Source organism: Ranitomeya variabilis, chromosome 2, assembly GCF_051348905.1.
Source record: "Ranitomeya variabilis isolate aRanVar5 chromosome 2, aRanVar5.hap1, whole genome shotgun sequence".
Lineage (NCBI taxonomy): Eukaryota > Metazoa > Chordata > Amphibia > Anura > Dendrobatidae > Ranitomeya > Ranitomeya variabilis.
Window position 1 is genome coordinate 609639958 of NC_135233.1, and position 72089 is coordinate 609712046.

Below are 72089 nucleotides of genomic sequence, written 5' to 3' on the forward strand. Positions count from 1 at the left end.
TCCGAGGAGTGTGTGGCCGCAGCCGAGGCCCGACAGATAGCACGCCGCTTGGAGGCTGATGCCCGCGTGCTCGCTCGGCTGGGCCAGCCCACGGAGGTCCGCCTGTCTCCGGTGTCCCCTGCTCCTCCCAACCCGGCCGCGGCTGAAGGTACGCTGCAGATACAGGGCATGAGAATCCTGCCGGAGGCCGAACACCTGCGGCGCTTGATGACGGCGTGGCGGAGCCGGCCCCAGCCTGCAGCCCAGATCGACCTGACCAGCGTGGAAGAAACTCCGCCGTCACACTGGGGTGTAGTGGTGTCCTTTAACTCCCGACACGGAAGGGGAGTTATACAGGAGATTGGGGAGCCGCTACAGGTCCGTGTAGACCGGGAGGAAGTGGAGCCCTGCAGAGGAAGGTTCGCTCGCGACCTGGAGCCAGGTGATGCTGTGACCTACACCAGATGGAGGAGGGAGGTCAGCTGGATAGCTCGGGGCGTCCAGCGGTGCGTCGCACTCCAGGCCGCTGCCGGAACATCAGAAGACGAACCTCCTGCTGAAAAGGCAACGGAACCTGTCCCTGCGGAGCAGCGGGGAACCCGGACCCACCACGTACCTTGGGGGCGTGCCGGTCCATCAGTGAGAAGGGCATCACGGCGAGGGATCCTGTCATTGCTGGGGCAGGAACCGCTCCTTGGATCGGCAGCGCGGCCCGTTGGTCTGGTGAGGCCCGGAAGGAAACCACCTTCTGCACCACAAGAGTAAGATCTTAAAACTCTGAATATGTAAATAGTTCTTCAAACTGTTTGTATTCTGCTACGTTGCTGCTAAACCCGTCCAGGGTTACTCTTAAAGGGATCCCTTTGTTGACCCGGGATCCCTATTGTTTTTGTCTGTTTTCTACGTTTTTGCACCAGTTATCCAGAACTGCTGAATCATGAACAATGCATGATACAAACTTCTTGTATATAGTTTGCACCTTCTTAAAGGTGCTCTTTACTGGTATTACATAAAGACGGACTCTTTGCGAAGATACGGTTCTTGGAACCTGCACTGGAGTCCTTGCTGCATACGGACTTGCAGCTTGAGAAGTTGCACTACCTCATAGAGACTTGGTCCCCTCTTAAAGGGGATGTTCACATCCTGCACTAATGAACAGTGTTGCCTTAAGATGGTTGAATGGCAATAATGTCCTGAAAAGAAAGTATTGATGATGTTGATCTGTGAAAGTTAAATGTAACCATATTAGTTGATTGTAAGAAATGTTTAATAATGTGTTAGAGAATGAGGACAGGAAGTGAACCCGTAGGGGTTAGTGGTGAGTCCTCTTAGGAGCCATATGGGGATGGCTCAGTGATCTCAAACTGAAAGAAAAACATGTTCTATACTGTGTATAGTAGTGGAAGGACAGTAGGCTCGGGCAGAAAGGAGAGGTCCTGTAACAGAAAGGAGAGGCAGTAGGTCTGGAGCGGTTAGGACAGGCGGTCCTGCAGACGTAAAGTAGGAGAATGTAGCACAGTTGCTTAAGCCTTATAATGTGTTATAAGAAGGTCTTTAGTGGATTCAGAGTGTACATCCTTAAAGGCAATGTTAAATTAATGTTTAAAGATTTTGCACTTAGTAGAATACCCGGTTGGGTAAGAAAAGTTATTTAAAAGTATTTAACTATGTTTGTAACGTTCAAGTGTCCTCACCTCCCATAAAGGGAAGCTCTGTTCAAATATGCTTATTGTTATTGCACTCACAAAAATTGTATGTCTTTTTGCTGACATGTATTGTTGTTTTCTTCCCAGTCCCGGAGTACTGGATTTAACTGGGGGGGAGTGCAGCGCCCCAGAGTCCTGGTCGTTGCAGTACTGTGGCTCCGCCGCTAATGGGGGCTATGGTACGTCTGATGGCACTGAAGGAGTTCATCTGACCAGGTATTACATACACCAATACATTTCACAGTCGGGCCTCCAGGGGGAGCTAAGGGTACTATTCACTAGGCCACTCCTCACATACTGGTAAAACTGGGGGTCAGGCAGGAAGTTAGAGAGAAAGCTGACTGGGTTGGAACCGGGCAACACCTTGTGGCAGAGGGTGTTGCAGGGGAAGATTCGGTAGGGTCCCTGTCAGGTTTGGGACCCTGACAGAGGCCTGGCAACGAGAGAGAACGTCAGGGGACCGTGCCTGCTCAGCATAGCGGCGGTGCCCTAAGAAAGGATCAGAAGCGAGATATATTGTGCTGAGTGAGAAATGAGATCAAAGCAAGAAGGAGAATACCAGTAGGAGTCGTGCTGTAAGATCGAGGCAACATCCTACTGAGGCGTAAACAACCGGCGGCCGGAACGCCGAGGAAGTATTTCTATATACAGCTTCAGGCAATACTTCAAACCAACGGCAGGACAGTCAGTCACAGGCGGGCTGTCTCACTTAAATCACCTACGCAGACATAGGGGGCAACCTGTGGAGAGGGGCAACTCTAGGGTCCCGGAAGAGCTCCGAGCCCACCCGTCATACGGGTGCGTCCCAACCATAACACCTGGGAGGGACGGAAGATTAGCAGAAGATCATCTAATCGAGTTGTGAGGGAACACGAGAAACAGACACAACAGTTGTGGGGACTATCCCGTAAGCACAGCAGGGGAGGACCACAACACATAGCGCTAGCAGGAAGGCACAGATTTCCACCTGCAAAGGGAACTCTGGAGGTGCCATTGGACCGGCCGGACTTGCGCAGCCTGGTGAACCGTATTCCGGACTGAGGACCCAGAGACCTTCAGTAAAGAGGTAAAGAGACTGCAACCTGGTGTCCTCGTTATTTACTGCACCGCACCACCACCACTATCCACATCTATTACTGTACGCCCCTCAGCAGGGTCACGGAACCGGGTCTAGCCACCGTGACAACCCCAGAGCAGAGACTCAGAGGCCCGGTACCGGGTACCCCTCGGCCCTGCGGCAGTGGGGGCGCTACACATGCGCTTTACGGTTCTCACGGTGAGGCACATGCTCTTTACGGTTCTCACGGAGAGGCACATGCGCTTTACGGTTCTCACGGAGAGGCACATGCGCTTTACGGTTCTCACGGAGAAGGCACATGCTCTGTACGGTTCTCACGGAGAGGCACATGCGCTTTACGGTTCTCGCGGAGAGGCACATGCGCTTTACGGTTCTCACGGAGAGGCACATGCGCTTTACGGTTCTCACGGAGAGGCACATGCACTTTACGGTTCTCACGGAGAGGCACATGCGCATTAGTTTTCACGGAGAGGCATATGCGCTTTACGGTTCTTACTGGGGGTTAATAGCGTTGTATATCGGGGCTTGTTTTTAGCGGTTTGGGCTGCAGTTTTTATTTTCACCGTTTTGGGGTCTCTACGACTTTCTCATGTCTTTTCCTTCAAGTTTTTTGCAGGAGAAATTACCAGAAATCAGCACTTCTGTCATGTTACTATATTTTTTACTCTCAGTGTTCATCAGATGGGATTAAGAGATTAATAACAAATGTAAGATTTTTTTCATTTTTTAAAATCTGTTATTAGTTTCAGCCCACGCGTGGCGGACACGGGGTGTGAGATGGCGAGTTATAGGCCAAAACACATACGATTAAATGGTTCTATGTGAACCAGGATTCCGGCTGCAGAGTGATCGATGTGCTGCAGTCGCTGGATAATATTTTATACATTTTTTAATGAGTTGCCCATAGCAACCAGTAATTTTGTAGCTTTTATTTAGTTGCTATGGGCAACAGCTGCTGCAGCACTTCCTGTAGCTGAGAATCCTGGAAGTCACATGACAGCTGTACAGTGCGAGGAATCACGTGGTGCGATTGGTGTTGCCATGGCGATGCTGACACACCTTCTTCCGAGTGAGACTTCGGGCCTTCTCCGAGATCGTGACGTCAGCTGTCGCTCTCCACAGACCAATGAGAGGAGAAGGGGCGTGGTCATTGTTCCGGAGCGTAGCATGGACGGGCTGAAGGATGGGGGGCGGCAGCGGCTCAGCACCCGGGAGGTGACCCGACTGCAGGCGGAGCAGAGCGAGGTAACCACGCGAGAGAGGGGGGTGACGTCAGCAGGTGCGGGGGCGAGTAACGGGGGCAAAGCCTGGAAACGGCCTCTCCGTGCGTCACATGTCACGTGCTCTGCCTCCTGCAAACACATGTCACCCCAATATCCTGCAGCGGCCACATATCCCCGTCACCCCAATATCCTGCAGAGGTCACATATCCCCGTCACCCCAATATCCCGCAGAGGTCACATATCCCCGTCACCCCAATATCCTGCAGAGGTCACATATCCCGTCACCCCAATATCCTGCAGCGTCCACATATCCCCGTCACCCCAATATCCTGCAGAGGTCACATATCCCCGTCACCCCAATATCCTGCAGAGGTCACATATCCCCGTCACCCCAATATCCTGCAGCGGCCACATATCCCCGTCACCCCAATATCCCGCAGAGGTCACATATCCCCGTCACCCCAATATCCCGCAGAGGTCACATATCCCGTCACCCCAATATCCTGCAGAGGCCACATATCCCCGTCACCCCAATATCCTGCAGCGGCCACATATCCCCGTCACCCCAATATCCTGCAGAGGCCACATATCCCCGTCACCCCAATATCCTGCAGCGGCCACATATCCCCGTCACCCCAATATCCCGCAGAGGTCACATATCCCCGTCACCCCAATATCCTGCAGAGGTCACATATCCCGTCACCCCAATATCCCGCAGAGGTCACATATCCCGTCACCCCAATATCCTACAGAGGTCACATATCCCGTCACCCCAATATCCTGCAGAGGTCACATATCCCGTCACCCCAATATCCCGCAGAGGTCACATATCCCCGTCACCCCAATATCCCGCAGAGGTCACATATCCCCGTCACCCCAATATCCTGCAGAGGTCACATATCCCCGTCACCCCAATATCCTGCAGAGGTCACATATCCCGTCACCCCAATATCCTGCAGAGGTCACATATCCCGTCACCCCAATATCCTGCAGCGGCCACATATCCCGTCACCCCAATATCCTGCAGAGGTCACATATCCCCGTCACCCCAATATCCTGCAGCGGCCACATATCCCGTCACCCCAATATCCTGCAGAGGTCACATATCCCCGTCACCCCAATATCCTGCAGCGGCCACATATCCCGTCACCCCAATATCCTGCAGAGGCCACATATCCCCGTCACCCCAATATCCCGCAGAGGTCACATATCCCCGTCACCCCAATATCCTGCAGAGGTCACATATCCCGTCACCCCAATATCCTGCAGCGTCCACATATCCCCGTCACCCCAATATCCTGCAGAGGTCACATATCCCCGTCACCCCAATATCCTGCAGAGGTCACATATCCCCGTCACCCCAATATCCTGCAGCGGCCACATATCCCGTCACCCCAATATCCTGCAGAGGTCACATATCCCCGTCACCCCAATATCCTGCAGCGGCCACATATCCCGTCACCCCAATATCCTGCAGAGGTCACATATCCCCGTCACCCCAATATCCTGCAGCGGCCACATATCCCGTCACCCCAATATCCTGCAGAGGCCACATATCCCCGTCACCCCAATATCCCGCAGAGGCCACATATCCCCGTCACCCCAATATCCTGCAGAGGTCACATATCCCCGTCACCCCAATATCCCGCAGAGGTCACATATCCCCGTCACCCCAATATCCCGCAGAGGTCACATATCCCCGTCACCCCAATATCCTGCAGAGGTCACATATCCCCGTCACCCCAATATCCTGCAGAGGTCACATATCCCCGTCACCCCAATATCCTGCAGAGGTCACATATCCCCGTCACCCCAATATCCTGCAGAGGTCACATATCCCGTCACCCCAATATCCTGCAGCGTCCACATATCCCCGTCACCCCAATATCCCGCAGAGGTCACATATCCCCGTCACCCCAATATCCCGCAGAGGTCACATATCCCCGTCACCCCAATATCCTGCAGCGGCCACATATCCCGTCACCCCAATATCCCGCAGAGGTCACATATCCCGTCACCCCAATATCCTGCAGAGGTCACATATCCCCGTCACCCCAATATCCTGCAGAGGTCACATATCCCCGTCACCCCAATATCCCGCAGAGGTCACATATCCCCGTCACCCCAATATCCCGCAGAGGTCACATATCCCCGTCACCCCAATATCCCGCAGAGGTCACATATCCCCGTCACCCCAATATCCCGCAGAGGTCACATATCCCCGTCACCCCAATATCCCGCAGAGGTCACATATCCCCGTCACCCCAATATCCCGCAGAGGTCACATATCCCGTCACCCCAATATCCCGCAGAGGTCACATATCCCCGTCACCCCAATATCCCGCAGAGGTCACATATCCCCGTCACCCCAATATCCCGCAGAGGTCACATATCCCCGTCACCCCAATATCCCGCAGAGGTCACATATCCCCGTCACCCCAATATCCCGCAGAGGTCACATATCCCGTCACCCCAATATCCCGCAGAGGTCACATATCCCGTCACCCCAATATCCCGCAGAGGTCACATATCCCCGTCACCCCAATATCCCGCAGAGGTCACATATCCCCGTCACCCCAATATCCCGCAGAGGTCACATATCCCCGTCACCCCAATATCCCGCAGAGGTCACATATCCCCGTCACCCCAATATCCCGCAGAGGCCACATATCCCCGTCACCCCAATATCCCGCAGAGGTCACATATCCCCGTCACCCCAATATCCCGCAGAGGTCACATATCCCCGTCACCCCAATATCCCGCAGAGGTCACATATCCCCGTCACCCCAATATCCCGCAGAGGTCACATATCCCCGTCACCCCAATATCCCGCAGAGGTCACATATCCCCGTCACCCCAATATCCCGCAGAGGTCACATATCCCCGTCACCCCAATATCCCGCAGAGGCCACATATCCCCGTCACCCCAATATCCCGCAGAGGTCACATATCCCCGTCACCCCAATATCCCGCAGAGGTCACATATCCCCGTCACCCCAATATCCCGCAGAGGTCACATATCCCCGTCACCCCAATATCCCGCAGAGGTCACATATCCCCGTCACCCCAATATCCTGCAGAGGCCACATATCCCCGTCACCCCAATATCCTGCAGAGGTCACATATCCCGTCACCCCAATATCCCGCAGAGGTCACATATCCCCGTCACCCCAATATCCCGCAGAGGTCACATATCCCCGTCACCCCAATATCCCGCAGAGGTCACATATCCCCGTCACCCCAATATCCCGCAGAGGTCACATATCCCCGTCACCCCAATATCCTGCAGAGGCCACATATCCCCGTCACCCCAATATCCTGCAGAGGTCACATATCCCCGTCACCCCAATATCCTGCAGAGGTCACATATCCCGTCACCCCAATATCCTGCAGAGGTCACATATCCCCGTCACCCCAATATCCCGCAGAGGTCACATATCCCCGTCACCCCAATATCCCGCAGAGGTCACATATCCCCGTCACCCCAATATCCCGCAGAGGTCACATATCCCCGTCACCCCAATATCCAGCAGAGGCCACATATCCCCGTCACCCCAATATCCTGCAGAGGTCACATATCCCCGTCACCCCAATATCCTGCAGAGGTCACATATCCCCGTCACCCCAATATCCCGCAGAGGTCACATATCCCCGTCACCCCAATATCCCGCAGAGGTCACATATCCCCGTCACCCCAATATCCTGCAGAGGTCACATATCCCAGTCACCCCAATATCCTGCAGAGGTCACATATCCCCGTCACCCCAATATGCTGCAGAGGTCACATATCCCCGTCACCCCAATATCCCGCAGAGGTCACATATCCCCGTCACCCCAATATGCTGCAGAGGTCACATATCCCCGTCACCCCAATATCCCCAGTGTGATGTCTCGCCTTGCTCCATTAGGACGTGTCACTCTTCTCTCATGACCTAATGTTTTGCTACAATGTGTCAGTGGAGGATGAAACAAACCCTCAGCTGTGAGCAGTGTCGGCTCTGAGCAGCTTTGGGATGTGACCATTTAGGTTTTCATTCAATGATGGCAAGCGGAGATCTTGGTGAGGAGTCGAAGCATAAAAGCCATGAGAAGCTTCCAGTTTGTACTGGGGTTGTTCCCATTCGTCTCCCTGGTGGCACTTCCTCGTCTGGGGGCTGATCTCACTGACAAGCGTCCGTGCCCCTATCAGGGCCTATGATAACACTTATTGTCACTCTGACACAGGGGCAGTAGGTGTTGTCATAGGGGCACGGTCTATTCTTACAGCTTCACAGCGTGCAGAGTGATCAGAGGGTATCAGGAGCGCGGAGATCGTAGCTGTCCCTGCCGGCCACACTTAAAGGGGCGGCAGTCTGCACTTTGTCTTTCCGTTCCTCTCCGCTTCAGGATCCACTTGCTGTCAGTGAATTTGGGATCCGCTTGCTGTCAGTGAATTTGGGATCCGCTTGCTGTCAGTGAATTTGGGATCCGCTTGCTGTCAGTGAATTTGGGATCCGCTTGCTGTCGGTGAATTTGGGATCCGCTTGCTGTCGGTGAATTTGGGATCCGCTTGCTGTCGGTGAATTTGGGATCCGCTTGCTGTCGGTGAATTTGGGGTCCGCTTGCTGTCGGTGAATTTGGGATCCTCTTGCTGTCGGTGAATTCGGGATCCGCTTGCTGTCGGTGCATTCGGGATCCGCTTGCTGTCGGTGCATTCGGGATCCGCTTGCTGTCGGTGCATTCGGGATCCGCTTGCTGTCGGTGCATTCGGGATCCGCTTGCTGTCGGTGCATTCGGGATCCGCTTGCTGTCGGTGCATTCGGGATCCGCTTGCTGTCGGTGCATTCGGGATCCGCTTGCTGTCGGTGCATTCGGGATCCGCTTGCTGTCGGTGCATTCGGGATCCGCTTGCTGTCGGTGCATTCGGGATCCGCTTGCTGTCGGTGCATTCGGGATCCGCTTGCTGTCGGTGCATTCGGGATCCGCTTGCTGTCGGTGCATTCGGGATCCGCTTGCTGTCGGTGCATTTGGGATCCGCTTGCTGTCGGCGCATTCGGGATCCGCTTGCTGTCGGCGCATTCGGGATCCGCTTGCTGTCGGTGAATGGGAACAGCGGATTCGGATTTAGCATTGGCCTCCTATACACCGATGCAGTGCAGGGATCGCCGCTTCCCTCTGGTGGCCATCCGCAGTAATACATCTTGCAGGTGACGGGAGATTTTTCACACTCAGACCCAGGGAACAGTTGATAATTGTGGCTTTAGTCGTCGGCTGCGAGGGCCGGGAAGATGAATGATCGCATTATAGACTGCCACGTTTTAAAGCCTCTTTTTGTTTTTCCGCCAGCTTTGTCCAACTTCATTCTCCGGGGCCGCTGACCTGCCAATGCTTCCTAATTCTTCTAATTAACAGGCAATCAATTATCTTTTGCCGCACTTATTGCTCTGGAGTAAGTTTCGTCCTGGAAAAAAAAAAATAGATGGACTCGTGGTATTTTCACTGCAACATCTATCCTCTGTGTTGTACTGTGGCTGATAACAGGGAGTAATAGACTGTAGAGTGTCCCTTTAATGCAGGGGCCCTCAACCTGTAGCACTGCAGCCGTTGTGGAACTACTGCTCCCAGCATTACTGTCTTTAGACTGGAGGGGCCACATATCCCATAGAATTGTTCGCAGGGGTCCAATATAATATAAGGGGCAACGGGCGTCCTCCTCCGGCAGTGACGAGCGGAGCCCCATCCTGCGCTTTATTTCTTCGCCTCTGGCTTTTAGAAGGAACATATGAACCGATGGCATTGGCCCTATCTGTCAAAAAATACGCTTCATTTGCATATTTGCTAATTAAAGTGGCTTCTTGGAAACATTAAGTAAAATATCTTCTGTAACCTTTATCACCGCAGTTAATGGATATAGTCGAGCAAATCTCATCGACGGCCCTTTAAATAATGTAAATGATTATGAATATGTAACTAGTTAATATGCAGCCGTGAAAGGATTATCATGTCGGGGTTAATGAATGCGCTGCTCTTAGAGGAAGCCAGACGGGCGCGAGCCGCGGCTTCTTCATGCCTGAGCCGACAGACGCTCATTACCGCCGTGTGCAATGTATGGACTTAATGTGGAACGCGGGCGAGAAACGCGAGGAAATTAGGCTCCGACCCGGCTCTACACGTCTGACGGGGCGGCCTGCACTCACTGTGATCTCACCCTGTGCACGTCTGGCCGAGAAGTCAGAGACGCCGGATTATTGAGGAATTCTCTATTTCGGCCATTTACCAATGACTTTTACTTGTATGGTCAAACATGACCGGGCCAACCCCCCACGGTCTCACTCACTCTCCTATCACTTTTCTTTCTTTTTGTTGCTTCTCTCTTCCAGTCCACCTGCAGTCTCTCACCTTCTACCTCCTGCCTGGCTCCAACCTCCTGCATATTCTCTCTCTTCTCCCTCAATCCCTCCCTCTGGCTCTCTTCTCCCGCAATCTCTCCTTCTTGCTCTCTTCTCCCTCAACCCCTCCCTCTGGCTCTCTTCTCCCTCAATCCCTCTCTCTGGCTCTCTTCTCCCTCAATCCCTCTCTCTGGCTCTCTTCTCCCTCAATCCCTCTCTCTGGCTCTCTTCTCCCTCAATCCCTCCCTCTGGCTCGCTACTCTCTCAATCTCTCCCTCTTGCTCTCTTCTCCCTCAATCTCTCCCTCTGGCTCTCTTCTCCCTCAACCCCTCCCTCTGGCTCTCTTCTCCCTCAATCTCTCCCTCTTGCTGTCTTCTCCCTCAATCCCTCTCTCTGGCTCTCTTCTCCCTCAATCCCTCTCTCTGGCTCTCTTCTCCCTCAATCCCTCTCTCTGGCTCTCTTCTCCCTCAATCCCTCTCTCTGGCTCTCTTCTTCCTCAATCCCTCTCTCTGGCTCTCTTCTCCCTCAATCCCTCTCTCTGGATCTCTTCTCCCTCAATCCCTCTCTCTGGATCTCTTCTCCCTCAATCCCTCTCTCTGGATCTCTTCTCCCTCAATCCCTCTCTCTGGATCTCTTCTCCCTCAATCCCTCTCTCTGGCTCTCTTCTCCCTCAATCCCTCTCTCTGGCTCTCTTCTCCCTCAATCCCTCTCTCTGGCTCTCTTCTCCCTCAATCCCTCTCTCTGGCTCTCTTCTCCCTCAACCCCTCCCTCTTGCTCTCTTCTCCCTCAATCTCTCCCTCTTGCTCTCTTCTCCCTCTATCCCTCCCTCTTGCTCTCTTCTCCCTCTATCCCTCCCTCTTGCTCTCTTCTCCCTCTATCCCTCCCTCTTGCTCTCTTCTCCCTCTATCCCTCCCTCTGGCTCTCTTCTCCCTCTATCCCTCCCTCTGGCTCTCTTCTCCCTCTATCCCTCCCTCTGGCTCTCTTCTCCCTCTATCCCTCCCTCTGGCTCTCTTCTCCCTCTATCCCTCCCTCTGGCTCTCTTCTCCCTCGATCCCTCTCTCTGGCTCTCTTCTCCCTCGATCCCTCCCTCTGGCTCTCTTCTCCCTCGATCCCTCCCTCTGGCTCTCTTCTCCCTCGATCCCTCCCTCTGGCTCACTTCTCCCTCGATCCCTCTCTCTTGCTCTCTTCTCCCTGAACCCCTCCCTCTGGTTCTCTTCTCCCTCAATCCCTCTCTCTGTCTCTCTTCTCCCTCTGGCTCTCTTCTCCCTCAATCAGTCCCTCTGGCTCTCTTCTCCTTCAACCCCTCTCTCTGGCTCTCTTCTCCCTCAACCGCTCTCTGGCTCTCTTCTCCCTCAACCCCTCTCTGGCTCTCTTCTCCCTCAATCCCTCCCTCTGGCTCTCCTCTCTCTCAAACCCTCCCTCTGGCTCTCTTCTCCTTCAATCCCTCCCTCTGGCTCTCCTCTCCCTTAACCTCTCTCTCTGGCTCTCCTCTCCCTCGATCCCTCCCTTTGGCTCTCTGCTCTCTTCTCTCTCTGGCTCTCTTCTCCCTCAGCCCCTCCCTCTGGCTCTCTTCTCCCTCAATTGCTCTCTTCTGACTAAACCCCTCTCTCTGGCTCTCTTCTCCCTCAATCAGTCCCTCTGGCTCTCTTCTCCCTCAACCCCTCTCTCTGGCTCTCTTCTCCCTCAACCCCTCTCTCTGGCTCTCTTCTCCCTCAACCCCTCTCTCTGGCTCTCTTCTCCCTCAACCCCTCTCTCTGGCTCTCTTCTCCCTCAAACCCTCCCTCTGGCTCTCTTCTCCTTCAATCCCTCCCTCTGGCTCTCTTCTCCTTCAATCCCTCCCTCTGGCTCTCTTCTCCTTCAATCCCTCCCTCTGGCTCTCTTCTCCTTCAATCCCTCCCTCTGGCTCTCTTCTCCTTCAATCCCTCCCTCTGGCTCTCCTCTCCCTCGATCCCTCTCTCTGGCTCCCTTCTCCCTCATCCTCTCTCTCTGGCTCTCTTCGCCCTCAACCCCTCTCTCTGGCTCTTTTCTCCTTCAATCCCTCCCTCTGGCTCTCCTCTCCACCAACCCCTCCCGTTGGCTCTCTGCTCTCTTCTCCCTCTGGCTCTCTTCTCCCTCTGGCTCTCTTCTCCCTCTGGCTCTCTTCTCCCTCTGGCTCTCTTCTCCCTCAATCCCTCCCACTGGCCCTCTTCTCCCTCTGGCTGTCCCTCAATCCCTCGCTCTCTTCTCTCTAACTATGGGGGTATCATCACCATCACTAATCCCTGACACTGGCCAACAGAGGAAGCAAGCATTGGACATGATGGATAGTAATCTGCCCGATCCTTTGTTTTCCTGGGAGATGACCTGCTGCCACTATGATAATTCTATTTCTCTCTTGCTGCCATGTACATATTGGAATAAGCAGCTGATCAATACGTGGCAGGACGCACTGATCTCTGCCGGCCGCCATGGTGTGATGGATGAATACGCGGCCGCGCACACCGGTGACCACCCGCTGCCTCCAAGGTTGTATTACCATATCCCCTCATCAGAGCGGAGTGCGCCATATTTCACCACAGGGAAACTTCTAATCAGCCTGATAGAGAGTGACGCCCTATCGCCCCCTCCCGCCGCCACCTCGCATTATTCGGGGATGCGGGAAAGTGTTTGTTTAGCTGTGGAAGCGTTGTGTACCTTCTCGGTTGTGCCGGCAGATGTTGCGCCAGCCGCCCATAAATCTCAGCTCTGCGACGTGAAATGGGCACCGGAGCATCGTTCTGCGCTGGAGGAAAATGGCAGCTTCAAAGATCAATGCAGATTTATGGCGCGAGTGGGGCACGGCACGCCGCTGTCACATATGGATCATTCCCCTGAAGAACGGCGGCTCCCCTCCCCCACCCTGCAAAGGAGAAACTGCAGAAGTTCTGATCTGTTCAGACTTCACTAAAAGGCAAAAATATCAGAGCCAAAAACTTTGTTGGGGGTAAGGGGCGGCAGGGAGTGGCGGGACCAGAGGCCGGGACCTCCTGCACTAAGCGTGGGTGGGGCAATACTGTTACCAGCCCTTCTGTGATGTGGGACGTGTCCATAGAAGTGTATGGCTCCACCTCCGCTCATCAGTAGGTGCCACCAAAGCCCTGGTGGGTCGGAAGGACTCAATAATGCAGCTATTAAGGGGGTGCAAAGATCACATCGGTTCTTGTAACCTTTGGAGTCAGACGTCCCACTCACCATCCATCCCGCAGCCTTTTCTCCCCGGCGGCGGATATTCCGTTCATTTGTTTGGAAGTGTTTATCCGCGATCTCCTCTATAAAGATGTAATTAGGCCGTATGTCACTCTTAATAGTTCTGTGCCGCTCCGTATTTATAGGATCCCTTTATTTTATATTTTAATAACCGACTTAACCTTTTATGATATTTTACTTCTCCCGATTTTATTTACAAGATCATTAAAAAATCTATTATTATTATTCCGGTTACGTCAGAGGCTGCGCTATTTTTACCATCAAAACAAATTTCACCCCGGTGGAACCTGACGGACCCCACTGTTAAGTCTGTAGGGGGCTGTCGAGCGCCGCTGGTGTCCGTCCTTAACGGAGATCTCGATGAACCAGAATAAAATGCGACATATTTACTTTATAATTTATGACAGGTTCCGGTGTAAAATAGTGGTAATTTTATCACCTTGCAAAAGGCCACACCGTCTCCTGATAAGTCCCACCCATGTGTACAAAAAAAGTGTTAGTACTAAAGTCAAAAAAACTTTGCGCATAGCAAATGTCCTCGAAATTTAGCATTCTTTCCCCTCTTAAAGGACTATTCCCATTTTTATAATTGCATATTATTGGATAGCCCTTGTCAAAACAAGCACTTTTGCAATTTACTGCTTGTTAAAATTGTCAGCCGTTTTTGAGTTAACACTTTTTTGTTAACGACTACACAGCAGCGGTGGTCGGTTTCCAAGGCAACAAAGAGTAAACGAAAGAAAATTGTTAATATCTCAAGAACGGCTGCAAATTTTAATAAGCAGTAAATTGCAAAAGTGCTAGTTTTTACAAGCTCTATCCAACAATATCCATCTAGGAAGATGTAAATAGCCACTTTAAGTTGGAAATTTAGTGCCCCCTTCCCCTCTTTGTGTACCATTCTTGTTTGTCAAGGATTTTCTTACAAATTTGCTGAGAAGGTTACCTTATACGTTACAAAGGGTGGAAATCTGCAGCATAAATTGATGCAGTGCAGACTTAAAGGGTGTATATAAATATTTATATATTTTTTTCATTATTATTCAACAGCTGCAATAACTTTAGTTTCCTCTATAATATTTATATTTTAAGAGAAGTAAATAAAATAATCTTGTTAATATGTTGCCTTTCTTTTCTCCTGGCGTTAGACTGCTGATGTATATTTACCTGCGCTGCCGCTGGGGAATCCATATCTCCGTTTTCTCCGGTCTATGCCTCTTATTTGTCTTCCTGTTGTGTTTCACAGGTGATCAGCGGCTGCCAGGAGAAAATCCAGCACTGGTAAGTGGAAAGCTGAAAGTGTCTGGGCCTTATATTTCTCTGGCTTGTGAATTTTTGTATTTTTTCTAAAGTGTTTCTCCACCTCTAATTATATATACAGTAGAGACCAAAAGTTTGGCCACACCTTCTCATTTAAAGATTTTTCTGTATTTTTATTACTATGAAAATTGTACATTCACACTGAAGGCATCAAAACTATGAATTAGCACATGTGGAATTATATACGTAACAAAAAAGTGTGAAACAACTGAAATTATGTCTTATATTCTAGGTTCTTCAAAGTAGCCACCTTTTGCTTTGATGACTGCTTTGTACACTCTTGGCATTCTCTTGATGAGCTTCAAGAGGTAGTCACCGGAAATGGTCTTCCAACAATCTTGAAGGAGTTCCCAGAGATGCTTAGCACTTGGTGGCCCTTTTGCCTTCACTCTGTGGTCCAGCTCACCCCAAACCATCTCGATTGGGTTCAGGTCTGGTGACTGTGGAGGCCAGGTCATCTGGGGTAGCACCCCATCACTCTCCGTCTTGGTCAAATAGCCCTTACACAGCCTGGAGGTGTGTTTGGGCTCATTGTCCTGTTGAAAAATAAATGATGGTCCAACTAAATGCAAACCAGATGGAATAGCATGCCACTGCAAGATGTTGTGGTAGCCATGCTGGTTCAGTATGCCTTCAATTTTGAATAAATCCCCAACAGTGTCACCAGGAAAGCACTCCCACACCATCACACCTCCTCCTCCATGCTTTACGGTGGGAACCAGGCATGTAGAGTCCACCCGTTCACCTTTTCTGCCTCGCCGAAAGACACAGTGGTTGGAACCAAAGATCTCAAATTTGGACTCATCAGACCAAAGCACAGATTTCCACTGGTTCCACTTATTCTCAGAAGCAGAGGTGACTCTTGGTCTTCCTTTCCTGGGGCGGTCCTCATGTGAGCCAGTTTCTTTGTAGCGCTTGATGGTTTTGCCACTGTACTTGGGGACACTTTCAAAGTTTTCTCAGTTTTTTGGACTGACTGACCTTCATTTCTTAAAGTAATAATGGCCACTCGTTTTTCTTTACTTAGCTGCTTTTTTCTTGCCATAATACAAATTCTAATAGTCTATTCAGTAGGACTATCAGCTGTGTATCCACCAGACTTCTGCACAACACAACTGATGGTCCCAACCCCATTTATGAGGCAAAAAATCCCATTTATTAAACCTGACAGGGCACACCTGTGACGTGAAAACCACTCCCGGTGACTACCTCTTGAAGCTCATCAAGAGAATGCCAAGAGTGTGCAAAGCAGTCATCAAAGTAAAAGGTGGCTACTTTGAAGAACCTAGAATATAAGACATATTTTCAGTTGTTTCACACTTTTTTGTTAAGTATATAATTCCACATGTGTTAATTCACAGTTTTGATGCCTTCAGTGTGAATTTACAATTTTCATAGTCGTGAAAATACAGAAAAATCTTTAAATGAGAAGGTGTGTCCAAACTTTTGGTCTGTACTGTGTGTGTGTGTGTGTGTGTATATATATATATATATATATATATATATATATATATATATATATATATATATATATATATATATATATATATATATATATATATATATAATATATGTTTATTTTATTATTATTATTTATTTATATAGCACCATTAATTCCATGGTGCTGTACATGAGAAAGGGGTTACATACAGGGTTATAGATATCGTTTACAGTAAACAGGTTTACAGTGACTGACTAGTACAGAGGGGAGAGGACCCTGTGCTTGTGGACTTACATTCTATGGGATATTGGGGAAGAGATATATATTATTATTATTATTATTTTTATTTATTTAATTTTTTTCCCCCTCCCCGATCTCGGCGACTTTTCTTTTGCACTCCGGTCACTGTGGTGGCTCTCCTGCAGGGGGCTGTGCAGCCGCCATTACTGCAGAACAAGAGGAGACTCCGGACCCCTGAGGAGCGATGGGATCAGGAGGGTGAAGATGCCGTTCGCTCCTCTTTATTTGGCTTTCTTTGTTTTTACAATTTGCACATCTTCCATTTTTCTCATGCGCAAACAAATCCTTAGATCCCGAGTCTAGCCAACGGTCCATGAGAAACTGAGGGCTGCAAATTCCTCTTTTTTTTTTTTTTTTTCTTTTTTTTCACTGACCCATTCACTGTAACAGGCGAGTGTAGCTCAGAGGGGGCCTGCCTGCGGGGAGCCTGTCCAGAGGGGTCTGGCTGGGGGAAGGGGCGGGGGTCTTTTTCATAGTGGTCCGGGCTGGTGAGGGAGGTCCTTATCCAGAGGGGGACTAACAGAGGAGGGGAACCTTGTCCCAAGTGTGACTGGCTGGATGGTAGTGCCTTGTCCAGAAGGACCCTGGCTGGTGAGGGAGGGCCTTATCCGGAGGGGTCCTTGTCTAAAGTGGGACTGGCTGGATGGTAGGGCCTTGTCCAGAAGGGGCCTGGCTTTGGAAGGTGGCCTTGTCCAAAGAGAGTCTGTCTAGGTTGGGGGCCAGGCTTTGGAGGGGGCACTTGTACAGAGGGGGACTGGCTTAGAAGGGCCCTGGCTGGTGGTGGGGGGGGGTTCTTGTCCAGATCGGTCCTGGCTGGTGAGGGGGGGGCCTTATCCATAGCAGCCCTGTCTGGTGAGGGGGGCCTTGTCCAGAGGGGGCGGGGCTGGGGATGGAGGCCTTGTCCAAAGGGGCCTGGGCTGGGGAAGGAAAGGGGCTTATCCAGAGGGCAGAGGGGTTTGGTTGGAGGGGTTGTTTAGGGTGCTGGGCTGTAGGAGCTTGTCCAGAGGGGTCTGGGCTGGGGGAGAGGGCCTTTTCCAAAGGGGCCTTGGCTGGGGAAGGAAAGGGGCTTATCCTCAGGGCAGAAGGGTTCGGTTGGAGGGTTTGTTTAGGGGGCTGGGGGAGCTTGTCCAGAGGGAAGAGGGGTTCGGCTGGAGGGGGTTGTTTAGGGGGCTGGGCTGGAGGAGCTTGTCCAGAGGGGTCGCTGGCTTTGTTCGGGGGATTCAGGTCCCCTTGTCTGAGGGGGTGTTGAGCCGAGGGTCTTCCCCCAATGGTGCAGTTCCTGTAGGTAGATCCGTCATGGTCATGGCAACGTGAGAGAATACTAATAGAAATAGTAACAGTAATAGTAAAACAAAAAACCTAATTAGATAATTACCGGCTGTGATGTTTTATTATTAAAATCTCAGCATAAAACCTATAGAAGAAAGCAGCAGTGATAACATAACCGCAACAAGTACGATAACCGCATAAAATCAGGTTAGAACAATCCTAAAATAATTAGAATAAAAATAGCAACAAGAAGAACGAAAACAAGAGGCGGATTCCGCTAACGACGGTGGCGCTAACGATGAGAAGATAACAAAGTGTGTAATAATCGCCATAGAGGATGGCGCTAATAATGATAACACAGCGGCGCCGCCAATAACCACAAAAACCGCCGTAAAAAGAGCAATCGCCTAATAAAAATAGCAACGATAATAACAAAAAAGGAAGAAGGTTCTCATCAATTCTCATCATCATAACAACAAAAATGGTGATAATAATAATGGAAATGATCAAATCATCACATCCTGACTTCCCATCGATGGCGGGGGGCAGGATTTTGGGGAGGTGGCAGCGTCTCGTATGTCACGTTCTGTTATCCTCCAGGAAGAAGGTAGAAGAGGACTATGACGCTCTTCAGGACCGGCTGGGAACCCTCCCCGACAAGTTGTCCTATGAGATAATGGTGAGCGCTCCAACATACTGTATAAAGGACGTGGAAACCGTCAGCAAGCAGGAACATCCTATTATAAGATTTTGATTGTGTTCAGGATCATTACTAAACTAATGCTTTTAATGTAATGGAATGGGTAATGTGATATTAGACGTTTTTCTGCCACTTCTGTTCTCCCAGGTACCTTTCGGCCCTTTGGCTTTTATGCCCGGGCGCCTCGTCCAAACCAATGAAGTTACCGTCCTCCTCGGAGACAACTGGTTCGCCAAATGTTCCATCAAACAGGCGATGAGTTTAGTGGATCACAGGAAAAAACGTGAGTGCAAAAAGTTCTATAGCACCACCCCTGTCCCCAGGTTGTGTCTGGTATTGCAGCCTGGATCTGTAAGGCCTCATTGACAAGAATCAATGGATCACTAGAAAGGGTGCGTAAAGTTTAGCAACTTTTTTTTTATTAGACGCATTTCAATAAAAAAACATCAATTTCTATAGTGTTTGGCTGCTCCTATACAGACTTATGTGTCTCCATGGTAACAGACAACAAGCCAAGTCCATGTAGTCGGATTTTTACATTTTGTGTCGCACTCTGATCCTAGGGTCAGAGAGTAACGGTGACTTTAGATAATCGACAGGCAATGATTACGGCACAGTCTAATGCATGAGGGGGTCCGACGCTCTCCCTTGTTGTCAGATGTCAGGAACCAGAAAGATCGGGCATGTCGGATTTTCTTTCCTTTGAGATAAACGGACCCCTGAAATCCCCCCTGACTGCAGGTCTATAACCTGGAAAATGCATAGTTCTTTATGAGAGCTGTATACAGACAATATCAGGAGATTGGTGATTAGTACTTTAGAGATGCATTTAAGAAGTAAAACATTTTCTTGCAAAAGTATTAACACCCTTTTAATAAAGAGTAACTACAGACAGCACAGAGTGAAGTCTGCTGCTAACGGGGTACTCCCATCTCCATCTCCAATAGGTAGTAGGAGTAATAATGATAATATTAGCAAGTACCTCCAATTAGAAATGTAGTATAGTTCTTCTGATTAGCTATGTCGCGTACTCCACGTGCAGGGCATTGCAGTAGCTTAGCAATTCATGGTTACGACCACTAATAACTAACTGTCACTATATGAGCAGTCGTAACCATGGATACCTAAGATACTGCAATGCCCTGCACATGGGGTAAGCGACATAGCTAATCAGAAGAACTATACTACATTTCTTATTGGAGGTATTTGCTAATATATCTTGATGAACGGAGATGCTAATCAGGAACCCAATTACTCTTTATCCTGTGCAGGTACTGGCGGGGCTGCCAGAAAGGAGTACAAGGCCAAAGCGGAGCGTGCAGCCTCCATCACCGGTCTGTACTGGGGCCGGGGCGCCGCTGCACGGGGGATGCAATGCTACATCATGGCCGCAGCCCCTTCTTTCTCTGGTCGCATAGTGCAGGTATATAGTCGCCCAAGCAGTGCGGATGCGGCACTCCCGCAGCGTGAGGAGAACGTGCGCGCTCAGCACCCCACCGCCGCCGCTCTCAGCGCTTCTGACATTTTCACAGCACAATTGATTAGAGCCGCGTTACAGTGTAATAGATAACGATACTTAGCTGCGTTTCCGGAGGGATCTGCTGCAGCCGCCTCCGGGGACCCTCGGGTTAGAATGATCGGAGCCGTTCTGCAGCGTAATCCCCTGGCGCCTCGCTCCGTGCTGAACGACTCTCGGCTTAATATCCTCCTCCCTCTGCGCCACTTCTCATCCTGCTGTCAGACGGAGATCACTCAACGTACCGCTGCTTGCTGTCAGTGAATGGAAACCTCACATAAGACCTGACGCTTCTCTCAGCTGAGGGTTTGGTATATCCGATCTTAACACCCAGCTTTCCTACAGTCGGAGGCCATATTGATTGGTTGTCACCCAGCTTTCCTGAACACCCAGTCCCATTCTCTACTTTGGGAAAGTGGAGTGACAAACCCCAATCACACCTGCAATGATCATATTGGTTGTCACCCAGCTTTCCTACTACCCTGAAAACTAGATACTAGCATAGTATCCAGAAACGGATATAACCGTGCCCGAACATTTGGCTTGGAAACCGTCAGCATGGAGGTTCTGTCTTGCAGAGGTGCGTGTGACAGGTCAGATGTAACCGGGTCAGGGCGTCAGATCGGGGTTATTTGCAGCTTTTCCGGCGCGAAGCTCCAACTTCAGGCGTCCTGGCACCCTCGGATCTATCTGGAAGACGTGCGAATATCTTGATTTTTTTTTTTCTGGCATTAATAAACTTATGGGGGGTGATGAGAAGGGAGGGGGGGTCCTAATTACCTCCTTTGCATTGTGCTGCTTTCCAAAACGCGTCGCACGCATTAAGCCATTAAAGTATAAAGACTTTTGATTTTTTTTTTACTTGCCCAAAAATAGCAATAAGGCGGCAGAAATATCCCGGCGCAAAAAAAAAAAAGTGTTTGGGGCTGCTTAGCATAAGAAAAGAAATCATTGCAAGAAGAGGTGGGGGAGGGGGCGAACGAGGCAGATGATCAGGATTATTAAAGTAAGGGCTGCGCGCGCGTCATTGATTGATAGAAGACAAGAGTCATTTGGAAGGGAAATCGGGACTGGCGCGTTTCAGGGCCTCCATGAAATCAGCTCTGCCGGCTCTTTATAGAGTCAAGGGCAAATTATTCTGTAATTCATCATCATCCAATAGAAATAATCCCCCGCATGCGGTGATAGGACATCAGGAAACTTTTCGGTTTCAGATATGTGGTCGGCCAGAGACTGAAACGCGCGTTCAACGACTTAAGAAAGTTTTGCAACTAATTGGTTAAAAAGACTCAAATAGAAGTCAGGAGTTAAATGGAGTCTTAAATTGAATCAATAGAAGGAGCGAATATATAAGAAATTGTATCAGAAAAATCGGCTTTTTTTTTTCTCCACTTATGAGCCACCACTTTTCTTGTCCTTGCCTTTTCATCTCATCACTTCTTCAGAAATACTGCTATAATCTGTACTGGTCAAGGCAAGTGGGACTGCTAGCACAGTGAGCGGAGAGGAAGAGAAATGTGCTGCTGCTGCTTTCTTGTTTTATTTCATTGCTGGATTCACAGCTACACTGCTCAGTACTGCTGTGTTTTTTCCTCCATGCTGCTGCTATATAGGAAGTGTGTTATCTCACACCAATGCTGGATTCACAGCACACTACTCACTACCACTGTATAATGTCTTTCATGTTAGTGATTTAAAGCAAGTATTTCTCATTCCAGTGCTGGTTGTAACGTCCTGCCTGCTGCTTTGTAGCAAGTGTCTTTTCTCCTCACAATGCTGGATTCACAGCTACACTGCTAAGTACCACTATATAATGTATTCCCTGCTACTGCTTTTTTTTAAAGATTTGCGCCCTCGTCATTGCTGGATTCACAGCTACATTGCTCATATCTACTGTATATTGTCCTCCGTGCTACTGCTTTGTAGCATGCCTTTTCTCACCCCAATGCTGGATTCACAGCTATACTGGTCAGTACTGCTGTGTAATGTACTCCTTGTTGCTGCTTTATTGCTGTTGATTTTAACTCCCATTTGCTAGATTCACAGCTAAATTGCTACCTACTGCTACATAATGTCCTCCATGCTCATGCTTTCTAGTGTTTTGTTTTTGTCTCGCACTGATGCTGGATTCATAGCTACACTTATCAGTACTGGTGTATAATGTCCTCTATGCTCCTGCTTTACTGCAAGTTTTTCTCTCTCCAGTACTGGATTTACAGCTAAACTGCTTGGTACTGCTGTATAATGCCTTTCACGCTGCTAATTGAAAACAAGTGTTTTCTCTTCGCCACGACAGCACCCACTGAGAGAGGGGATCCGCCCCTAGGAACAGGAAACCCTACGGAGAGATAAAAGGGGCGGTCCCCCTCGCTCCCACAGTTTGGTTTCCTGTTCCTACGGGAATCCACGGAGAAGAGGATACCCAGCCTGGATGCCGCTTGCGCAGTTTACCTTAGAGGACGGCAAGGGCTCCAGAGCTGGAAGCAGCGTCGGGGGTCCTGGCTCAGTTTCCCCCCTCTGCTGGCAGACACCGTGAGGCCAGGACGCGTGGTTGCTGGCTCACGGAACACCAGCCGGATTCGTCTGCGGAAGCAAACGCTGTGGCGGTCAGCGTCGCGCCGTCCTCGGCGGGCGCATACACAGCATGGAGCCCCAGTGTATTCCCCCGGAAGTACTGGTAAGCTTCCGGGGTGATGGAGGAGGAGGACGGCGCCTGCGCTGACACCGGCGGCAGCGCAGGCGCATACAGTATGGCCGCAACCCGGATGTGACTAGCACTTCCGGGTACAACCGGAAGAAGATGGCGGCCCCCATATGAAAGGACGCTGGCGATGTCGCTCCGGCGTCCACTATGGATTCTGCACAGGACGCTGTGATGTCTTCCTTAGAAGCCACCGCATCCACTCCACGCAGCCATGCCAGCACCAGCCGCTCTAAACAGAGCGGATCTTCTAGGAAAAGCAAGTCGGATCGAGCTATTCCTCAACCTGTGCCTCATTCTCCTCCTCAGCCGGTACCTTCACAAACAGCTTCACTGGGTGAGTGTATATCTACCCTATTAGGCTGATTATTGTTCCCTCTCCCTCACACCCTAGGCCAAAAGGACTGAAAAAACGAAACACAGACAGTGTGCGTTATGTCTCCAGCCCCTTCCGGATAGTCACAAAAAGAGGCTTTGTAAACCGTGTATTGACTCTACCTTACGGGAAGAAGCCTCGGTTAAGTCAGAAGACATTAGAGTCATGATCAGGGAGGAATTACGAGCCCTACATAGTTCTGACAAAGAGCCTCGTACTAAGGGAAAAAAGGGGTACGTTTCCCCTATATCTGACCAGTCGTCTGATAGAGAAAATGCAGACTCTGACATTTCCCGTGAATACGTTTCCTCAGATGAGGACCAAGATACATGCTTTCCCACCGATAGCATCGATAACCTGGTAAAATCCGTTTGCAACACCATGGGCATTGAAGATTCTAAGGCCCCTAAAACGCAGCAGGATATAATGTTCGCTGGTCTGTCAGAAAAGAAAAGGCCCTCCTTTCCTGTAATAGCAGCGGTAAAAGATCTAATCAAAAAAGAGTGGGAAAGCCAGGGGCAAAGGGGTTTACCACCAACCTCAAAAAGGCGTTATCCCTTCAATGATGAAGAATTTTCATTATGGTCAAAAGCCCCGAAGGTGGATGCAGCAGTGGCATCCACATCCAAAAAATCCTCACTGCCCGTGGAGGATTCGGGCTCATTACAAGACCCACTGGACCGTAAAACCGACTCTCTCTTTTAAAAAGAGCCTGGGAGTCATGTACGGGAGCCTTTAGGCCGGCAATATCGGCTACATGCACCGCCAGGTCCATGCTAGTCTGGCTGAATGACTTGGAGGAGGGACTAAAAAGTGGTCTCTCTAGAGACAGATTAATGTCCTCTATACCCCTGATTAGAGGGGCTACAGCCTTCCTCGCGGACTCATCTGCTGACTCCATACGCTTGGCAGCCAAGTCAGCGGGCCTCACGAATGCAGCACGTAGAGCCCTGTGGCTTAAAGGATGGAAGGGTGATCCCCAGACAAAATCCAAATTGTGTGGCCTCCCATGTCAGGGTGAGTACCTGTTTGGTACTAAACTAGACGAGATCTTAACTAAAGCGGGAGAGAGGAAGAAGGGCTTCCCTAATGTTAATTACCTTCCATCCTATAGGAGAGCATTCCGGAAGCCCGTGTTTAATAAAAGGAAAGATTTTAAGAACCAAGACCGCTGGGCCACTAGAGACACCAAACAAAGGGGTGCATTCTTTGGGAAGCGCCCTTTCAAACCTGAGGACAAACCCCGTTAGAGCGGATCTACCTGTGGGAGGTAGATTATCCTCCTTCTCAGATAAATGGCGGCCGATAACATCAAATAGTTGGGCAAATGATCTTGTCACCTCCGGCTTAAAATTAAAATTTTCCCGAGTCCCTCCGGACTCATTTCTATTGACTTCATTAAAATCTCAATCACAACAGGAGGCATTGGAGCAGGAAGTAATGAGTCTTCTGTCCAAAGGGGTTTTGGTGGAAGTTCCACTTCTTCAGGAGGGCAAGGGATTTTATTCCCCTTTATTTTTAATACCAAAACCGGATGGATCATTCAGAACCATTATAAACCTTAAAAAGTTAAACACCTTCTTAGAAAATCAAACCTTTAAAATGGAGTCTATCCGATCCACCATAAAACTCCTGTTTCCCCATTGCTTTATGACGGTTCTGGACTTGAAAGATGCGTATTACCATCTACCAATCTTTAAAAAACATCAACAATATCTCCGCGTGGCGGTTATGATGAAAGGATATATACGGCACTTTCAGTATACGGCAATGCCCTTTGGACTATCTATTGCTCCAAGGGTATTCACTAAACTAATGTCAGAGGCCATGTCATATCTAAGATTAAAAGACACCCTCATAATCCCATACTTAGACGACCTTCTAGTAGTGGGAAAATCCCCCTCACAATGTCAGCAAAGATTATGTCATATGATTTCATCCTTGCAGAACTTAGGATGGTTAATAAATTGGGAAAAATCTAGGCTGATCCCAACAACTCGGCAAGTATTTTTGGGAATTATATTAGATTCTATAAATCAAAGATGTTTTCTCCCAGAATCTAAACAGATAACAGTTAGGAATAAAGTTCAGTCTATACTAGATAAACCTATAATTTCCCTCCGGGAAGGCATGTCCTTACTTGGCTCCTTCACGTCATGTATCCCAGTGGTTCCATGGGCCCAGTTCCACTCGAGGTGCTTACAGTATGCAATTTTACATGAGGAGATAAAATTACAAGGGCGATTAGACGGTAAAATTTCCCTTTCTAGTGACGTAATCCAATCCCTAACCTGGTGGCTACAACCAGATCATCTAGTTAGCGGGGTTCCCTGGGAGGTTAAACCCTCAAACATAATATTTACGGATGCCAGCCCTCATGGTTGGTGGGCACACTTAGGGAACCAGGTTGTCCAGGGGCTGTGGTCGGTTACGGAATTAGACGACTCGTCTAATAAAAAAGAACTAAAAGCCATCTATCATGCCCTATGTGAATTCCTCCCACAGCTGCACGGAACACATACCAGGGTACTCTCAGACAACATGACATCAGTGGCTTACGTCAACCATCAAGGCAGAACGAGATCAGGCACTCTCATGTCTATAACAGAAGACATCTTGACTATAGCCGAAAATCATCAGCACTACATGTCCGAGGGATAGACAACTCAAAAGCAGACTTTCTCAGTCGTCATACCCTCCATCAGGGGGAGTGGGTGTTAAATCATCGGGTATTCAAAATGATAACTATAAAATGGGGTATACCCGACATAGATCTCTTCGCTACAAGAGACAACAGGCAAGTAAAAACATTCGCCTCAATGTTCCGAACCGACAACCCCGATGTTCTCGATGCCCTCCAGATTCCGTGGACATTTCGGGAAAGCATATGCCTTTCCCCCGATGATTCTTCTTCCAACAGTAATCAGGAAGATAAGAGAGGACAGAGCAAATGTAATCTTAATTGCCCCATTCTGGCCAAAGAGACCATGGTTTTCCCTGCTCAAAGCCATGTCCATCTCGGATCCATGGATTCTCCCAGAGAATCAAGATCTCCTCTCCCAGGGGCCCTTCAACCACCCTCATGTGAAGGGTCTACGGTTGACAGCCTGGGATTTGAGAGGCAGTTGTTAAAACTAAGGGGCTTCTCTGATAAAGTAATTGATACCCTATTGCTGAGTAGGAAAAGATCCACTACATCGATCTATGTAAAAGTATGGAAAAAATTTTTAAGCCTCTATCCCTCAGCCCTGTCAAATGAAATTCCAGTCTCTATTATTCTCGAATTTCTCCTAAAAGGACGTGATTTAGGCCTTTCAGTTAATACCTTAAGAGTGCAAGTTTCTGCGCTAGGGGCTTTGTATAGTCACAACGTTGCGGGAGATAGGTGGATATCCAGATTCATTTCAGCCTGCCAGAGAGCAGAACCGGTCCAAATTCCCCACTCACCGCCTTGGGATGTTAATCTGGTCCTGGAAGCCTTAACGGATCACCCATTTGAGCCTCTACATTCTGCTCACATTAAACATGTCTCCCTCAAGACTGCTCTTCTTGTCGCCTTAGTATCGGCAAGAAGAGTAAGTGACATACAGGCACTATCAGTAGATCCTCCATTTATGTCAATATTGCCAGATAGGATTGTCCTAAAAACAGACCCTTCCTACTTACCTAAAATGTGTACTAAATTCCATAGATCTCAAGAAATTCTTCTTCCTACCTTCTATAATAACCCTACAAATCAGGAAGAAGAAAAGTACCATACTTTAGATGTGAGAAGGGCTGTGATAACCTATCTAGACAGGACTAGTCCCTGGAGGAAGAGCAGGGCTCTTTTTGTTTCCTTCCAAGGTCAAAGGAAAGGAGCTGGTGTTACAAAAGGCACATTATCCCGATGGATTCGGGAGGCGATATACCTGGCCTATTCGTCTAAAGGGGAAGATCCACCTGAGACTGTAAAGGCACACTCCACCCGGGCGATAGCATCATCCTGGGCAGAGCGAGCAGAGGTTCCAATAGAACTCATATGTAAGGCCGCAACCTGGTCGTCTCCTACTACCTTCTATAGTCACTACAGATTAGATTTATCTGCCTCCACTGACTTGTGTTTCGGTAGATCAGTTCTTAACACGATAATCCCCCCCAAATAACTGTCTCTGAAAGTCTCTCAGTGGGTGCTGTCGTGGCGAAGAGAAAACACCGGATTACGTACCGGTAATGCTCTTTTATAGAGCCACGACAGCACCCCTTCACTTCCCTCCCTTATATATTAGTTTGCATATGAGCACGGATAAGGGTGATTGGTTCTTGTAAATATTAGTAGTTAAGATAAAATGATAATATAGAATTGCCTACTAATACTGGTGGGCGGTTCCTCGCAATCTCTGTAACCCAAACTGTGGGAGTGAGGGGGACCGCCCCTTTTATCTCTCCGTAGGGTTTCCTGTTCCTAGGGGCGGATCCCCTCTCTCAGTGGGTGCTGTCGTGGCTCTATAAAAGAGCATTACCGGTACGTAATCCGGTATTTTTTTACCCCACTGCTGGATTCACAGCCCCCTGCTCAAAACTACTGGATAATGTCCTCCCTGCTACTGCATTGTAGCATGTCTTTTCTCACTTCAATGCTGGATTCACAGTTATACTGCTTAGTACTGCTGTTAAATGTTCTCCATGCTGCTACGTTATTGCAGGTGTTTCTCACCCCTGATGCTGGATTCACAGCTACATTACTTAGTACTGCTATACAATGTATTCCATTCTGCTGCTTGTAGCATATGTCTTTTATCATCGCCAATGCTGAATTCACTACAGTGTTCAGTACTGGTGTATAATGTCCACCATACTGCTGCTTTATAGCAAGTGTTTCTCACTCCCATTGCTGGATTCACAGCTACACTGCACAGTACTGCTGTATAATGAAAAAAGCAGAGTGACAACCAATCTGTTTGCCGTTGAATCTCTTGGGGTTGTTGCATTTCGTTGCCAACAGCAGATCTTGGGATTATTTGGAGGATGCAGTTTCGGGCAGCTTTGCCATTCAGAGCTGTCGGACAGCTGGGTTATATTCCCAATAGGAGCTATTATGGTGGATATATTGGTTGTCACCCAGGAGAATAAATCCTACTAGGCCTTTGCTTAGTTCTGTTTCGGGGGAAAGCTAATTCCTTCTTTCCAAGGCTTCTGAATGGCGATCATATCTCCGCACCGTGTGCCAAACACAGACATCCGGATATACAGCACGACAATCACCGACCTCAAAAGTTATCTTCTAAATGGAGAACATTTCCACACCTGGGGTGCAGTGTCTCCTTGCCTGTAGGTGACGGTGCTGGCGCCATTTACAAACCACGCTCCTTGTAATTGATTGGATATTAATATTAAGTGCCATGGAATAAATGGAGCTATAATAATAAATAATAATAATAATATTCATGTCTGATCCATGTGGGAGGGGGTCCGTCTTACACGGCAGGACAGCCCCCCTCCTGCAGTGTCACATATACACTGCAGAAGAACGCGCCAGGAAACCTCCGCCGAACCTTTGTAGGCTGAATGGCGCGTCCGGCATCTGCTCGCACATCTGAGACCAAGCAAGCTGGGCGCTTATACGGTACTTATGCACCTTCTGCAAGTAATAGTAGCATTCTGTGCCCAAATCCTGCAGCGTTTTTTTCCCCGCAAAGCATCTGATGTGGATTTCTGCCCACCTAGGGTCGTATGCATCCGAAGATTTCCGTTTGGCTTCATTACTACGGATGGTATTTAGGCGGTTAACCCTGCGTTTTTTTTTTTCCAGAGGCAGGATTTATTCCTCCTCGTCGAGCGCTCTTTTGGACGACGTCGCACCAAAGCCTCGCCGCTGTAATATCCACACTCGACGCTCACGAGAATTCCCAGCTGCTGCCGCCAGACACTTGTGGTTTGATCTCGAGAATCGCAGATGACTCTTCAGCGGCTTTCGAAATGGCGGAGGACGCGCGTCGGGGCAACCTTGCACCGTTCCTCCGCGTTCTGCTAATTGGAGACCCAAATACGGGGACGTGATAATGTTACCCTGAGGATCATCGCCGACCCTTTCCCCCTTGTTTAGATATACACTGCCCTTCTCCACCGGCGAGCCAGTCCAGCAGAGACGGGGTTAAATGGTAATGCTAACCAGCTGTCGGCGGCGGCGGCCACCAGACGGCCCTTGTAATAACCTCCCGGTTTAGCGCAGGCCAAGGCCTCCGCAGCTCGAGCATCGATCCACGCGGAAAGGCAGGAGGGGGAAGAACGCGTCAAGTGTGTACATTGCCGGGGATTCTAATTTTATTGAGGAAGGAAGTAAAAAAATAAATAGGGAAAAAAAATTCCTAAAAATTAATTTGAAACATTCCGAGGCTTGTATAATAAACGGCTGCACAAATATCGTGAAATTCCTTCAATCCGGTGCTTGTGATTCTGAATTATCGGACGTCATATAAAAGGATACAAAAAAAAAATCTCTAGTGAAGATCAAAAAAAGCTGCAGGAAATCCAGAATAAAGCGTTAGCACAAAAAACGTTAAAGCTCCGTAGTCCGGAAAATCTGATAATCCAGCACTTGCTTCCAGCACGCAAACCAGGCAGAGGGGGAAGAAAATGAGATCTTAGAGGGTTTAGTAATAATTGTTATTGGCTGTCCAATAATCCAGAATATCTGGTAATCCGGTATGTACAGAGGGTGGAATGAAAAATGTCATTGTATATGGGAACTTTATCATGAAAAGTCCCTGCAAGGACGTCACCGCTCCACGGCGGAAGGGAAGTGACAACCCCCTTAACTAGTGATATGTACTACTGCTCCCAGCATCCTCTACATCTATCGCAAGCTGCATGACCCAGAAGCCTCTGACCGTCCCCGCGCCATCCCCCCCCCACGCAACCAGACAGGAATTGTTATCTACTGTATATAGAGGGGTTATCAGTCATTGTACAGGAGGAGGAGGTGAGCTGTGACATCACCTATTGTGAATGGTGGATCCTGAGTTATCTACTGTATATAGAGCTGTTATCAGTCATTGTACAGGAGGAGGAGGTGAGCTGTGACATCACCTATTGTGAATGGTGGATCCTGTGTTATCTACTGTATATAGAGGTATTATTAGTCATTGTACAGGAGGAGGAGGTGAGCTGTGCATCACCTATTGTGAATGGTGGATCCTGTGTTATCTACTGTATATAGAGGTGTTATCAGTCATTGTAAAGGAGGAGGAGGCGAGCTGTGACATCACCTATTGTGTATGGTGGATCCTGTGTTATCTACTGTGTATAGAGGTGTTATCAGTCATTGTACAGAAGGAGGAGGGGAGCTGTGACATCACCTATTGTGAATGGTGGATCCTGTGTTATCTACTGTATATAGAGGTGTTATCAGTCATTGTAAAGGAGGAGGAGGCGAGCTGTGACATCACCTATTGTGTATGGTGGATCCTGTGTTATCTACTGTGTATAGAGGTGTTATCAATCATTGTACAGGAGGAGGAGGTGAGCTGTGACATCACCTATTGTGAATGGTGGATCCTGTGTTATCTACTGTATATAGAGGTGTTATCAGTCATTGTACAGGAGGAGGAGGTGAGCTGTGACATCACCTCTTGTGAATGATGGATCCTGTGTTATCTGCTGTATATAGAGGTGTTATCAGTCATTGTACAGGAGGAGGTGAGCTGTGACATCACCTATTGTGAATCGTGGATCCTCTGTTATCTACTGTATATAGAGGTTATCAGTCATTGTACAGGAAAGGAGGAGGTGAGCTGTGACATCACCTATTGTGAATGATGGATCCTGTGTTATCTGCTGTATATGGAGGTATTATCAGTCATTGTACAGGAGGAGGAGGTGAGCTGTGACATCAGCTATTGTGAATGGTGGATCCTGTGATAACATCTCTATATACAGTAGATAACACAGGACCCATCATTCACAATAGGTGATGTCACAGCTCACCTCCTCCTCCTGTACAATGACTGATAACATCTCTATATACAGTAGATAAGTCATTGTACAGGAGGAGGAGGTGAGCTGTGACATCACCTATTGTGAATGGTGGATCCTGTGTTATCTACTGTACATAGAGGTGTTATCAGTCATTGTACAGGAGGAGGAGGTGAGTTGTGACATAACCTATTGTGAATGGTGGATCCTGTGTTATCTACTGTATATAGAGGTCTTATCAGTCATTGTACAGGAGGAGGAGGTGAGCTGTGACATCTCCTATTGTGAATGGTGGATCCTGTGTTCTCTACTGTATATAGAGGTATCATAAGTAATTGTATTTTATCATCTGATAAGTAGCCTGATGAAAACTCTTCTCCAAAATGACTGGAAGTATGAGTCTACAATAGCCTCAGTAGCCAATAAGAAAACTGTAAGATTACTAGATTTGTATTTTTTAGTTAATATTGATGGTGACATGACAGGATAAAAACATTGCCAAACAAGGGTTTTAAAACAACATGGACCACAAAACCTGATTTAAGCAACACATTCCCATAAACAAATGAAAACCAAATCTCCTCTTGGGAGGGGCAGAGGAGGTGTCAATAAAACACCCCACCCCTTCCCTATAAGTAGTTACACCCCCGAGGAAACTTCCAAAATAGGAAATAAAAAGCTTATTTTTAGATTGAAATTGGGCTTTTAAAGTAAGACCAATAAATAATAAAAAAATGCTAATGAATAATCTGCTCTCACGCAGTCGCTGCCTTTTCTTTCCCGTTTTTAATATTTTGCAGTTGTCTTGAGTAAAGAGGAGGAAGTGAGGGGGGGGGGGAAGGAGGAAAAAAAAAGAAAAAAAAAAAGTTATTGATTTGACCTCCTACCTAAAATAATGTTCTTTAGATCTAAAGCTGGTTAGAGACATTATCTCGCTGGGTTCAGTGAAGCAAAAACATTCCACAACCTCAACCTTTTCCCTGACCCTCCGCTTTTAACAACTGCCGACACAGTTTTGTGCTGTTATGTGACCATGCACCGATGAAATCTGTCAAACAGCTTCTTGAGTTATTAGGCTGTCTGAGTCTGACCTTTCTGCAATCAAAGATATATGACTTAAGGGCTCAGATTTGCCATGGCAACCGGTCCAATTTGCCGCCGTGAGAAAAGGTCTAATTGTTGCAGAAATTTAATGATCTAGAGCGACATCAGGGCTGTGAGATTTTATGAACTGTTTACACCGTAATTTTCATTTTGTTAATGCCATCTTTTTTTTTTTTTTTTGTAACCCGTTCAGCAACAGCTGGGGAGAAAAAAAAGCACGAAGGGGGGATTAAAGAAAAAAAAAGGGGGGGATTAAGAAAAAAAATCAGCTGTGTCTTTATGGAGATGATTGCAGAGTCGGGTGTATTTTTGGGAGCGCTTTCTGCTGCCAGATATTATTAACACTTAGATTTTTTTTTTGCTATGTTAATTAAGAAGAGGCGATACCGAAAAGCCCCAAGTGCTTTTAACTTCAAAAATTAAATAAAAAAAAAAATGACAAAAATAAGAGATGCCTTTTGACCAGTTCGGGATTATTTTTGCATTAATGCCCCTTAATTAGAAATTTAATGGATAAGGGTGGAGAGGGGGGGCGGCAGATAGGAAGCGCCTGGTGGCATTTTTAGCAGGTTATCGGCGGTGACATGCCAGTCTCACAGTGTCCTTAATAGGGTAGAACAATGGCTGGAATTAGTGCACCAGACGGGAAAGAAAACACAGCCCATGAGAAGGTCTCTCTCCCTGAATGCCGCCGATCGCCGTCCTGCGCCCGAGGAGACAGCCAATCTTTACTCAGTGCTTCTTTTGCTCGTGAACGGCTGCGGACAGAGCGATTGAGGGGGGTCACCCATTGGCACATTAAAAGTCCGTCGAGACTTACTTAAAGGGGATGGTTATTTTGTTACATGATCACCCCTCCTCTCCAAAAGTCAGAACGTTATCTATTGGGAGTTGTTGGGCAGCATGGCATTGGATGGTTGTGATTGACAGCTGGTGCAAGGAGGAGGAGAAGGACACACTACATAAATATGTGAACCCCACCGCTAACTCTTAATGATGGGTCCTGGTGGATTTGGGTCCATCAAGAACAATATTTGGATGTCATTTTCATTCCTATTTCATGTGTCTGATATCTTTGCATTCTCAAACGAGTGTCCCGCAGCAGCATAGAGGACATTATACAGAAGCACTGAGCAATGTAACTGTGAATCCAGCTCGAAAGGGAGATACTAATAGACTGGAGCATTCCCTATCTTTGTGTCTCTCTCTGCCTCTTACTCTCACTCTTGTTTGCACTGCTTGTTTGACTAACAGCTACTTCTGGTGTGTGTGTGTGTATATATTATTTATTTCTTATTTTACTCATGTAGCGCCATTAATTCTACAGCACTTTCCAAACATGATCATGACTTGTATTGTATCCTGCATTTTCAGCAGGCTTTCCCCTCTGTAGCCTCTATCTCTAATTTCCAGTTGTCTCTGAGCTGGTAGGTGGAGATACAGCACATATACACATGAGGAACTCCTGCTCCCCTGTCTCTATTTAGACCATTTTTAGCAGCAGCATAGGGAACATTATACAGAAGCACCGAGCAGTGTAACTGTGAATCCAGCTCCGGAGTTGAATTTTAGTAGAAAGCCGCATCCCCATCTCTGTCTCTCACTGTGCTTCTCCTCCCCCACCCCTGTCCATAGACTACAATAGGCAGCTGTAATCTGATCTCTCAGTGATGCGTTCAGGAAGCAGAGGAGGAGCTACTCATGGTTGGAGGAAGAAGCAGAGTTCTCTTGTGATATGTTCCAGTGTTTCTTGTGTTCGCTTGTAGTATTGCTATATGCAACATTTTATGAAAGCGATAGTGACCGTGTAAGTGATTCTGTACACTGTGTTTTCCCTCCTTCAGTCTCCGATGCTTTCACGGGTCTTCATCAGTGTGCAGTGCATTGTGGGAACTCCCTTGACTCTTGCACAGAGTTGTGGGGTCTGGTGTTATTGTACAGCCAGGGGTCATGCACAGGATTATTGCACAGAACCAGTTGCATGGAGCCATAGAAATCTACGGCCTCACTGTAAGTCTGTGTGAGAGAAAGAAAGATGGAGTCTGTGTGGTCTGATTTACAGATCCGATCTAAGGTCAAAATAAATTTAGGGGTCTGGTCTGGGGTCAGAATGGATCTGGTCTGGAGTGTGAAAGGATTTAGGGGTCTGGTCTGGGGTCTGAATGGATATGGGGTCTGTTCCTGGAGTCTGAATGGATTTAAGGGTCTGGTCGGGAGTCTAAATGGATTTAGGGATCTGGTCTGGGGTCTGAATGGATTTAGGTGTCTGGTCTGTGGTCTGAATGGATTTAGGGGTCTTGTCTGGGGTCTGAATGGATTTAGGGGTCTGGGGTCTGAATGGATTTAGGGGTCTGGTCTGGGGTCTGAATGGATTTAGGGATCTGGTCTGGGGTCTGAATGGATTTAGGGATCTGGTCTGGGGTCTGAATGGATTTCGGGATCTGGTCTGTGGCCTGAATGGATTTAGGGATCTGGTCTGGAGTCTGAATGGATTTAGGGATCTGGTCTGGAGTCTGAATGGATTTAGGGATCTGGTCTGGAGTCTGAATGGATTTAGGGATCTGGTCTGTGGTCTGAATGGATTTAGGGATCTGGTCTGTGGTCTGAATGGATTTAGGGATCTGGTCTGAATGGATTTCGGGATCTGGTCTGTGGTCTGAATGGATTTAGGGATCTGGTCTGTGGTCTGAATGGATTTAGGGATCTGGTCTGGAGTCTGAATGGATTTAGGGATCTGGTCTGGAGTCTGAATGGATTTAGGGGTCTAAATTAATTTAGGGTTCTGGGTTCTGAGTGGTTTTAGAGATTTTTTTTTTTCTGGGGTGTAAATAGATTTAGGGGTCTGGGTGTGTGAATGGATTTCCGTTCTCTTCAGGGTTCAGGGCCTGGAATTTAGTGGTGTGGGGTCTGAGCAGATGTGTGGTGGTCTGCATGGACTGAGTGCTCGGAGTGTGGGTTTGGGGGTCCCCTGCCCCCCATTCTGCACTTTCCGTGTTTATTATCCCGGCATGTGTGCTCTTACTGTAACTCTCACAAGGAGCTGTAAATGTTTGGGGTGCTCGGAGCCCAGCATTTTGCTTTATAGTTGCTGCCTCCGCACTCTGTGCCGCCATCTCGTGCACCGTCTGGGGTCCGTACATCACATAGAAAGTTACCAGATAAGAATTAGGAAACGACCCGTACCGAGGGGAAAAACAACCACACCGCTGACTTCTCGGTATGAGCGCGCGGCGGACTAAAGAGATTACCGCAAGATTGTGAGAGAAGCGCGGAGATCACACGACATCTGCAAATCCTCCGGTGAGATGTGTTTGTAACGTGCGACATTCTCATCCGTCCGGGGAGCAGTCGCGGGAAAACTCCCAACATCCATCCGATTACGGCGGCTGCTAATCAGGTTTGCATGTTCATTTTCTTGGGTTTTTCTTCCTTTTACAGATCGGCAGTGTGGTGGACCGGGCGCCATTGTTACAGTCACTTAAAGGGGTAGCCCTTTGATTTGCACTCGTCAGCCCAGATCACTGCCGGATGCCGCATGACACTTGTGACTTTTTTCTTGCAGACGTCAGGGAAGCCATGGAGGAATATCAGCAGGTCATGAACAACTTCGAGTCTCGGGTGGAGCTGACCAAGGACCTGCAGAGGATGAGCAGTGTAAGGAGCTTCTGCGGGGCTGGTGGGGGCGGTGTAAGGGGTGTCCGCGGGGCTGGTGGGGCGGTGTAACGGGCGTCTGCGGGGCTGGTGGGGAGCGGTGTAAGGGGATGTCCGCGGGGCTGGTGGGGGGCGGTGTAAGGGGATGTCTGTGAGACTGGTGGGGAGTGGTGTATGGAGATGTCCGCGGGGCTCGTGGGGGCGGTGTAAGGGGGTGCCTGTGGGGCTAGTGGGGGCAGTGCAAGGGGGCGTCCGCGGGGCTGGTGGGGGGTGGTGTAAGGGGGCGTCCGCGGGGCAGGTGGGAGGCGGTGTAAGGGGACGCATGCAAGGCTGGTGGGGGGCACAGGCGGTGCTGGTGGGGGGCGATCGGCTCACGGCTCAGATCTGGTGTCATTCATCTCTTCCTTTCACTGCAGGATTCCGGCGACTTCTTTGACATCAGGGAAGACGTGAATGTGGACACCATGTGCACCAAAGGTAATCCGCCATGTAGTGCCCCAGTGAGATACTGCGTCACACAAAGGTAATCCGCCATATAGTGCTCCAGTGAGATACTGCGTCACACAAAGGTAATCCGCCATATAGTGCTCCAGTGAGATACTGCGTCACACAAAGGTAATCCGCCATATAGTGCTCCAGTGAGATACTGCGTCACACAAAGGTAATCTGCCATATAGTGCTCCAGTGAGATACTGCGTCACACAAAGGTAATCCGCCATATAGTGCTCCAGTGAGATACTGCGTCACACAAAGGTAATCCGCCATATAGTGCTCCAGTGAGATACTGCGTCACACAAAGGTAATCTGCCATATAGTGCTCCAGTGAGATACTGCGTCACACAAAGGTAATCCGCCATATAGTGCTCCAGTGAGATACTGCGTCACACAAAGGTAATCCGCCATATAGTGCTCCAGTGAGATACTGCGTCACACAAAGGTAATCCGCCATATAGTGCTCCAGTGAGATACTGCGTCACACAAAGGTAATCTGCCATATAGTGCTCCAGTGAGATACTGCGTCACACAAAGGTAATCTGCCATATAGTGCTCCAGTGAGATACTGCGTCACACAAAGGTAATCCGCCATATAGTGCTCCAGTGAGATACTGCGTCACACAAAGGTAATCCGCCATATAGTGCTCCAGTGAGATACTGCGTCACACAAAGGTAATCTGCCATATAGTGCTCCAGTGAGATACTGCGTCACACAAAGGTAATCTGCCATATAGTGCTCCAGTGAGATACTGCGTCACACAAAGGTAATCCGCCATATAGTGACCCAGTGAGATACTGCGTCATATGCTGTATTGTCGCGTGTGGGGGGATTAGTCAGTGTCTTCCCCTCTGTTCCAGTGAAGTTCTTGTGTTGCACCATATGGCGGTATTTTCTTTGCTTTTTCCCAATTTTTTTGAGCCACACCTGCAACCAGCAGAGATAAGAGACAAAATGCCGCCATCCTCACTACTGGGGCTCATTCTCTCTACCGCTTTGCTGGTTCATTTTCCGGTCGTGGTTGCACCAATTGCCAGTGCGACCACCGGTCACCTGACCCTGTGGCCTTAATCCAGTGGTGTGAATAGGCCCCGCAATCAGTGCAAGTTTGGCTGCGGCTCCCAATGTGGAGACCCAGCCGATGTGAGCAATGCCTCCTGGGAAATATATGCAGATTAGCGCAACTCCAGAAGGAAGTGCGGGTGAGCAGGTCAGGAGACATCACAACGGGCTTCGAAAAAAAAAAAAAAAAGACTAAAAGCAGAAATGTTTGTTTTTTGCTAAATACAGCGCCACCCCTGTCTACAGGTTGTGTCTGGTATTGCAGCTTGGTGTCATTAAAGTCAATAGTGCACAGCTGTAATACCACGCATGACCTGAGTGCAGGGGTGGGTCTGTTTTTGTGTTTCTTACCCTGGACCTTTTTAAGACTGGAATATTCAACACTAGTCCAAATAAATTCCCCTGTAGTTTGTGTCCAAGGAGGCGCATTGTTTTTGGTATGCAGCTCCTATGCAGACCTATGTGTCTCCATGGATACCTGGATGGGGCATTTAGATTCGGTCTTCCCGCCATCTGCTTCTTCACAAGACTTTGCGGTATCTGACTACACAGGGTTTGTTTGTAGTCTGTATCCATGGAAACGCATAGGGCTGCATAGGAGCTGTATACGCAAAACACCGAATACACAAAACTGTAGATTTTGCATCAAGATGTGATTGAGGCAGTAAAGGAGGGGGCGGAATGTACTGTTGCAAAATTATTTACACCCTTTAAAATTGTGTTGTAACGCAGAGTGCGGGGTCTCCTGCACGTATCACACACGTACATGATCGGCCGGGGGCTCCGCTCCCCATCGCCTGCTCTGATCTCAGCCGCCGCTGTTTACCGCATTGATCCTTTTCTCTCTGCCATCAAGGCCGATTGTTTTAAGAGGGATTAAAATTCATAGCGGAGCGGAGAGAAGCGTCTGCTGCATCTTCCATCACCGGTGCGGAGCCAAGACTTCACATGGCAAGAGGAGGAAACGAGGGGCATAATCACAGCGGGAGGGGGAGGAAATCAGCACCACGCGCCCCACACTTACGGCGTACACTGTCCTAAGGCCGACAGGCTGCTGCCTACTCAGACTGCACCAGAGTGCAGCTCTGGAGGATAATACAGGATGTAACTCAGGATCAGTAATGTAATGTATGTACACAGTGACTGCACCAGCAGAATAGTGAGTGCAGCTCTGGAGTATAATACAGGATGTAACTCAGGATCAGTAATGAAATGTATGTACACAGGGACTTAACCAGCAGAACAGTGAGTGCAGCTCTGGGGTATAATACAGGATGTAACTCAGGATCAGTAATGTAATGTATGTACACAGGGACTGCACCAGCAGAACAGTGAGTGCAGCTCTGGGGTATAATACAGGATGTAACTCAGGATCAGTAATGTAATGTATGTACACAGTGACTGCACCAGCAGAATAGTGAGTGCAGCTCTGGGGTATAATACAGGATGTAACTCAGGATCAGTAATGTAATGTATGTACACAGGGACTGCACCAGCAGAACAGTGAGTGCAGCTCTGGGGTATAATACAGGATGTAACTCAGGATCAGTAATGTATGTACACAGTGACTGCACCAGCAGAATAGTGAGTGCAGCTCTGGGGTAGAATACAGGAGGTAACTCAGGATCAGTAATGTAATGTATGTACACAGTGAATTCCCCAGCAGAATAGTGAGGGCAGCTCTGGAGTATAATACAGGATATAACTCAGGATCAGTAAAGTAATGTATGCACACAGTGACTGCACCAGCAGAATAGTGAATGCTGCTCTGCAGTATAATACAGGACGTAACTTAGGATCTGTAATGTAATGTATGTACACAGTGACTGCACCAGCAGAATAGTGAGTGCAGCTCTGGGGTATAATACAGGATATAACTCAGGATCAGTAATGTAATGTATGTACACAGTGACTGCACAGCAGAATAGTGAGTGCAGCTCTGGGGTATAATACAGGATGTAACTCCGGATTAGTAATGTAATGTATGTACACAGTGACTGCACAGCAGAATAGTGAGTGCAGCTCTGGAGGATAATACAGGATGTAAGTCAGGATCAGTAATGTAATGTATGTACACAGTGACTGCACCAGCAGAATAGTGAGTGCAGCTCTGGGGTATAATACAGGATGTAACTCAGGATCAGTAATGTAATGTTTGTACACAGTGACTGCACCAGCAGAATAGTGAGTGCAGCTCTGGAGTATAATACAGGATGTAAGGCTACGTTCACATTTGCGTTGTGCGCCGCAGCGTCGGCGCCGCAACGCACAACGCAAACAAAAACGCGGCAAAACGCATGCACAACGCTGCGTTTTGCGCCGCATGCGTCCTTTTTTCTATTGATTTTGGACGCAGCAAAAATGCAACTTGCTGCGTCCTCTGCGCCCGGACGCGGGCGCCGCAGTGACGCATGCGGCGCAAAACGCAAGTGCACCGCATGTCCATGCGCCCCCATGTTAAATATAGGGGCGCATGACGCATGCGGCGACGCTGCGGCGCCCGACGCTGCGGCGCACACCGCAAATGTGAACGTAGCCTAACTCAGGATCAGTAATGTAATGTATGTACACAGTGACTGCACCAGCAGAATAGTGAGTGCAGCTCTGGAGTATAATACAGGATGTAACTCAGGATCAGTAATGTAATGTATGTACACAGTGACTGCACCAGCAGAATAGTGAGTGCAGCTCTGGAGTATAATACAGGAGGTAACTCAGGATCAGTAATGTAATGTATGTACACAGTGACTGCACCAGCAGAATAGTGAGTTCAGCTCTGGAGTATAATACAGGAGGTAACTCGGGATCAGTAATGTAATGTATGTACACAGTGACTGCACCAGCAAAATAGTGAGTGCAGCTCTGGGGTATAATACAGGATGTAATTCAGGATCAGTAATGTAATGTATGTACACAGTGACTGCACCAGCAGAATAGTGAGTGCAGCTCTGGAGTATAATACAGGATGTAACTCAGGATCAGTAATGTAATGTATGTACACAGTGACTGCACCAGCAGAATAGTGAGTGCAGCTCTGCAGTATAATACAGGAGGTAACTCAGGATCAGTAATGTATGTACACAGTGACTGCACCAGCAGAATAGTGAGTGCAGCTCTGGAATATAATACAGGATGTAACTCAGGATCAGTAATGTATGTACACAGTGACTGCACCAGCAGAATAGTGAGTGCAGCTCTGGGGTATAATACAGGATGTAACTCAGGATCAGTAATGTAATGTATGTACACAGTGACTGCACCAGCAGAATAGTGAGTGCAGCTCTGGAGTATAATACAGGATGTAACTCAGGATCAGTAATGTAATGTATGTACACAGTGACTGCACCAGCAGAATAGTGAGTGCAGCTCTGGAGTATAATACAGGATGTAACCCAGGATCAGTAATGTAATATATGTACACAGTGACTGCACCAGCAGAATAGTGAGTGCATCTCTGGGGTACAATATGGTAATAAAGTATGTATGTTGTCGGTGAAGAGAGTTCCTGTTAGATTAGTAGATTCATTACTGACGAGGGCCATTTCTTCTCAGGTAAACAACGTACAGCTCACAAACCTCACTCTAAACCAAAGGCTGCAGACAGCTCCAAGGTGGACTTCCGGGAAGGAGAAGGTACAGATGGCTTCCTAGACCATGCGGATCTCTGGGCGAGGCTGGAGGAGCTGGAGAAACAGGAGGAGATGCGGGGAGAGCTGGCGGAGTAGGTCTCCATGAGGCGTTATCATTTGGATCCAAAAGTTTTGCAACTTTCTCGTACAGTGTTGTCTTTAAATGCAGCTCAAAGTTTTCAGTTTCTCTGCTTCCTGTCAGTGAATTTCAGATTAGAGGCTTAAACCACTGTCTATAGACTGATTCCTTCTCACAGCTGAGGGTTTGTTACCATTGTGATCTGTCGTGACAGTTGTCTGTGTGGCGCAGGTATCTCTTCCTTGTCCCGACCATTCGTTACAATGTCTCGGTGCAGGATAAGTGCATCCGGGTCCGGTTGTAGGAAGCGCTATTTTAGAAGAGTCGCTGAGTATAGACAGCGTCTCCATTTACTGACAGCAAGCAGAGATCTTGGCGAGGGTGCAGAGTGCATTACAGGAGGGGCGTCTAATGCTCATTGTGTCCCCATCCATTAGTGACGAAGACAAGGAGAATCTGAAGACCGATCTGAATGTCGAGCGCGACTGTCGGGCTCAGGGCAACCACCCAAAATCTGAGCTGATCCAAATCACCGGCTCGGTGTTACCCCATCACAGCGACGAGGAGGACGATCCGGGCAGCCAGAAAAACGCGCTGGCGACAATCCGATTCTCTCATACGGTTGAACTAAAAAGGGTGAGGACTTCCAATGTTTCCAATTTTAAGATCTCTGCTTGCTGTCAGTGAAAAGGCAGGAATTTATTTTTTTCTTTTTCATGATCCAAAATGTTATTTTTTTTTTTCAGGTGAGAATAAACACTGGAAAAAATACAACTCTGAAATATAGCGAAAAGAAAGAAGAAGCAAAACGGAAAAGGAAAAACAGCAACGGAAACGGACACTCTTCACCGGAGCTGCCGGTGATCAAGACCCCCGCAGATATTTACAGGTACCGATCCCTATGGGGGGGCGACACGCAACAGTCACGGCCCAAGAGAGTACACACCGATCCCATTACTAGACAATATGAATATCATAGAGGGGGGTCCCTTAGCTGGAGAGCCCCCTCTGTGTGCCACAGAACAGGAGCACCTCTTGGGGATTGAATGTCTGCTATGTAGTTATATTTCCCCTGCAGTTGCTGCAATTACCACTAGAGGGAGCTCATTGAAGACTGAGGTTTAGGGTTTAACCCCTTTCTGTCATTGGACGTACTATTCCGTCCATGTGGGGTGGGCCCTACTTCCCAAGGACGGAATAGTACGTCCAGCGCGATCGGCCGCGCTCACGGGGGGAGCGCGGCCGATCGCGGCCGGGTGTCAGCTGCCTATCGCAGCTGACATCCAGCGCTATGTGCCAGGAGCGGTCACGGACCGCCCCCGGCACATTAACCCCCGGCACACCGCGATCAAACATGATCGCGGTGTGCCGGCGGTATAGGGAAGCATCGCGCAGGGAGGGGGCTCCCTGCGGGCTTCCCTGAGACCCCCCGCAGCAACGCGATGTGATCGCGTTGCTCCGAGGGTCTCCTACCTCCTTCCTCGCTGCAGGTCCCGGATCCAAGATGGCCGCGGCATCCGGGTCCTGCAGGGAAGGAGGTGGCTTACCGAGTGTCTGCTCAGTGCAGACGTTGGTAAGCCTGCAGTGCTCTAAGTCAGATCGGTGATCTGACAGAGTGCTGTGCACACTGTCAGATCACCGATCTGTGATGTCCCCCCCTGGGACAAAGTAAAAAAGTTTTTAAAAAAATTTCCACATGTGTAAAAAAAGAAAAATAAAAAAAAAATTCCTAAATAAAGAAAAAAAAATATATATTATTCCCATAAATACATTTCTTTATCTAAATAAAAAAAAAAAAACAATAAAAGTACACATATTTAGTATCGCCGCGTCCGTAACGACCCAACCTATAAAACTGTCCCACTAGTTAACCCCTTCAGTAAACACCGTAAGAAAAAAAAAAAAAAAAACGAGGCAAAAAACAACACTTTATTATCATACCGCCGAATAAAGAGTGGAATAAAACGCTATCAAAAAGACAGATATAAATACCATGGTACCGCTGAAAGCGTCATTTTGTCCCGCAAAAAAAGAGCCGCCATACAGCATCATCAGCAAAAAAATAAAGTTATAGTCCTCAGAATAAAGCGATGCCAAAATAATTATTTTTTCTATAAAATAGTTTTTATCGTATAAAAGCGCCAAAACATAAAAAAATGATATAAATGAGATATTGCTGTAATCGTACTGACCCGAAGAATAAAACTGCTTTATCAATTTTACCAAACGCAGAACGGTATAAACGCCTCCCCCAAAAGAAATTCATGAATAGCTGGTTTTTGGTCATTCTGCCTCACAAAAATCGGAATAAAAAGCGATCAAAAAATGTCATGTGCCCGAAAATGTTACCAATAAAAACGTCAACTCGTCCCGCAAAAAACAAGATCTCACATGACTCTGTGGTCTCAAATATGGAAAAATTATAGCTCTCAAAATGTGGTAACGCAAAAAATATTTTTTTAAATAAAAAGCGTCTTTCAGTGTGTGACGGCTGCCAATCATAAAAATCCGCTAAAAAACCCGCTATAAAAGTAAATCAAACCCCCCTTCATCACCCCCTTAGTTAGGGAAAAATAAAAAAACGTATTTTTCTCCATTTTCCCGTTAGGGTTAGGGCTAGGGTTAGGGCTAGAGTTAGGGCTAGGGTTAGGGTTGGGGCTAGGGTTAGGGTTGGGGCTAGGGTTAAAGCTACAGTTAGGGTTGGGGCTAAAGTTAGGGTTGGGGCTAAAGTTAGGGTTAGGGTTTGGATTACATTTACGGTTGGGAATAGGGTTGGGAATAGGGTTGGGATTAGGGTTAGGGGTGTGTCTGGGTTAGAGGTGTGGTTAGGGTTACCGTTGGGATTAGGGTTAGGGGTGTGTTTGCATTAGGGTTTCAGTTATAATTGGGGGGTTTCCACTGTTTAGGCACATCAGGGGCTCTCCAAACGCGACATGGCGTCCGATCTCAATTCCAGCCAATTCTGAGTTGAAAAAGTAAAACAGCGCTCCTTCCCTTCCGAGCTCTCCCATGCGCCCAAACAGTGGTTTACCCCCACATTTGGGCTATCAGCGTACTCTGGACAAATTGTACAACAACTTTTGGGGTCCAATTTCTTCTCTTACCCTTGGGAAAATAAAAAATTGGGGGCGAAAATATATTTTTTGTGAAAAAAAAATGATTTTTTATTTTTACGGTTCTGCATTATAAACTTCTGTGAAGCACTTGGTGGGTCAAAGTGCTCACCACACCTCTAGATAAGTTCCTTAGGGGGTCTACTTTCCAAAATGGTGTCACTTGTGGGGGGTTTCAATGTTTAGGCACATCAGTGGCTCTCCAAACGCAACATGGCGTCCCATCTCAATTCATGTCAATTTTGCATTGAAAAGTCAAACGGCGCTCCTTCCCTTCCGAGCTCTGCCATGCGCCCAAACAGTGGTTTACCCCCACATATGGGGTATCGGCGTACTCAGGACAAATTGTACAACAACTTTTGGGGTCCATTTTCTCCTGTTACCCTTGGTAAAATAAAACAAATTGGAGCTGAAGTAAATTTTTTGTGAAAAAAAAGTTAAATGTTCATTTTTATTTAACCCCTTCACCCCCGGAGCTTTTTCCGTTTTCGTTTTTCGCTCCCCTCCTTCCCAGAGCCATAACTTTTTTATTTTTCCGTCAATTTGGCCATGTGAGGGCTTATTTTTTGCGGGACGAGTTGTACTTTTGAACGACATCATTGGTTTTACCATGTCGTGTACTAGAAAACGGGAAAAAAATTCCAAGTGCAGTGAAATTGCAAAAAAAGTGCAATCCCACACTTGTTTTTTGCTTGCCTATTTTGCTAGGTTCACTAAATGCTAAAACTGACCTGCCATTATGATTCTCCAGGTCACTACGAGTTCTTAGACACCTAACATGACTAGGTTATTTTTCACCTAAGTGGTGAAAAAAAATTCCAAACTTTGCAAAAAACAAAACAAAACAAAATTGCGCCATTTTCCGATACTCGTAGCGTCTCCATTTTTCGTGATCTGGGGTCAGGTGAGGGCTTATTTTTTGCGTGCCGAGCTGGCATTTTTAATGATAGCATTTTGGTGCAGATACGTTCTTTTGATCGCCCGTTATTGCATTTTAATGCAATGTCGTGGCGACCAAAAAAACGTAAATCTGGCGTTTCGATTTTTTTTCTCATTACGCCGTTTAGCGATCAGGTTAATGCTTTTTTTTTATTGATAGATCGGGCGATTCTGAACGCGGCGATACCAAATATGTGTAGGTTGGGTTTTTTTTTAATTGATTTATTTTGATTGGGGCGAAAGGGGGGTGATTTAAACTTATATTTTTTTTATTTTTTTCACATTTTTTTTTACTTTTTTTTTTTTTACTTTTACCATGCTTCTATAGCCTCCATGGGAGGCTAGAAGCAGGCACAGCCCGATCGGCTCTGCTACATAACAGCGATCATCAGATCGCTGTTATGTAGCTAAAATGCAGGTGTGCTGTGAGCGCCGACCACAGGGTGGCGCTCACAGCCACCGGCGATCAGTAACCATAGAGGTCTCCAGGACCTCTATGGTTACAATGTACAAGCATCGCCGACCCCCGATCATGTGACGGGGGTCGGCGATGCGCTCATATCCGGCCGCACGGCCGGATGCGGTAGTTAAATGTCGCTGTCTGCGTTTGACAGCGGCATTTAACTAGTTAATAGCGGCGGGTGATCGCGATTTCACCCGCCGCTATTGCGCGCACATGTCAGCTGTAAAAAACAGCTGACATGTCGCGACTTTGATGTGCGCTCACCGCCGGAGCGCACATCAAAGCGGGGGTCCCGACATGTGACGTACTATACCGTCACATGTCGGGAAGGGGTTAAACATTCCAAAAATTCCTGTGAAACACCTGAAGGGTTAATAAACTTCTTGAATGTGGTTTTGAGCACCTTGAGGGGTGCAGTTTTTAGAATGGTGTCACACTTGGGTATTTTCCATCATATAGACCCCTCAAAATGACTTCAAATGAGATGTGGTCCCTAAAAAAAATGGTGTTGTAAAAATGAGAAATTGCTGGTCAACTTTTAACCCTTATAACTCCCTAACAAAACAAAATTTTGGTTCCAAAATTGTGCTGATGTAAAGTAGACATGTGGGAAATGTTACTTATTAAGTGTTTTGTGTGACATATCTCTGTGATTTAATTGCATAAAAATTCAAAGTTGGAAAGTTGCAAAATTTTCACAATTTTCGCCAAATTTCTGTTTTTTTCACAAATAAACGTAGGTAATATCAAAGAACTTTTACCACTATCATGAAGAACAATATGTCACGAGAAAACAATGTCAGAATCACTGGGATCCGTTGAAGCGTTCCAGAGTTATAGCCTCATAAATGGACAGTGGTCAGAATTGGAAAAATTGGCCCGGTCCATAACGTGCAAACCACCCTTGGGGGTAAAGGGGTTAATGTGCTCTTTATAAATCTATATGTAGTGCGCTCCCTCTAGTGGTGAGTGTATAAATCTATATATAGTGAGCTCCCCCTAGTGGTGGCTGTATGAATCTGTATGTAGTGAGCTCCCTCTAGTGGTGACTGTATAAATCTATATATAGTGAGCTCCCTCTAGTGGTGACTGTATAAATCTATATATAGTGAGCTCCCCCTAGTGGTAACTGTATAAATCTGTATGTAGTGCGCTCCCTCTAGTGGTGACTGTAAATCTGTATGTAGTGAGCTCCCTCTAGTGGGGCCTGTATAAATCTGTATGTAGTGAGCTCCCTCTACTGGGGCCTGTATAAATCTGTATGTAGTGTGCTCCCTCTAGTGGTGACTGTGTAAATCTGTATGTAGTGAGGTCCTTCTAGTGGTGAAGTATAAATCTGTATGTAGTGCGCTCCCTCTAGTGGTGAGTGTATAAATCTATTATATATATTGAGCTCCCCCTAGTGGTGACTGTATAAATCTGTATGTAGTGAACTCTTATATTATAAAAATACGAAACTTACAATCAATAAATAGCAAAAATCAAAACCCCAGCTAAAGCAACTATCCGAGTCCAACATTACCCCCCCAGTCCAAAGCAAAGTCAGAGTCCAGCATAACTGCCCCCAGTCAAACAACCCCGCAAAAGAAAACAAACTGCCGCCTTCTTTCTCAGAGAAGCTTCCTCCATCTTTCTTTCTTATGCTGTTTTCTGTCCTTTACTTGTCTTTTCACTTTTTGATCCATCCAGATCTCCTCCTCCCCAGGTTACCTCACCCAAGGAGAGAAGAAACATTTTATTAATACACACGCACATACACACTTCATACCAAACCTGACAAAGAAAACTCTGGTCCATCGCCCAAAAATAAACATTATAGCCACCTGGCTTAAACACATCTATCTAAATCACACAAAATTATTATTTTTTTAATTTTGTTTATTTTATAATTTTTTCATTATTTCATTTTTTAACTTTTTTTTTTTTTTTTTACACAGCAAACACAACTATAAACAACCTACCACCAAACCCACACAATACAAAAATAAGCTCACCGAGTAACTCATAACCTCTTGCTTACAAGACACTGTGCATTAACCCTGAAAGCCACAGGATCATCACCTTACATTACAATACAATGCTACATAACTCTATATTACAACACTTACCCAGAGCCAGGATTGGTGCCTGTAAGCCCTATATCAATAATTCACTTCTGCAAAACAAAAATCTGATAGTGAAAAGCCCCAGCCCGCCACCAGGAAACCGGAGATGACAGGCTTCTACCCTAACAATCCTTACCCTACCAGCCGTCCCTACCTGTCTAGACATCTGCCCCTATTCATCTACCTACCTTTCCCTGTCTCTCCCTGCCTGACCCTACTACCCTACCTATCTCACCGCGTGCCTACCTAACTGTCCCTGGGCTGTCCCTATCCTGTTCCTAACTATCTCCCTGTCCCTACTGAAGCTATCTACCTGTCCCTATCATTTACCTGCTTATCTAAGCCCTAGGTACATTAAATGAGAACCCTCTCTAGAGAAGAGGCCCTCGCTGAACCCAGCCTGTCATACTCCAGAGAGCGCACCTTCACCAGGCCACCCAGAATGTTCCTAACAACCTCGTCCCTGGGGAGGATTTTCTGCCGAGTTGACACTAAGCACCGTGCGTTCCACGTGTAAAACCTGACGACTAAACTGACTAGAAATAAAGTGCCCCGATCTCGGCCACCCAGGGATCCGAATGCCCCATACGCCCACTCGGCATAGGAAAGGTGTGCCAGCCGAGGCCAGCCTATGGAAGCACCCACCCTGTTGTAGACCCCTGTTTTAAAAGGACACTGAAGGAGGAAGTGCTCCATGCTTTCCAGCGTGTCGCAACACCCCTCACGGGGACAACCCCGATCATCGGAGTTCCTACACTTCAGGTTGTCCCTTACATACAGTTTCCCATGGAAGCAGCGCCAAGCCAAGTCCCAAAACTTCAAGGGGACCCGTGTAGAATTCAATAACCTCAGCCCACCCTCCAGATCCCGACTTGGGCAATCTTTGAGCACCAAAGGCTTCTGGAAATGGGTCAACAGGACCCTCCTGTCAAGGAATTTCCTCAACATGGTCCTGATCTCCCACATTCCCAGACCCCACCGGCGGATCACCTTCAGAACCAGGGTAGCGTAAGCCGGGAGATGCCCGTGCGGTGTGCGCAGGTCCTTCACTTGCCCTCCTGTCTCCCATTCCTGGAAGAAGGGTCGAAGCCATCCCCTGCAGGAGAATACCCACGGAGGAGCCCTCTCTGACCAGAGGTTGGCGATGTTAGTCTTGACAAAAGTGTTTATTAGAAACACCACTGGGTTGACCATACCCAACCCTCCTAGTCTCCTTGTGCGATATGTGACCTCCCGCTTGACTAGGTTCAGCCTATTTCCCCATAACATCTGGAAAAACAGGCTGTAGACACTGCCCAGGTATATTAACAATGGTATCAAAAAACCCTTAACCAGGCTAACCCTTTCCCTCAGGGTCAAAGACCAACCCTTCCATTGGTCCACCTTCTGGGCGGCGATCTTAAGTCTGCACTCCCAATTTTGCTGGGGGTAGTCCCCAGGGCCAAATTCGATGCCTAGGATTTTTGCCGATGCCTGGGGCTCTGGAAGAGTGTTCGGGAGACCAAAACTAGGGTCTCCCCCTCCCAGCCAGAGACTCTCACACTTTTCCTGATTAATTCTGGACCCAGAAGCCTCCGAGTAGCGATCAACCTCAGACATGACCCACTCCGGCTCCTCACCCAAGGACACGAAAAGGGAGACGTCATCGGCATACGCTACCACCCTCAGAGTGGCTTCCGGGGCCACCTGGTCCATCCTGACTCCCGCCAACGGCCCACGCTCAATCCTCCTTAAAAGGGGATCTATCGCGAACACGTATAACAGCGGGCTCAATGGACAGCCCTGGTGGACCCCAGACCCAACCTCAAAAGGGCGGCCAGACCAACCATTCACGAGCGGGAAAGTCTCTGCCCCCGCGTACAAGATCTTTAGCCAATTTACAAACCCCCCAGGCAGACCGTACCTCAGAAGGATGGACCAGAGGTAATCGTGGTTAACCCGATCAAAAGCCTTCTCCTGGTCTAAGGACAGCAAGTACCCCTTCCAGTGACCTGCCCTGCCCTGCTCCACTGCCTCTCGGACACCGAGCACAGCACTAAACGTACTGCGGCCTGGAACAGAGCAGTGCTGGGCCCCCGAAAGGAGCCGGGAGCAAACTTCACCATCCGTTTAAACAGCACCTTTGCCAGAACCTTCCGGTCCGTATTGAGAAGCGCTATGGGACGCCAATTCTCAATACGGGACGGGTCCTTACCCTTTGACAGGATAATCAGGGCAGACTGCCTCATTGACCGTGAAAGAGCGCCCGAGGAAAGACACTCGTTAAACACTTCAGCCAAGAGAGGGACCAAGGAGTCCCTAAAGGTGTTATAAAACTCGGATGTTAAGCCATCCGGACCTGGCGATTTCTTAGGCCGAAACCCAATGGCCAGTCGCACTTCCTCTTCCCTGATTGGTTCTGTCAAAACGTGAAGCGAGGGGTCATCCCCTGGCTCAGGGATGGCCTCGGCCAGGAAAGCCGACATCACGTTCCGATCCAGATCCCTCTTCCCCAAGAGGTGTGAGTAGAAATATCTGATCACCTCCAGGATCCCTGATTTTGGATCTGTTCAGGGAACCTGTATCGTCGACCAAACCTGTCACCACCTTACAACTCACTGACATCTAACAGATTCTGTAGGGGTCAGGCGAGTGGTACCTCCCGAAATCCCTCTCAAAAACCAAAGATGTGTGCCTATCGTACTGACACCTCTTGAGTAAAGACTTCACTCTGGAGATCCCCTCATGGTCACCTCCAGCCGAGACGAGATGTTCGAGTTTCCTCCTCAGTTCCTGATACAGGCGGTACCTGCTCAGGCTCCTGAGGCTCGAGAGCTGGCGGAAGAAACTCGCAACCCGATCCTTGAACATCTCCCACCACTCTGACTTATCGCTACAGAAATCCGAAAGCGGTACCTGGCTCTGAAGAAAGTCCTCAAAGGATTGTCTTATCTCTGCTTCTTCCAAGAGGGACGAATTCAGCTTCCATAGTCCCCTTCCCATCCGAGGGGTTTCTGAAACATTCAGGGAAAAAGAAATCAGACAGTGATCGGAGAACTCCACCTCAACAATGGACACTGCTGAAGAGATGGCTTCCTCCTTTAAAAAAAAACTGTCTATCCTAGACCTTCAATTACCTCTATAAAAGGTGAAACCACAGTGACCTGGGGTGTGCCGGATGTGGACATCCACCAGGCGAGCGTCACTAGCTATGCTATTAAGAGTATTACTATCATAAGCCAGCCGGTCAATGGAGCCTCCAATATCACGAAGCCTTGTGACAGTGTTAAAGTCACCTCCAAAGACCACCTGGCGACTCGTAAAAAGATAGGGCTTAATCTTCAGGAAGAGACATTTACGGTCCCACTTTGACTGCGGACCATAGATGTTAATGAGCCGAAGCTCCTGTCTCCTCATGAAGACGTCTAACACCAGGCACCTCCCCATTTCTACCTCGATAACTCTCCGGCATTCAACCGATGCAGTCTTAAAAAGGACTGCCACCCCGCTACACGGCTCGGCCGCAAGAGACCAGTACGAAGACCCGCACCTCCACTCGCTCTCCGCCTTGCGTATGGCCCCCATATCCGTAAGCCTGGTCTCCTGCAAAAACAAAATTTCAGCCTCAAATCGGGTGAGAAAATCAAAGGCCGCAAATCTAGCCGCATCAGACTTTATACTAGCAACATTAATGGTCGCTAGAGTCAACGGGGTGGGTGCCGCCATCATGAGTGATCGAGTTAGATGGCCTTTTTCTTCCCCCCACCCTTTTTCTTAGTCCGCTTATCTACGGACGATGAAGCCCCCCCTCTTCTTTTCAGAGAGACAGAGGTATCCATCCCTCCCAGCTCTTTCTCATCTCCGGACCCAGGGTCGTCCCCACCTCCCGAGGAAGACACACCCCCTGGAGAAGGGACTCCCCCACCTCCCAAAGGCCCTCCCGATGTTACCTCCGGAACCTCACCCCAGACTCCCGTCTCAGCAGGATCGTCAAGGGCTTGGAACCGGTTGGAGACGGGGATCAGAGGGGAGTCGGTGGGACCTTCCTTAGGCACCTTGGTCAGGGAAGAAGATTTTCCACCTTTTTTCTTCTTTTTTTTACTTTTGGCACTCTTGGTACCCTTGTCACCCATTTCTTTTGGCTGTTCCCCTCCATCCTCATCAAAACTTTCATATTGAGAGGCATCTGAGAGATCAGCCGCTTCCTCATTCTCCATCCGTCTGATCTCCTCATTCACCGCTTCCTCCTCCCGGGCCTCAGTGACATGGGCCGTCGCCTCGGAGGAGGGGGCAGCCATTACCCCAGTTTCCCGAGGCTCCTCCTGCCCCCTGCCCTCCTGACGCCTTGCCTGCCTCTGCTGGTAAGAGGGGCCCCTAGCCCTGCCATTCCTCATCGGCCCCTCAGCTCCTCCCCTGCTGCTACCTCCAACCTCTGCAGAAGTTGCACCGCCAGGAACTTCCTCGCGGCTCCCCTCCGACCGGCTGGCCATGGCATTAGAGAAGGAACGAGGACAGCGGCTGAACGGGTGACCTAGATCACCACACAGGTGACATCGAATGACGCCACACAAGGCACATTTCTGCACCTTGCAGCCCACGCTGAAGTGGCGAGGATCACCGCACCTGTGGCATACCTTCGGCTGCCCCTGGTAGAAGACCAGAATCCGATCCCTTCCCAGGAAAGCCGAGGAAGGGATATGGGTGACAGTGCCACCTGAACGCTTCAACTTTACCATGAAGGTCCAGCCTCCTGACCAGATACCAAAATCGTCCCGGTTCTTCTTAGGGACCTCCACAACCTCGCCGTACCGGCTCAACCAGGTCATTATGTCAACGCCAGAAAGAGACTCATTACATGTTAAAACTTTCACTTTCTTCGGCCCACTTTGGCGAGAAATTGCTTCCACGGCAAACCCTCACCAGCCGGGCTCCTCTTTTACCAGCTCATAATTTGACCAAAAGAGCTCCAAGCCCTCCGGCCGAACAAAGCTAATATCAAAGGTGGAGGTCCCAAAAGGATGTATCAGAGCAAAGATGTCAATAGCCCTGAAGTCCATCTTCATGAGGAGCTTCACCACATTTGTCCTGCATGGACACGCCTCATCGCCCCTCCAGCGAAGACGAACCACATTTCTGCTGGAGACCCCCTGCCCGGCTGTCGGGAGGGACCACACGGTCTCCCCCCCCCCCCCCCCTTTTCTCTTGGAAGGCAGCTAGACCAAACTTATCTAGCCAGTAGGACAACGCCACCTCTCTTCCCTCTACATTGATCGTCCGCTCCCCTTTTTTGAGGGCCTCCAGGAAACTGCGGCGAAAATCTTCATTCTCTGTGTCCGGAGATGAGGAAGACCCCTGTGGAACCCCAGCGGCAGCAGACGCATAACTAATGGCTGCTGCAGGTAAGGGGGATGATGGACCAGCCCCTATATTCCCTGAACCTTCAACCTCACAGTCAACCATCTCCACCTCACTTACCTCAGCCTCACCATTTTCACTAGTAGAAATCCCCGCACTGGCACCATTCACACCAACCATACCTCCACCAGAAACCACACCTGACCGGTCACCATTATCACAGACACTATTCACACCACTTGCACCAATTCCATTCTTATTTACATTTTTATTTGCATTTTTTGTACTGCTTTCTGCTGGGGTTGTTGCTATTTGCAGTGCAGCTGCCCCTTTAAGAGCAATACTGCAGGGTTTAATTACCACACCCTGCTTTTCAGCAGAGCATGTGCTGGCAGCTGCAGACTGTTGCTCCAGCCTCTCCTGCAGACCATCTCCACGCTCCTGTGTGCACTTCACCGCCGGGTCCCCCACAGATACAGGTGACAAACATGCTGAGGACCCCGGCGGTGCGACCCCCTCCGGTGAGGGTGCGTTCCGGACCGGCATTACCGCAGCCATTACAGCTGCACCCGAGATGATAACCGGTGCCGGGGTCCCGGACTTTGACCCAGCATCGGATCTGCATGTGGGGGACCCCGACACCACAGCACACGCCGCCGATGATGCGGCCCCGGCTGACAGCGCACTGCCAACACTGTGGGGAGCGGCGACCACCGGCAAGCCTCCACCCCCCGAGCGTCAGCGGGTGCAGCAGGCACCAGGCCGTCCCCCGTTTCCACAGAGGATCGGGCCTGGACACCACAGATTTTATTACCGCCCGCCACAGGGCCACACTCCAGATCATGCACACTGTCCGGCTCTGCAGCCGCATGCCCACTCTCGCCCCCTCTGCTACCGCCAGCAGAGACGGCGACCTGCGCCATACGACTTGTACTCTCCCCGCTCCCTCGCACCGGACCCACTGCAGGTCCCGGGCCGGGGTGGGTAGCGGGCTCCACACAGCGGGACCAGGGGGTCCCAGGAAGGAGGACAAACACCAACCTCTCCTCCGATGTTTTTTTCCTTTTTTTGCTTTTCTTTTTCCCCCTCCTGGTTGCCTCATCCCCGCAGACCTCATCCCCAAACTTCAGGTGGGCATAGTTTATTGGGGACTCTAGCTGACGGATCTTCTGCAAGAGGAGGCAACCCCCACTACTGCTGTTATCGCTGCTATCATCCATATCACCCCCATCATCCTCTGAAATACTATTGTCTGATGGGAGTGGGACCTGCACTGGATCTATCCCGCTGTGTGTGGCCTGGAGATCACTTACCAAGCCCCCAGGTGGGTACGGTGCCTCCATCTCATGGTCCACCTCCTCCACCTGGGTCGGATGCCGAGACCCCTCTGGCTCCTTTGCAGCAGCCATGTTGTGGAATCGGTCCTCATTTTCCAGCTTTTCCCGGAAGGGCCCGCTGTTGTCCAATATAGCCGCTCTCCGGGCTTCCATGCCCTCAATGCATATCCCCAGGCTGGATATCCTGGCTGTTAGGGCAGACTTCTCTGTGCGGGAGGCTCTGTCTGCAGCTTGCCTCACCTCCTTCAGCCCCTCCCGGAACCTTTTCAGGGTCTTCCCAGCCTCCCCTTACTCGCTGAGGTACGCATGGACGCGGCAGCCATAGCTGGTAACCGGCTCCCGTGCGGCCCTAGTGCCCCAATCCATCTGCACCGCCGCCGCTGCACCTCTGCGAGTACTCCGCTCACCTCCAGGAGGAGACACCACAGTGGCCCTCGCCTCAGCCTTAGGGGCTTTGCAGCCCTCCTGGGTCTTCCTGGGCTCCTCCATGTTTTGGGCCTTGCCGGATCTGGTGACCCTCTTTGCCGGTAGCAATGAGCTCCTACCCCTCGCCGGCTTAGACCAAGGGGTGGGAGACGGGGACTCAGCCCCACAGTCCATCCACTGCACCCCTCTCTTTCCTGGGTCAGAGAGGGGGTGGGAATTCCTGGGTGAAAAAAAACTGGTGATTCTCCTGGAGCAAACAAACCATCACACCTTCCTCCACAGACTACAGGCTCCTAGTGGTGGCTGTATAAATCTGTATGTAATGCTCTCCATCTAGTGGTGGCTGTATAAATCTGTATGTAGTGAGCTCCCCCTAGTGGTGGCTGTATAAATCTGTATGTAATGCGCTCCATCTAGTGGTGGCTGTATAAATCTGTATGTAGTGAGCTCCCTCTAGTGGTGGCTGTATAAATCTGTATGTAATGCGCTCCATCTAGTGGAGATTGTATAAATCTGTATATAGTGAGCTCCCCCTAGTGGTGGCTGTATAAATCTGTATGTAGTGAGCTCCCTCTAGTGGTGGCTGTATGTAGTGAGCTCTCCCTAGTGGTGGCAATGGTGATTTAACCACTATAAAGAAATAATTTGGGGCTCCTTTAGATCCAAAATGTCTATTAAACAATAAGCTTTGTGTTGGGGTCCCATCTTGCTGTCTACGTTGCCTTGCAGAGTCTTTGTCGATGTTGTAAATGGAGAATATGTCCCCCGGAAATCAATCATGAAATCTCGAAGCCGCGAGAACAGCGTGTGCAGCGACACCAGTGATCACAGCTCCCACGAATTCGAGGAGAGAAGAGGTTACATAAGAAACCTCAGCTTAGAGGACAACACCTTCAGCGACCACAGCGAGGACGACGACCAGAAGAAGGCGTCTCCTGTGTTTGGACTCTTACAGGTGGGCCGAGGGTCCGCACACGACTAGTCTCCACTTCTCTATACACATTGTTTTCCTTGTTCTTATTGGAATGTGCACTTGTAGAGTCAGACTGAAGGCAGAAAAACCACAAAGGACAACCTGATGAAGCTGCTGAGACAGCGACTGGGGGGTGCAAAGCTGTCATCAGACTAACGGGGGGCATGTGAGGAACCTGAGGTGTAACACACTTGCTGCCTTGTGTTCCCCCCTTCGTGGTTTTGCTGCCTTCAGTCTGAATCTATAAGTGCACAGTCCAATAAGAAGCACCTTTCTGATTATTCTTATTTTTCCAGCCATTTTCAGGAACAGTAATCGAAAAAGAGGCTTTCTCTATGTCGGTGCCAGTGACGGGCATCGCCCACCCCGGCCTGCCCACCATTCAGGAGAGGAAATCTGAAGAGGTCGCAACAGAGGTGGCCGAGGAGACGCCAAAAAGAGTCTCCAAGTTCAAAGCGGCCAGAATACAGCAGAACAAATAACCCTTTACCCCCCGGCCGTCAGGTCTGGATCATGTTTACTCGTTCGCTCTGTGCCAGATGATGAGAGTTGTTGTTCTCACCGTTACTTGTCATCGTCCAGGTGAAGTCACAATCACTTTGATCGTTTTCCTCTCTTGTAATAAATATGCAATTTTCACAGTTTATTCGGAGATGTCCGCAGTTAGGACAAGCGAGAAGAACCTCCATGACCACCCACGTCCTATATCTGAAGGAGGTTATGGTCGTACTCTTATCACCAGGACCTGGAATTCCTTAGGAGAATTGTGTAAGGTGCTGTCATTTTAAAGTGCATAATGGAGAGAAGCGGCGCAGACACTCTGCTCATCCCTGCACGCGAGGAGTTGTTACTCATGCATCAGCATAGGATTCGTGCACTTTTCAACTCCTTAAACCCACAGTTCATGCAGCTGCCCCCTCTCCCCACTGTTGTCGGGGAGACCCCAACAGAATGGAATCAGGTTCTCGTAGATCACGAACTTTAAAGTGATCCATAAAATGTAACATCACATGGGGAATACAGAATTACCGTACCCAGCGACACTTTTTTTTTTTTTTTTTTTTTAGCTTTCTGAAACCCGGTCCCCTCTGCAGCAGCTAACGTTGACAGAAGCGCCGTGTGCATGGTTTCATCTAAAAGTTGGCGGAATTCTTTGGTGGATGTAAAAAAAATTTACTTTATTGGTGTTTTCTGCTAAATTTCTGCACTCTGTAGATTGCTGAATCCTGACAACGTGCACACTGTCAGGATCCGGCTCAATTTCCAGCTCAGGTCCAAATTGCATCGCATCGGTCCTGAGACAACTTGCACCTTTTCCTGCATTTCTCCTCCCGATGCAAATCGCATATGAGCGGGCACGAGACCCCCTGCTGGACGGGAATTCTGATAGTGTGCATGTTGCACAGAGACTGCAGAAGTGTAGCCCCTTAGATTTATACATTTCCCATGTCATTTTACATTTTTGTGGAAAACCTGAGGGTCTCTTTAAAATTTTGGGTGCCACATCCCTTTAAGAAGCATGACACCTTCCCCCCAAACAGAATGAGAATAGTAAACACTGCCATTAGTCAGGTAAATCCCCCTCCCCCCCACCAATAGTGCCTTAATTTAGGGAGTGTTGAGAACGATCTCCGTGCCTCTAATCGTCATTCCTGCGGGTCCTTGGAGTCAGATACTGACCCTTTACATGATCACCCAGTGACCAATGCTGGGTAGCCCTTTAATTGCTGTCCCTTTAACATATTCAGTGTTTGTGCCCTTGGGTACAGCAAAGATCACCCTAAGGGTATGTCTCCACGTTCAGGATTGCATCAGTCTTTGGTCAGGATTTTATGCAGGTAAAATCCTGACCAAAACTGCACCTGAGGTCACTGGCAGGTCACCTGTGGTGTACCTGCGTGTTTTGCTCATAGTAGCAACATGCAGCGTTTTGAAAAAACGCACAACGCATGCGTTTTCGCGGCAAAAACGCATGCGTTTTTAAACGCATAGTGGAGTCTGGATTTCATAAAATCCCATCCACTATGCTGTAACATCTGGACGCTGCGTTTTTGATGCAGCAGAAAAACGCAGCGTCAAAAACGCAGCGTTTCCTGAACGTGGAAACATACCCTAAAGGGTAGCTAAACTTTAAAAAAAAAAAAAAAAAAAAAAAGGCAATAAGATCTGGTGTGGGAGACACCCTTATGGGAATTCCTCCTCGCATTATTACATGGGCCAGAGGGTCTACAAGCTGCTATGCTGGGTCTTGTAGTACCACACCTCATTACCGGAGCTTTCTTTAGCGCTCCGTGACATTTGCTAGTATTTTCTAATTCTAAGAGGTTTTTTTTTCCAAATAATTTTTTTTCTGTGAATAGTTTCTCCTCTATTTTCACACAATGTCGAAAAGTAAAGAAATAAAAGTTTCTACTATGACTGGAAGTTTTTCGGCGCGTCCCGTGGAGTTCTTCCCATCGTTCGACCACGACAGTCGGCAAAACATTTACAGGATTTCAGGTAAATTCACACGGGTAGGTTTTCCATTGAAAATTTGTATTTTAACTTTTCACCCTTTTTAAGACCTCTGCTTGCTTTCAATAATTGGGAGTAATCAATATTTATAGGTACAGGCACAAAACCCCAGAAAGAACCTGGTACCTGTCACAGCTGAAGTAGTAATCAATATTTATAGGTACAGGCACAAAACCCCAGACAGAACCTGGTGCCTTTCACACCTGAAGTAGTGATCAATATTTATAGGTACAGGCACAAAACCCCAGACAGAACCTGGTACCTTTCACACCAGAAGTAGTGATCAATATTTATAGGTACAGGCACAACACCCCAGACAGAACCTGGTACCTTTCACACCTGAAGTAGTGATCAATATTTATAGGTGCAGGCACAAAACCCCAGACAGAACCTGGTACCTTTCACACCTGAAGTAGTGATCAATATTTACAGGTACAGGCACAACACCCCAGACAGAACCTGGTACCTTTCACACTAGAAGTAGTGATCAATATTTATAGGTGCAGGCACAACACCCCAGACAGAACCTGGTGCCTTTCACACCTGAAGTAGTGATCAATATTTATAGGTGCAGGCACAAAACCCCAGACAGAACCTGGTACCTTTCACACCTGAAGTAGTGATCAATATTTACAGGTACAGGCACAACACCCCAGACAGAACCTGGTACCTTTCACACCAGAAGTAGTGATCAATATTTATAGGTACAGGCACAACACCCCAGACAGAACCTGGTACCTTTCACACCTGAAGTAGTGATCAATATTTATAGGTGCAGGCACAAAACCCCAGACAGAACCTGGTACCTTTCACACCTGAAGTAGTGATCAATATTTACAGGTACAGGCACAACACCCCAGACAGAACCTGGTACCTTTCACACCAGAAGTAGTGATCAATATTTACAGGTACAGGCACAACACCCCAGACAGAACCTGGTGCCTTTCACACCAGAAGTAGTGATCAATATTTATAGGTACAGGCACAACACCCCAGACAGAACCTGGTACCTTTCACACCTGAAGTAGTGATCAATATTTACAGGTACAGGCACAACACCCCAGACAGAACCTGGTACCTTTCACACCAGAAGTAGTGATCAATATTTATAGGTGCAGGCACAACACCCCAGACAGAACCTGGTGCCTTTCACACCAGAAGTAGTGATCAATATTTATAGGTACAGGCACAACACCCCAGACAGAACCTGGTGCCTTTCACACCAGAAGTAGTGATCAATATTTATAGGTACAGGCACAACACCCCAGACAGAACCTGGTACCTTTCACACCTGAAGTAGTGATCAATATTTACAGGTACAGGCACAACACCCCAGACAGAACCTGGTACCTTTCACACCAGAAGTAGTGATCAATATTTATAGGTGCAGGCACAACACCCCAGACAGAACCTGGTACCTTTCACACCTGAAGTAGTGATCAATATTTACAGGTACAGGCACAACACCCCAGACAGAACCTGGTACCTTTCACACCTGAAGTAGTGATCAATATTTATAGGTGCAGGCACAAAACCCCAGACAGAACCTGGTACCTTTCACACCTGAAGTAGTGATCAATATTTACAGGTACAGGCACAACACCCCAGACAGAACCTGGTACCTTTCACACCAGAAGTAGTGATCAATATTTATAGGTGCAGGCACAACACCCCAGACAGAACCTGGTGCCTTTCACACCTGAAGTAGTGATCAATATTTATAGGTGCAGGCACAAAACCCCAGACAGAACCTGGTACCTTTCACACCTGAAGTAGTGATCAATATTTACAGGTACAGGCACAACACCCCAGACAGAACCTGGTACCTTTCACACCAGAAGTAGTGATCAATATTTATAGGTACAGGCACAACACCCCAGACAGAACCTGGTACCTTTCACACCTGAAGTAGTGATCAATATTTATAGGTGCAGGCACAAAACCCCAGACAGAACCTGGTACCTTTCACACCTGAAGTAGTGATCAATATTTACAGGTACAGGCACAACACCCCAGACAGAACCTGGTACCTTTCACACCAGAAGTAGTGATCAATATTTACAGGTACAGGCACAACACCCCAGACAGAACCTGGTGCCTTTCACACCAGAAGTAGTGATCAATATTTATAGGTACAGGCACAACACCCCAGACAGAACCTGGTACCTTTCACACCTGAAGTAGTGATCAATATTTACAGGTACAGGCACAACACCCCAGACAGAACCTGGTACCTTTCACACCAGAAGTAGTGATCAATATTTATAGGTGCAGGCACAACACCCCAGACAGAACCTGGTGCCTTTCACACCAGAAGTAGTGATCAATATTTATAGGTACAGGCACAACACCCCAGACAGAACCTGGTGCCTTTCACACCAGAAGTAGTGATCAATATTTATAGGTACAGGCACAACACCCCAGACAGAACCTGGTACCTTTCACACCTGAAGTAGTGATCAATATTTACAGGTACAGGCACAACACCCCAGACAGAACCTGGTGCCTTTCACACCAGAAGTAGTGATCAATATTTATAGGTACAGGCACAACACCCCAGACAGAACCTGGTGCCTTTCACAGCTGAAGTAGTGATCAATATTTATAGGTACAGGCACAACACCCCAGACAGAACCTGGTGCCTTTCACACCTGAAGTAGTGATCAATATTTATAGGTACAGGCACAACACCCCAGACAGAACCTGGTGCCTTTCACACCTGAAGTAGTAATCAATATTTATAGGTACAGGCACAACACCCCAGACAGAACCTGGTACCTTTCACACCTGAAGTAGTAATCAATATTTATAGGTACAGGCACAAAACCCCAGACAGAACCTGGTACCTTTCACACCTGAAGTAGTAATCAATATTTATAGGTACAGGCACAACACCCCAGACAGAACCTGGTGCCTTTCACACCTGAAGTAGTAATCAATATTTATAGGTACAGGCACAACACCCCAGACAGAACCTGGTACCTTTCACACCTGAAGTAGTAATCAATATTTATAGGTACAGGCACAAAACCCCAGACAGAACCTGGTGCCTTTCACACCTGAAGTAGTAATCAATATTTATAGGTACAGGCACAACACCCCAGACAGAACCTGGTACCTTTCACACCTGAAGTAGTAATCAATATTTATAGGTACAGGCACAAAACCCCAGACAGAACCTGGTACCTTTCACACCTGAAGTAGTAATCAATATTTATAGGTACAGGCACAAAACCCCAGACAGAACCTGGTACCTTTCACACCTGAAGTAGTAATCAATATTTATAGGTACAGGCACAAAACCCCAGACAGAACCTGGTACCTTTCACACCTGAAGTAGTAATCAATATTTACAGGTACAGGCACAAAACCCCAGACAGAACCTGGTGCCTTTCACACCAGAAGTAGTGATCAATATTTATAGGTGCAGGCACAACACCCCAGACAGAACCTGGTACCTTTCACAGCTGAAGTAGTGATCAATATTTACAGGTACAGGCACAAAACCAAGGACAGAACCTGAAACCAGTCTTAAACAGTCATGGTTTGGTGCAATGTATCCGTGTAGGGAGTCCCGGATTGGAGCCGATTAACCCTTTTAGATGCCGATTAGACAGATAAAGGGTTTAAATCCTACTTTTAAGTAAATCAGAATTGCCAAAGAAAAAAAAAAAGATGAGAAGAGGAATAAAGTGTCCAAAAAACTAAAGAATATAAGTTTTATGACACCTTCATTATAAAAGTGTCTTTATGGGGTTAAATAATCTGTGGTGGGTGCCGGTAAACAGTCCGCGGGGGTCTGGTTGTCACCTCCTGTCACTCAGACCCGGGCGGCTGCAGAAAGTGTTTTTTGCTTTGGATACAATAAGACCAATTAGCCCTCGTCAGGATTCTCATGGCCGAGCGCTGACTCCTTCTTGGAGGAAACGACGACCTTTAACACTTCGATAATCTCGACTCCAGCACTTAGAGGATTTTACGTGTAGGTACATTTTGAATATTTGGAGAAATTGAGCGAGAAGCAAAATGCCAGGCGGTACAGACGGACGGCGGATGATGTATGGATGATTGATGATCGATAATTTTGGGGGGCCTCTGTTATAATAAACGTGCGTCCGGGTTAACTCCGTCCCTGCCGGACTTTCAACGCAGGCACGGAAAACGGTGCATCAGTAATCGGCCTGCGTGCAATGTTTTTACAGCAATAAACTACAACCCCCAGCATGCCCTGATAGCCGCAGAACACCAAGGTTACATCCACGGCCAACGCTTCCATCTATCCTGCCCGGTCTTAAATCGAAAATCGTGGACAATCATCTGTTAACTGGACACAGCTGCAGCAAACCCTCAGCTGTGAGTAGTATTCGGTCGGGAGGTTAGATTTATCTATTCCCTGACAGCAGGCAGTGATCTTGGACGTGAAAGTTGCAGAACTTTAATTTTATGCACTTTCGTTAACTTTGTACTCAGACAGGAGAATGATGCACATAGATAAGCGTGGTGTCAACGTGCAAGCGCCTGGGTAATTAATGGGACGCTCGGCTGTGTGACGGATGATGAGGGGTGAAGCCATCTTTTTTCTTTTTGCCTTTACAAATGGCTGCCCGGTCACCCGCATTAACCCTTGATGCGTGAGCGATGGCCGTTCCTGCTGAGCCTCCTCCGTCGCGGACGCTAAATCATCGCGACTGTCCAAAGTTTCTAAATAAACTGTGCCGGGTGTGAGCACGCGCGCCGGGTCCGGGGGAGATAGATTGAGCACCTGCCGGGGCTAATTGTTCACTCTCCGCCAGCACATTAATAGGTGGCTCCATCAATCTAGTAGCCGGCGAGGGGCGCACCAGGGATCTCTCACGCCCGTCACCGGCGACTCGCCATCAAGGTGAGCCGCAATTAGTGCAAACGAGTTCACTTTTCATTTTTCAGCAGGCAGATTATCTGCGAGGAGCAGTCACCGCAGTGCCTGGACAGGATGAGAAAGGAAGGGGGGACGTGGATGGGATTCACAACTCAAGGCGCCATTCACACGTCGCTGAAAAAAAAGGATCAGATTTTCATTAGTGTCGGTGGCGGCGCTCTGTGCGTCAGATTTAGTACTAGGGTGCACCACAATTTTGGCGCAAGATTCTGGTATAAAGTAAGGAAACCTGGAGGCGAAGAGTTGAGAATTGCCAGCAAAATGGAGACGCTATAAATATATGCAACGTAGCAGGGCTGAGTTTGTCATTTGCACATGTGGTTTTGCAAAGGATCCTAAGTAAACAAATTCTTTACCTGGCACTTGGCATAAATGTGTAATTTTTTACCTGGTGTAAACGCCGCTGTTCTCCTGAATCCGGCGATGTGTTTCTTTTGTTTCTGCGCCTCTTCGTTCCAGAGATACGGCCCCTTTCTTCCTCTTGTCTTGTTAACCAAGTGGGTGTCATCCTGAAAGGAGAAATGTTAGATTCCGCGCCCATTTGTCCAATAAGACCAGATTTTCATACAGGAAAGAAGGGGCCGTATCTCAGGAACAGAGAGGCGTAGAAAGAAAAGAAAAAGATTGCCGGATTCGGGAGAACAGCGGCTTTTATACCAGGTAACAAAATTACATATTTATGGCTAATTTCTTTTTTTTTTTTTAAAGGCATGAGTCAGTTTTTTTCGCTGCATTTTTTTCTTTAGTCTGACTGCTTTTTTTTTGCCATCGTTCACATAAGTTTCTCATGTCCTAAATACATGCAAAAAAAAGTGTATTTGAAGAGCCCGATCACATTAAGTTGTGAACATTTCTCATGGCAGGAGAATGTAGATCATGATTATTATGTTCTGTATTAGTCATCTCCGATCCCTACGGGGCATGCTGGGACTTCTAGTGACCCACAGCTTGGAGAGCAGCCATTTACACCTTGCGTCATTTCACAGGGCGAGTGACTTCTAGGCTGCAGTTCCGCGCTGTGACCAGTAGGGTGCAGCAGCGAGCACAGTGAGAGAGCAGAATGCTGCCATTCAGTGATTAGAATTTATTATTCATTTCTCTTATAGGTGGGGTGTGCAGACACAGTTACAGTAATAATTACCAAGATTCCAGTGTTTCCAAGGCAACCACTTCCTTTTTTTTGTTTTGCTTCATTCATGCTGTTGCAGAGTGAGCCTGTAAAGCATGACATTGCTGGATTTGGAGGTCTGCTCGCCTCCCGCTCTCCGGGTTTGAGGTTAGTTACAGCATCATAAGGTGCTGTCAGGCATAAAAAGCCCCGTCTGGGATTAAAGGACCCAGAAAGCTACGACAAAGGGCTTTCCCTACCTGCAAAACCAGGTTATAAAAATGCAAAATCTACTTCCCGGCCGGCGTCGCCCAGCGCAATCACGGCGGCGAGGTATAAAAGATTTTATGGGGCGTTTTTTTTTTTTTTTTCGTTTTGCTTTTTAATAGAACTTGAAATATTGGACTTAGTAATAAGAAAGCGGCCCGGTTTATTAAGAAGCAATAAAGGGTTTTATGTTGCATGGATTTCCCAGACGACTGCCTGGAAAAGTTTTTTTTTTTTTTTTTTTTCAACTTTGCAATTGTTTTATTCTTTTCTTCGTAGTCTGATTATTGTACAATTAAAAGTTCAGCAGATTTCTAATACTTTCCATTCACTGACAGCAAGCAGAGATATAGCTTTGTGCATTTTCTCGCCTGCATGCACAAGCTGATTATTAGAGGACTGTGATACTATCCGATCACCATTTTCAATATCTGAGCATACAGTCAGTGAATGAAAACTTGCACTGACCTAACACTGCTCACCAGTCGTATTTCATCCTCCGTGAGCTAAATATGCCGGCGTCTAAATTGTAGCAAATGAATGGACGCAATTGTTGCTAACTCTCAGCTGTACAGAAGCAGCAGGTCTGAAGCCCTTAGGGTCCAATTCACTGACAGTAAGCGGAGATATTAAAATAGTTTGAAATCATAAAACCCAAAGTTCCAGAACTTACAAGAAACTTTCTTTTCTCTCAGGCTGATTTCATAGAAAGTTACCCGATAGTCCAGTACCGATAGATAATCACCAGTTACAGAGAATTGGAATGTAATTCTAATTTTCATGTCTTTTTTTATCTATCTGTATTTTGTCTCTTAAAATATAAAGCTCAAAATGATTTCTCATGAGGGTTAAAATTTACTGTATACAGATTTATCATTGAGCTAAGTGTGTAACCTGTCAGCATGAGCTGCCCCTAGTGGTTGCAGAGAATCTGAGCTTCCACTGGTGAGCTCCCCCTAGTGGTGGCAAAGAAGGTGACCTTCCACTGGTGAACATCCCCTAGTGGTGGCAGGGAAGCTGAGCTTCCGCTGGTGAGCTGCCCCTAGAGGTGGCAGATAATCTGAGCGTCCACTGGTGGGCTCCCCCTAGTGATGGCAGAAAATTTGAGCTTCCACTGGGGTGAGCTGCCCCTAGTTGTGGCAGAGAATCTGAGCTTCCACTGGTGAGCTGCCCCTTATGGTGGCAGAGAAGTTGAGCTTTCACTGGTGAGCTGCCCATAGTGGTGTCAGAGAATTTGAGCTTCCACTGGTGAGCTGCCCCTCGTGGTGGCAGAGAATCTGAGCTTCCACTGGTGAGCTGCCCCTTATAGCAGAGAAGCTGATCTTCCACTGGTGAGCTGCCCATAGTGGTGTCAGAGAAGGTGACCTTCCACTGGTGATCGGCCCCTAGTGGTGGCAGAGAAGGTGACCTTCCACTCGTTAACTGCCCCTAGTGGTGGTGGAGAAGCTGAGCCTCCTCTGGTGAACTGCCGCTAGTGATAGAGAATCTAGGCTTCCACTGGTGAACTCCCCCTAGTGGTGGCAGAGAATCTGAGCTTCCACTGGTGAGCTGCCCCTTGTGGTGGCAGTGAATCTGAGCTTCCACTGGTGAGCTGCCCATAGTGGTGTCAGAGAAGGTGACCTTTCACTGGTGATTGGCCCATAGTGGTGTCAGAAGGTGACCTTCCACTGGTGATCAGCCCCTAGTGGCAGAGAAGGTGACCTTCCACTGGTGAACTGCCGCTAGTGGTGGCAGAGAATCTCAGCTTCCACTGGTGAGCTGCCCCTAGTTGTGGCAGAGAATCTGAGCTTCCACTGGTGAGCTGCCCCTAGTGGTGGCAGAGAATCTCAGCTTCCACTGGTGAGCTGCCCCTTATGGTGGCAGAGAAGTTGAGCTTTCACTGGTGAGCTGCCCATAGTGGTGTCAGAGAATTTGAGCTTCCACTGGTGAGCTGCCCCCAGTGCTGGCAGAGAATCTGAGCTTCCGCTGGTGAGCTGCCCCTTATAGCAGAGAAGCTGATCTTCCACTGGTGAGCTGCCCATAGTGGTGTCAGAGAAGGTGACCTTCCACTGGTGATCGGCCCCTACTGGTGGCAGAGAAGGTGACCTTCTGCTCGTTAACTGCCCCTAGTGGTGGTGGAGAAGCTGAGCCTCCTCTGGTGAACTGCTGCTAGTGATAGCAGAGAATCTAGGCTTCCACTGGTGAGCTCCCCCTAGTGGTTGCAGAGTAGGTGACCTTCCACTGGTGACCTCCCCCTAGTGGTGGCAGAGAATCTGAGCTTCCACTGGTGAGCTGCCCCTAGTGGTGGCAGAGAATCTGAGCTTCCACTGGTGAACTGCCGCTAGTGGTGGCAGAGAATCTGAGCTTTCACTGGTGAGCTGCCCCTAGTAGTGGCAGATAATCTGGGCTTCCACTGGTGAGCTGCCCCTTATGGCAGAGAAGCTGATCTTCCACTGGTGAGCTGCCCATAGTGGTGTCAGAGAAGGTGACCTTCCACTGGTGTTCGGCCCATAGTGGTGGCAGAGAAGGTGACCTTCTACTGGTGAACTGCTGCTAGAGGTGGTGGGGAAGCTGAGCCTCCTGTGGTGAACTGCCCTTAGTGGTAGCAGAGAATCTGAGCTTCCACTGGTGAGCCCCCCCTAGTGGTGACAGAGGTGACCTTCCACTGGTGAGCTCCCCCTAGTGGTGGTAGAGAATCTGAGCTTCCACTACTGAGCTGCTTCTAGTGGTAGCAGATAATCTGAGCTTCCTCTTGTGAGCTCCCCCTAGTGGTGGCAGAGGTGACCTTCCACTGGTGAGGTCCCCTTAGTGGTGTCAGGGAAGCTGAGCGTCCACTGGTGAGCTCTCCCTAGTGGTGGCAGAGAATTTGAGCTTCCACTGGTGAGCTGCCCCTAGTGGTGGCAGAGAATCTGAGCTTTCACTGGTGAGCTGCCCCTTATGCCAGAGAAGCTGATCTTCCACTGGTGAGCTGCCCATAGTGGTGTTACAGAAAGTGACCTTCCACTGGTGATTGGCCCATAGTGGTGGCAGAGAAGGTGACCTTCTACTGGTGAACTGCTGCTTGTGGTGGTGGGGAAGCTGAGCCTCCAGGGGTGAACTGCCCCTAGTGGTAGCAGAGAATCTGAGCTTCCACTGGTGAGCTCCCCCTAGTGGTGGCAGAGAAGGTGACCTTCCACTGGTGAGCTCCCCCTAGTGGTGGCAGAGAATCTGAGCTTCCACTACTGAGCTGCTTCTAGTGGTAGCAGAGAATCTGAGCTTCCACTTGTGAGCTCCTCATAGTGGTGGCAGAGGTGACCTTCCACTGGTGAGGTCCCCTTAGTGGTGGCAGGGAAGCCGAGCGTCCACTGGTGAGCTCTCCCTAGTGGTGGCAGAGAATTTGTGCTTCCACTGGTGAGCCGCCCCTAGTGGTGGCAGAGAATCTGAGCTTCCACTGGTGAGCTGCCCCTTATGCCAGAGAAGCTGATCTTCCACTGGTGAGCTCCCCCTAGTGGTGGCAGAGAATCTGAGCTTCCACTGGTGAACTGCCCCTAGTGGTGGCAGAGAAGCTGATCTTCCACTGGTGAGCTGCCCATAGTGGTGTCAGAGAAAGTGACCTTCCACTGGTGATTGGCCCATAGTGGTGGCAGAGAAGGTGACCTTCTACTGGTGAACTGCTGCTTGTGGTGGTGGGGAAGCTGAGCCTCCAGGGGTGAACTGCCCCTAGTGGTACCAGAGAATCTGAGCTTCCACTGGTGAGCTCCCCCTAGTGGTGGCAGAGAATCTGAGCTTCCACTACTGAGCTGCTTCTAGTGGTAGCAGAGAATCTGAGCTTCCACTTGTGAGCTCCTCCTAGTGGTGGCAGAGGTGACCTTCCACTGGTGAGGTCCCCTTAGTGGTGGCAGGGAAGCTGAGCGTCCACTGGTGAGCTCTCCCTAGTGGTGGCAGAGAATTTGTGTTTCCACTGGTGAGCCGCCCCTAGTGGTGGCAGAGAATCTGAGCTTCCACTGGTGAGCTGCCCATAGTGGTGTCAGAGGTGACCTTCCACTGGTGAGCTCCCCCTAGTGGTGGCAGAGAATCTGAGCTTCCACTGGTGAGCTGCCCCTTATGGCAGAGAAGCTGATCTTCCACTGGTGAGCTGCCCATATTGGTGTCAGAGAATGTGACCTTCCACTGGTGAGCTCCCCCTAGTGGTGGCAGAGAAGGTGACCTTCCACTGGTGAGCTCCTCCTAGTGGCGGCAGAGAAACTGAGTTTCCTCTGGTGAGCTGCCCCTAGTGGTGGCAGAGAATCTGAGCGTCCACTGGTGAGGTCCCCCTAATGGTGGCAGAGAATTTGAGCTTCCACTGGTGAGCTGCCCCTAGTGGTGGCAGAGAATCTGAGCTTCCACTGGTGAGCTGTCCCTTGTGGTGGCAGAGAATCTGAGCTTCCACTGGTGAGCTCCTCCTAGTGGTGGCAGAGAAGGTGACCTTCCACTGGTGAGCTCCCCTAGTGGTGGCAGAGAATCTGAGCTTCCACTCTTGAGCTGCTTCTAGTGGTAGCAGATAATCTGAGCTTCCACTGGTGAGCTCCTCCTAGTGGTGGCAGAGAAGGTGACCTTCCACTGGTGAGCTCCCCCTAGTGGTGGCAGAGAATTTGAGCTTTCACTGGTGATTGGCCCATAGTGATGTCAGAGAAGGTGACCTTCCACTGGTGATCAGCCCCTAGTGGTGGCAGAGAAGGTGACCTTCTACTGGTGAACTGCTGCTAGTGGTGGTGGGGAAGCTGAGCCTCCAGTGGTGAACTGCCCCAGTGGTAGCAGTGAATCTGAGCTTCCACTGGTGAGCTCCCCCTAGTGGTGGCAGAGAAGATGACCTTCCGCTGGTGAGCTCCCCTTAGTGGTGGTATAGAAGCTGAGCCTGCACTGGTCAGCTCCCTCCCTCCCCTATGTACACAGCAAAGAAAAACTGCAAACTATCTGCATCTCTTCTGATAAGTGCCCACATGACATCCTATATAGGACCCGTTGAAGCGCAGTCAGCACGAAACGGCCGTCGTCCACAGAAGGCATCCACCACTTCCACCTGTACCCATTTAAATGGACTGGATAAAGGGTTGTTTTAATTTGGATGGTGAGTGCCTCCTCTTTTCTTCTTGTTTGGACACCATTAAGTTTCAGCTCCCTCCAAAGATTTTCCATTGGGTCAGATCTGGAGACTCGCGCTAGGCCACTCCAGGACCTTGAAAACCTTCTTACAAAGTCACTGCTTAGGAACTCCTAAAGTGAACCCGCAGATCCACGACAACGAACCTCCCACGGGTGAGCTGGCCTGGTGAACCACCCCCAATATAGGGAGTGTTAGGGGCAGGCCCGAGGGAGACTATTGCCGCAGAAGCTGATACCCGGGGACAGGAAGTAGGAGCGGAAAAGAAGCAGCACTGACTATGACGGAGACACAGGGCAGATTAGCTACGACTGAGACTAAGATTAGATAGAATATGGCGGACGCCCAGGACAGACTGGATATAGCGGACGCCCAAGACGGACTGGGTATGGCGGTAGTACAGAACAGGCAGGGTATGGTGGAAACACAGGACAGGCAGGATGTGGCGGACACACAGGGTTGGCAGGGTATGACGGATGCTCAGGACAGAGCAAGGTACAGCGGAAACACAGGACAGGCAGGGTATGACGGACGCACAGGACAGAGCAAGGTACGGTGGAAACACAAGACAGAGCAAGGTACGAAGGGACCTGGGTCAAATGAAGACAAATGACAATCAGGCAAGGATCAGAGGAAAGGGCGTACCTTAAATACATGGTGTGCAGGAGGACTACCGGGTCAGGGTCCTCCAGGCCATAGAGAGGATAAGCAGCGCTCCAGTATGTCACAGAGGAAGTGCGCGTGCGCAGAGGGAGATGGAGTGCGCGTGCGCAGCCGACAGAAACCAGGAAGCTGCGGTGCATCAGGAGGAGAAGGGAGAACGCGTGCCTGCAAGAGGAGCACACTGGAAAGGGTAAGTATGCCTGGGGGCGGAGCGGCAGGCGGGGCGGCAGGAGCGGCAGCGCCAAGCGGCGCAGTGACACCTTAGTCGCCCTGGCTGTGTGTTTCGGGTCATTGTCATGCTGGAAAACCCAGCCACGACCCATCTTCAGTGCTCTTAGTGAAGGAAGGAGGTTGTTGGCCAAAATCTCACGATACATGACCCCATCCATCCTCCCTACAATATGGTGCAGTCATCCTGTCCCCTTTTCAGAAAAGCACCCCCAAAAATGATGTTTTTGCCCCGCCATGCTTCACAGTTGGGATGTTCTTGGGGTTGTACTCATCCTTCTTCTTCCTCCAAACATGGCGAGTGGAGTTGATACCAAAAAGTTCTATTTTGGTCTTATCTGACCACCTGACCTTCTCCCATGCCTCCTATGGATCATCCAGATGGTCATTGGTGAACTTCAAGCGGTCATGGACATGTGCTGGCATGGGCAGGGGGACCTTGCGTGCACTGCAGGATTTTAATCCATGACGGCGTAGTGTGTTAGTAAAGGTAATGTTTGAGAGTGTGGTCCCAGCTCTCTTCAGGTCACTGACTAGGTCCTCCCATCTAGTTCTGGGCTGATTACTGACCTTTCTCAGAATCATCCTTACCCCACGAAGCGAGACCGAGCCCCAGACCAAGGAAGATTGACAGTCATCTTGTGTTTCTTCCATTTTCTTCCCTGGTGTCCTTAGACGGCTCTTTGCTCTTAGCCATGATGGAGAGGTTGGAGGGTGATTGAGTGTGTGGACAAAGATAACGCAAGTAAACACAAAATGCAGTTTATAAATGAAGGTCTTTATTATTAAGGGAAAAATAAATCCAAACCTCCAGGGCCCTGTGTGAAAAAGTGATTGCCCCCTAAACCTAACAATTCGGCCGCTGTTTGCAGCAGCACCTGTAATCAAGCATTTGTGATATCTGGCAATGAGTCTTTTACAAGGGTATGGATGAATTTTGGCCACTAATCTTTGCAGAATTGTTGTAATTCAGCCACATTGGAGGGTTTCCGAGCATGAAGCGCCTTTTTAAGGTCATGCCACAGCATCTCAATCGGATTAAGGTCAGGACTTTGACTAGGCCACTTCAAAGTCTTTATTTTGTTTTTCTTAATCCATTCAGAGGTGAACTTGCTGGTTTGTTTTGGATCATTGTCCTGCTGCATAGCCCAAAAGCACTTTAGCTTGAGGTCATGAACAGATGGCCAGACATTCTCCTTTAGGGCTTTTTGGTAGATAGCAGAATTCATGGTTCCATTTACCACAGCAAGTCTTCCAGGTCCTGAAGCAGCAAAACATCCCCAGACCATCACACTACCACCACCATATTTTACTGTTGGTATGATGTTCCTTTTCTGAAATGCTGTGTTACTTCTATGCCAGAAGTAATGGGACATACACCTTCCAAAAAGTTCAACTTTTGTCTCATCAGTCCACAGAGTATTTTCCCA

At 48.6% G+C, this 72089-nt stretch overlaps 1 protein-coding gene across 2 annotated transcripts; it reads left to right on the forward strand.

Moving 5' to 3' along the window:
* Window positions 1–3814: 3814 nt before the first annotated feature.
* On the forward strand, window positions 3815–58292 carry URI1 (URI1 prefoldin like chaperone). 2 transcript variants are annotated; one of them, XM_077288716.1, is made up of 12 exons: window positions 3815–4008; window positions 14826–14860; window positions 18510–18588; window positions 18757–18892; window positions 35822–35913; window positions 36327–36387; window positions 41018–41186; window positions 41611–41809; window positions 41920–42062; window positions 55620–55845; window positions 56160–57649; window positions 57982–58292. In XM_077288716.1, the coding sequence occupies exons 1-11, from the start codon at window positions 3931–3933 to the stop codon at window positions 56343–56345; spliced, it is 1404 nt and encodes a 467-aa protein (XP_077144831.1). In that variant the 5' UTR covers window positions 3815–3930; the 3' UTR covers window positions 56346–57649; window positions 57982–58292. The 2 variants fall into 2 exon arrangements, with proteins under 2 accessions (XP_077144831.1, XP_077144832.1); XM_077288717.1 differs by having other exon boundaries at window positions 3912–4008; window positions 18514–18588.
* Window positions 58293–72089: the final 13797 nt, after the last annotated feature.

Coding starts and splice junctions, on each gene's coding strand:
- URI1 (XM_077288716.1), top strand. CDS start 3,931: ATGGACGGGCTGAAGGATGGGGGGCGGCAGCGGCTCAGCACCCGGGAG. Junction 14,861..18,509: donor CAGGAGAAAATCCAGCACTG/GTAAGTGGAAAG, acceptor GTTATCCTCCAG/GAAGAAGGTAGAAGAGGACT. Junction 55,846..56,159: donor CTGTGTTTGGACTCTTACAG/GTGGGCCGAGGG, acceptor TTATTTTTCCAG/CCATTTTCAGGAACAGTAAT.